Source organism: Capricornis sumatraensis, chromosome 20 (genome assembly GCF_032405125.1).
Source record: "Capricornis sumatraensis isolate serow.1 chromosome 20, serow.2, whole genome shotgun sequence".
Taxonomy (NCBI): Eukaryota; Metazoa; Chordata; class Mammalia; order Artiodactyla; family Bovidae; genus Capricornis; species Capricornis sumatraensis.
In genome coordinates this window covers 32,184,596-32,255,634 of record NC_091088.1, presented here as the reverse complement: position 1 = coordinate 32,255,634, position 71,039 = coordinate 32,184,596, and the positions used below count along the sequence as shown (strand labels likewise).

Genomic DNA, 71,039 nt, shown 5'->3' with positions numbered 1-71,039 from the left:
AGGGCTATGTCATGGGTAATTTTATGTGTCAATTTGACTGGACTAAGGGATGAGACCAAACAGCTAGTAAAACATAATTTCTGGGTGTGTCTGCAACAGTGTTTCCAGGAAAGATTGGCATATGAATCAGCAGTTGAGTAAAGAAGATTGCCCTCCTCAATGTGGGTGGGCATCATCCTATCCACTAAGAGCCTGAATTGGGACTTCCCTGGTGGTCCAATGGCTAAGACTCTGCACTCAGTGCAGGGGGTCCAGGCGCGATCCCTGGTCAGGGAACTAGATCTCACATGCCACAACTAAGAGTCTGTATGCCACAACTGAAAGATCCCTCACGTCGCAACTAAGACCTGGTTCGGTTCAGTTCAGTTCAGTCGCTCAGTCGTGTCCGACTCCTTGCGACCCCATGAACCACAGCACTCCAGGCCTCCCAGTCCATCACCAACTCCCGGAGTTCACCCAAACTCATGTGCATCGAGTCGGTGATGCACATCCAACCATCCAACCATCTCGTCCTCCGTCGTCCCCTTCTCCTCCTGCCCGCAATTCCTCCCAGCATCAGGGTCTTTTCCAGTGAGTCAACTCTTCGCATGAGGTGGCCAAAGTATTGGAGTTTCAGCCTCAGCATCAGTCCTTCCAATGAACACCCAGGACTGGTCTCCAGAATGGACTGGTTGGATCTCCTTGCAGTCCAAGGGACTCTCAACAGTCTTCTCCAACACCACAGTTCAAAGGCATCAATTATTCAGTGCTCAGCTTTCTTCACAATCCAACTCTCATATCAATACATGACCACTGGAAAAACCATAGCCTTGACTAGACAGACCTTTGTTGGCAAAGTAATGTCTCTGCTTTTGAATATGCTATCTAGGTTGGTCATATCTTTCCTTCCAAGGAGTAGTGAAAAGTGAAAGTGAAGTCGCTCAGTCGTGTCTGACTCTTTGCAACCCCATGGACCGTAACCTACCAGGCTCTTCTGTGCACAGGATTTTCCAGGCAAGAGTACTGGAGTGGGTTGCCATTTCCTTCTCCAGGGGATCCTCCCGACCCAGCGACGAACCCAGGTCTCCCGCATTGCAGACAGACGCTTTACCATCTGAGCCACCAGGGAAGCCAGGGAGTAAGCGTCTTCTAATTTCATGGCTGCAGTCACCATCTGTAGTGATTTTGGAGCCCCCCAAAATAAAGTCTGAGACTGTTTCCACTGTTTCCCCATCTATTTCCCATGAAGTGATGAGACAAGACGCCATGATCTTCGTTTTCTGAATGTTGAGCTTTAAGCCAGCTTTTTCACTCTCCTCTTTCACTTTCATCAAGAGGCTTTTTAGTTTCTCTTCAGTTCAGTTCAGTTCAGTTCAGTCGTTCAATCATGTCTGACTCTTTGTGACCCCATGAATCACAGCACGCCAGGCCTCCCTGTCCATCACACAGCCAAATAAATAATTTTTTTTTAAGAACCTGAATTGAACAAAAAGGTAAAGGAAGGGCAAATTTGCTTTTTCGCTTGAACTTCATCTTCTCCTCTCCTCAGACATCAACACTTCTGGTCCTCCTGACATTCGCTTTACTGCGATGGTCTGGAACACAATGTGTGATCTCTCTGAGCCATGCCTGTGTTATTTTTTTTCCTTACATGTTCAAAGTCGAGTGAAAGGGTTAATAAGGGTTTCGGTAGATGTCCTTACGTGGCTTGGCATTCTGTAAAGTTTTGGATGAACAGGCAGAGCACGGACGATTTTTTAGGGCAGAGAAGATATTCTGGACCATACATAATGATGGATACACGTCATTATACTTTTGTCCAAGTCTGTAGAAGGTACAACCCTAAGAATGAGCCCTCGTGTAAACTGTGGACCTTGGATGGTTATGATGGGTCAATGTAGGTTCATCGGTTGTAACAAATGTAACACTCTGGTGGGAGATGTTGATAATGAGGAAAGCTAGGTGTCTAAGTAGGGGTACAGAGTCGATAAGGGAAAATGTCTGTACCATCTACTCAGTGTCGCTGTGAATCTAAAACTGCTCTAAAACAGTATTAAAGAAAGTAAATATGACATACATTCTACTCCAGAATATATCTATCTTGTTTCAGTTTTGGTGGGTTTTTTTTAAGTACTTTCTGGTAAAATCGCTTAATCCTCTTCCAAAAGCAGAATGGGGACTGCTCAGCCTTTGCAGTGTCCTGCGTGGCGCATTCTGAGAAGCTACCACGAGGTGGCAGCATCCACCCACAGAGGCTACAAGCAGCCTCGCCCATTTCTGCAACAAGGAGATGGGAGGAAACCTGAGTCCTCCTCATCTCTTTAGCGCGAGTCGGAGATGCCGGTTCAGTCCGGTTTCAGAAAACATTATAACCATATGTTTTAACCCTATGAAAGGCAATCTTCTCCTCGCCTCCACAGGTACACACATAGTGCTCCCCTCACTCACTTAGAAGGTCCTGTCACTTTCTATACAGCTGTGGCTCTTTTAAACACACATACACACACAACCCACCCTAGTTGTCCAAGCCCAGGAAAAGCCCCTGACACACTAAATGGTAAAGTTCAGAGGGCTATTGCATCCGTTCGTTCATCCCTATTTTAAATACAGATGTCACTGGAGATGCAGCATGTTAAATAATACATGCTATGTATTATTTACAAATAATACACAGCAAGACAGCTTCAGTATTAGGATTTACCAGCCCCGGTGTCAGCCAGGTCACCTCAGTGGGGGTGGAGGGGATGGTACTCTGCACAGCCAGGACCTACAGGAAACCACCAACTAAGGAATTCCAGACCTCAGATGAGCACACCCTGGTACCATGAAGTAATTCACTCCCTTTTTTCACTCCATAGCTGATTGTCAGTGTGGTTTAGTCACATTTTGATTTTCATAGATCACCTAGTGGTTGAAGAGAGATTCAAACACAAATTTGTTGGATTTCAAACCCCCTTCTTTCCGCTATCACTTAATTGTAGTGTTTATCTACTTTATTGGAACTTTTCCCGCAATACTGGAGGCGGGGGGACAAGAATATCTGGTTCTCTGAAAAGATTTAGTGTCATTTGGTTATTTTTTTTTCTTTTTACAAATAGAATCCAATAGAATTAAACAAAGAATTTTACCAAATGCTAAACAGAAGTTTTCCCATTAAAGACATAGCATAGTTAAATGAAATGGAATATGGAATTCTAGTCAATAAGAATTCTCACAGGTATAACAGAAAAAGAAATTAGCACCTGAAATGCCTTCAATAGCACCTGAAAAGGAGAAGGCAATGGCACCCCACTCCAATACTCTTGCCTGGAAAATCCCATGGAAGGAGGAGCCTGATAGGGTGCAGTCCATGGGGTCATGAACAGTCGGACACGACTGGGCGACTTCACTTTCACTCTTCACTTTCATGCACTGGAGAAGGAAATGGCAACCCACTCCAGTGTTCCTGCCTGGAGAATCCCAGGGACGGGGGAAGACTGGTGGGCTGCCATCTATGGGGTCACACAGAGTTGGACACGACTGAAGCGACTTAGCAGCAGCAGCAGCAGCAGCAGCACCTGAAACGCCTCATCACCATACAAAACTTAAGTTCTATGACGATTGACACACTTGTTCAAAATCGTTAGTAAAATAAACTATGCTTTCTTAGTTTGAGGTTATGTAATTCTTACTCAGAAGAGTTTTTTCTATGCTACTGCTAGCCACAGGGCCATTATAACCAGGAAACCTACAGTCAACAAAAACAAGACCAGGAGCTGACTATGGCTCAGATCAGGAACTCCTTATTACCAAATTCAGATTGAAATTAAAGAAAGTAGGGAAAACTACTAGACCATTCGGGTATGACCTAAATCAAATCCCTATGATTATACAGTGGAAGTGAGAAACAGATTTAAGGGCCTAGATCTGATAGATAGAGTGCCTGATGAACTATGGAATGAGGTTCGTGACATTGTACAGGAGACAGGGATCAAGACCATCCCCATGGAAAAGAAATACAAAAAAGCAAAATGGCTGTCTGGGGAGGCCTTACAAATAGCTGTGAAAAGAAGAGAAGCGAAAAGCAAAGGAGAAAAGGAAAGATATAAGCATCTGAATGCAGCATTCCAAAGAATAGCAAGGAGAGATAAGAAAGCCTTCTTCAGTGATTAATGCAAAGAAACAGAGGAAAAGAACAGAATGGGAATGACTAAAGATCTCTTCAAGAAAATTAGGGATACCAAGGGAACATTTCATGCAAAGATGGGCTCGATAAAGGACAGAAATGGTCTGGACCTAACAGAAGCAGAAGATATTAAGAAGAGGTGGCAAGAATACACAGAAGAACTGTACAAAAAAGATCTTAACAACCCGGATAGTCATGATGGTGTGATCACTCATCTAGAGCCAGACATCCTGGAATGTGAAGTCAAGTGGGCCTTAGAAAGCATCACTATGAACAAAACTAGTGGAGGTGATGGAATTCCGGTTGAGCTATTTCAAATCCTGAAAGATGATGCTGTGAAAGTGTGGCACTCAATATGCCAGCAAATTTGGAAAACTCAGCAGTGGCCACAGGACTGGAAAAGGTCCGTTTTCATTCCAATCCCAAAGAAAGGCAATGCCAAAGAATGCTCAAACTACCACACAATTGCACTCATCTCACATGCTAGTAAAGTAATGTTCAAAGTTCTCCAAGCTAGGCTTCAGCAATACGTGAACCGTGAACTTCCTGATGTTCAAGCTGGATTTTAAAAAGGCAGAGGAACCAGAGATCAAATTGCCAACATCTGCTGGATCATGGAAAAAGCAAGAGAGGTCCAGAGAAACATCTATTTCTGCTTTATTGACTATGCCAAAGCATTTGACCGTGTGGATCACAATAAACTGTGGAAAATTCTGAAAGAGATGGGAATACCAGACCACCTAACCTGCCTCTTGAGAAATCTGTATGCAGGTCAGGAAGCAACAGTTAGAACTGGACATGGAACAACAGACTGGTTCCAAATAGGAAAAGGAGTACGTCAAGGCTGTATATTGTCACCCTGCTCATTTAACTTCTATGCAGAGTCCATCATGAGAAACGCTGGACTGGAAGAAACACAAGCTGGAATAAAGATTGCTGGGAGAAATATCAATAACCTCAAATATGCAGATGACACCACCCTTATGGCAGAAAGTGAAGAGGAACTAAAAAGCCTCTTGATGAAAGTGAAAGAGGAGAGTGAAAACGTTGGCTTAAAGCTCAACATTCAGAAAATGAAGATCATGGCATCTGGTCCCATCACTTCATGGGAAATAGATGGGGAAACAGTGGAAACAGTGTCAGACTTCATTTTGGGGGGCTCCAAAATCACTGCAGATGGTGATTGCAGCCATGAAATTAAAAGACGATTACTCCTTGGAAGGAAAGTTATGACCAACCTAGATACCATATTAAAAAGCAGAGACATTACTTTGCCAACTAAGGTCCATCTAGTCAAGGCTATGGTTTTTCCAGTGGTCATGTATGGATGTGAGAGTTGGACTGTGAAGAAGGCTGAGCACGGAAGAATTGATGCTTTTGAACTGTGGTGTTGGAGAAGACTCTTGAGAGTCCCTTGGACTGCAAGGAGATCCAACCAGGCCATTCTGAAGGAGATCAGCCCTGGGATTTCTTTGGAAGGAATGATGCTAAAGCTGAAACTCCAGGACTTTGGCCACCTCATGTGAAGAGTTGACTCATTGGAAAAGAGTCTGATGCTGGGAGGGATTGGGGGCAGGAGGAGAAGGGGACGACAGAGGACGAGATGACTGGATGACATCACCAACTCAATGGACATGAGTCTGAGTGAACTCTGGGAGTTGGTGATGGACAGGGAGGCCTGGCGTGCTGCAATTCATGGGGTCACAAAGAGTCAGACACGACTGAGTGACTGAGCTGAACTGAACTGCTGCTGCTGCTGCTGCTGCTGCTGCTAAGTCGCTTCAGTCGTGTCCAACTCTGTGTGACCCCATAGACAGCAGCCCACCAGGCTCCCCCGTCCCTGGGATTCTCCAGGCAAGAACACTGGAGTGGGTTGCCATTTCCTTCTCCAGTGCATAAAAGTGAAAAGGGAAAGTGAAGTCACTCAGTCGTGTCCGACTCTTAGCGACCCCATGGACTGCATCCTACCAGACTCCTCCGTCCATGGGATTTTCCAGGCAAGAGCACTGGAGTGGGGTGCCATCGCCTTCCCTGGAACTGAACTAAGTTGCATTAATAAAAGAATGAAGTGATTATCAGGCCTCCCTCGTGGCTCAGATGGTAAAGAATCTGCCTGCTATGCAGGAGACCTGGGTTCAATTCCTGGGTTGAGAAGATCCCCTGGTGAAGGGAATGACAACCCACTCCAGTATCCTTGCCTGGAGAATCCCATGGACAGAAGAGCCTGGTGGGCTACAGTCGCAAAGAGTCAGATACAACTGAGCAACTAGGCAGAGCACAGCATAGGCCGATGATGTATTGATCATCTGTTCCTATGTAACAAAATGCCACAAAGTTAATGGGTTAAACTGAGAACTTCCAGTTTAGCTGGATTTAGAAAAGGCAGAGGAACCAGAGATCAAGTTGCCAAAATCCATTGGATCATAGAAAATGCAAGAGAATTCCATAAAAACATCTACTTTTCCTTCATTGACTACACTAAAGCCTTTTAGTTTAGTCTGTGTGGATCACGTACAAACGGTGTGGATCACAAGGAACTGTGGAAAATTCTTAGAGATGGGAACACCAGACCACTTTACCTGCCTCCTGAGAATCCTGTATGCAGGTCAAGAAGCAACACAACTGAACCGAACATGGAATAATGGACTGGTTCCAAATTGGAAAAAGAGTACATCAAGGCTATATATTGTTACCCTGCTTATTTAACCTCTATGCAGAGTCCATCATGAGAAATGCTGGGCTGGATGAAGTGCAAGCTGGAATCAAGATTGCCAGGAGAAATATCATTAACTTCTGATATGCAGATGACACCACCCTTATGGCAGAAAGTGAAGAGGAACTGAGGAGACTCTTGATGAAGGTGAAAGAGGAGAGTGAAAAAGCTGGCTTAAAACTCAACATTCCAAAAACTACAATCTTGCCATCCAGTCCCATCACTTCATCGCAAATAGATGGAGAAACAATGGAAACAGTGACAGGATTTATTTTCTTGGACTCCAAAATCACTGCAGATGATGACTGCAGCCATGAAATTAAAAGACACTTGTTCCTTAGGAGAAAAGCTAATACCAACCTAGAGACCATATTTAACCATTTAAACCTATTAACTCTATTAAAAGCAGAGACATTACTTTGCCAACAAAGGTCAAAGCTATGGTTTTTCCAGTAGTCATGTGAGAGTTGGACTAGAAAGAAAGCTGAGGACTGAAGAATTGATGCTTTTGAACTGTGGTGTTGGAGAAGACTCTTGAGAGTCCCTTGGACTGCAAGGAGATCAACACTAAAGAAAATCAATCCTGAATATTCATTGGAAGGACTGATGCTGAAGCTGAAACTCCAATACTTTGGCCACCTGATGCAAAGAGCTGACTCATTAGAAAAGACCCTGATGCCGGGAAGGATTGAAGGCAGGCGGAGAAGGGGATAACAGAGGATGAGATGGTTGGATGGCATCACCGACAGGATGGACATGAGTTTGAGCAAGCTCCGGGAGTTGGTGATGGACAGGGAAGCCTGGCGTGCTGCAGTCCCTGGGGTCTCAAAGAGTCAGACACGATTGAGTGACTGAACTGAACTGAAAGTGATTATCACACTGTCCTCTGACTGAATCAGACCTCTCCCAGTAGTGCCAAGTTCTTGTTATGACATTTTATGATGGGTTTGGAGAAGGAAATGGCAACCCACTCCAGTACTCTTGCCTGGAAAATTCCATGGACTGAGGAGCCTGATAGGCTACAGTCCATGGGGTCACAAAGAGGCGGACACGACTGAGCAACTTCACTTTCACTTTTGTTAACCTAAAGAATGGATTTTGATGCAAAAAGTTCTTATAATATTTTAGGATGAAAAGAGAAGAGAGCTCAGGATGGTCAGGAGTTCTATGCCAGATGTCCCCAGGATCCTCAGCTGCTTCTCCTGCCATGAACTGAAGAAGAAATGGTTTCTTATGTTATTTATTTGGCTGCAACAGGTCTCAGTCGCAGCACTTGGGATCTTTTAGTTGCAGCACGTGGGATCTAGTTCCCTGAGCAGGGATTGAGCCCAGCCCCCTACACTGGGGGCACAGAGTCTTAGCCACTGGACCACCAGGGACATCCCAAGATATGATTTAATGAGGGGGCACCACAGCTGTACTCAAACATGCAGGGCATTTGTTTCCTGGCTCTAGTGGTCAGATGCAGATCTTTGACTAGAATGTACACAGATAGGGATTATATTGTGATGGGGAAAAGCACTGTCATGCTGAATGCTGTCCCACAGTGGAACAGGTGACCTGGTGAGAGCATCAGTATTTGAGGAACCAGTGAGATCCATAAGCAGAAAATCCTTCCATGCATGTCCTGTGCACGCCAAATTCTAGATGTGCAGTGGTGTTTGAGGTAGGCTTTGTCTTTGCCCTTACAGGACCTTCGCAAAGAACACAGACCAGAAAAAAATATGGTTTTAACTATAAGGTATAAAATGTACTATGGTAAGAACAAGAGTGCAAAAGAGCCCATCCAAAGGGCACCTGACCCTGTCTCTGAGTGCAGAGGATTCTGAGAGTGGATACCTAATATGACACTTAAAGAGTGAAGGAGAATTCTTTGAATAAAGAAAATAGGAGAAAGAGGAGATTTTCTCCTGAGAAGAAAGCTCCTTCCCAAATAATTCTCTGTAACCTCCTTCACATATGTAACCTTTAAAAACATCAGGAAAAATAGCCCATCGTTATCAGTTATCTATTGCTGCATAATAAGCCACCTCAGTATTTTGTGACTTAAAACCATAACCATTTAGGGATCTTCCCTGGTGGTCCAGTGGTTAAGACTCCAGGCTTCCACTGCACAGGGCACAGGTTTGATCCCTAGTTGGGGAACTAAGATTCCATATGTTATATGGAAAAAAAAAAAAGGTAATATTAAAAAACCCACAATCATTTATATGCTTATGATTCTGCTCTTGGCCAGGCGTGCACACAGGAACATCTCCTGGCTCACCTGGGCTCATTCCTGTGGCTAGAATCATCCAGTGGCTCCACTGGGATGGACTGGTCAGACGGCCTCAGCCAGGGCACCTTGGTTCTCCCCAACAGCAGGCTAGACAGTTCCCTTGCTTGGTGGTCTCAGGGCTGCATTCCAAGAGGACATGGGGGGACATCTTAAGGCACCTGGGGCCCAGGCTCTGGAACTCATATAGCATCATTTCTGCCACTTTCTACTGGTCAGAGCAGGTCATAAGGCCAGTTTGAATTCAAGCAAAAGGGAAACAAGCAGGAGACCCGGGTTCAATTCCTGGGTCAGGAAATTCCCCTGGAGAGGAAATGACCACTCACTCCAGTATTTTTGCATGGAGAATCCCATGGACAGAGGAGCCTGGCAGGCTGCAGTTCGTGGGATCGCGAGAGTTGGACATGACTTAGCGCTACCTTTCTTTTCTCTCTTTAAAAGGGAAACAGACTCTTCCTTTTGATAGGAGGAGCTCCAAAATACTATGGCTCTCTTTTTCCATCTATGTTGTGTATTCTAAGAAAACCCAAAGTGGAAGGAATTAAGGGAGACTCCAAGGAGGAGATGGAGCTTGAGTTCAGTCTTAAAGGATTCGTCAGATTTTTTTTTAGAAGAACATAGCGTCATAATGACGTGGAGCTATCAGAGAGGATAGGTGACCTGTTTGGGGAAGAATACAGGGATTGGCATCCAGCTCAGGGGGCAGAATTTTGGGGAAAGACCTACCGGGAGAAGAACGTCACCACACCTAGTCCTGTCCCACAGGCACATGGCTGTTCATGATATGATTAATAAGTGCTGACTGTGAGGGACTTCCCTGGTGGTACGGTGGTTAAGAATTCACCTTCCAATGGTGGGGACTTGGGGGAACCTAAGATCCCACACACTGCTAGGCAACTAAGCCCAGGCACCAAAACAAAGACCCAGGGCAGCCAGTTTTTTAATTAAAAAATAAATAAATAAAATAAAATAAATACTGACTGTCCAATCAAGGCCAAGATTATGAAGGTTATATGGTGAATGTAGGAGTTCGCCAAGAGAAAATGTTTAATCAAGGGAGTTAGGCAATGAGACTTTTCCTAATGTGTCTGAAATGTCAATTCATAGACACTGCATAGATGCATAAAGTAGCATCCAAACTATTTTGTTTCCATGGATCTGGTCACGACCTTTAATTATCCGTACTTTCTGTGGAGGCTGACGTGATCATCTGTGTGAATTCTGGCTCCTTGTTCTGATCACATCAATTCACTCAGAGCAGAGGACAGAAATAATGTCCTCAGCAAGTTGCATTTCCATCTGACATAAAAATGGACACTGAAACCAGAGGACCATTATGAAAGCAGATATGAAGACATATGGCGGCTAACATCTAAGCCAACACACATTATCTCCCTCCGATTGTATTTACACAAGATTTTTTCTTCTCTTTGCCCTCAATCAGTAGAAAGGAGATGTTTTATTGCTAAAAGTTTGGAGAGAGAAAGAGCTGAGACTGAAATTCTGGAACTAACCAACTTTGGTAAAACCAAGATAGTGGTTACTTGTCACTATAGTGGTAGATCGCCCAGGATCACATGGACCAAATGATTTAAGCCGCTAAGAACAGAACATAAACATTCCCCCACACCTGTGGTTGCTCTGTGAGCAGGAAGCAACATGACGCGTGATGAAAGTGCAATCATAAAAGACCGCGTATTATTACTGTATGATTCCAGTTACATGAAAGGTCCAGAAGAAGCAAATCTATAAAGACAGGAAGTAGATGAGTGGTTGCCTAGGACTACAGGAGAAACGGAGGGTAGCTGCTAAAGCACACAGGGTTTCTTTGTTGTTTGGTCTCTAAGTCGTGTCCGATTCTTTTGCAACCTCATAAACTATAGCCCAGGAGGCTCCTTTGTCTGCGATATTTCCCAGGCAAGCATACTGGAGTGGGTTGCCATTTCTTTCTCCAGGGGATCTTCCCAATCCAGGGATCGAACTTGCATCTCCCACATTACAGGCAGATTCTTCACCACTGAGCCACAATTTCTTTGGGGGACGATAAAATGTTCAAAGTTTGATTGTTTAACTGAGCAGAGGGCCTTCCTAGGAAAAACCCTTTCCCCATGTGCTCTGCCTGCCTCTTATTTGTAGAAAAACTAGCCTCCTAAGGCCTTCCCCAGCTTTCAAAGAATATATTTAATCAAAGAGGTGAGAAGATACAGGGACAGAGGAAAGCAGTTGAGCTCAGGTATTAATAGTTTAGCCAAAAAACAAAGCCAAAGACCTTCGGTTCCTCTTCAAGGGCTGTAGATAATATTCTGAGCCAAATCCTTTGGGCTGTTTTGCAGCCACTGATAACCCCACCAGGTGGGAGGAGTTAACTGCGTGCTGCCCACAAGCACATAGGCCCCAGACCAGCTGGTTGATGATGCTGACTCCCAGTTACCTCACCACCAGCCAATCAGAAGAATGTCCACGAGCTGATCACACACAGTGCAACCGCCTCCCTCTCCCTATCTTTATAAACCTTTGCCTGAAAGCCATGGGGAGTTTGAGCCTTTTGAGAATTAGCTGCCTAAACCCCTTGCTTGTTCGTGCTGTAAACACTGCACTTTTCTTCACCACAATCTGCTGTCATTAAATGGGCTTTTCTGCATGTAGGTGGGCAGACTGAGTTTGGTTCAGTAACAGTTGTGGTGATGGTTATAAAACTGAATACATTAAAAATCATTGAATTGTACACATTAAATAGGTGAATATATGGCATGTGGATGCTATATCAATAAAGCTGTTCCAAATAAAACTAGGTTAAATTAAAGCATAAACTCTCTTTACATGCAAATCCTGTCATTTGGATGCTGGCTGGCAACCAGCCTCCAATCTAACCTTTGTGCTCAGAAAGTCTTTTCGAAATCAAGGAGAGACATACTCTCAAAGCAAAAACAAGTATAATAAAAATGTCTTCTGCTTTCTAATTGTGCTCTTTGTTTTTCAATCCGAAGGGAGCAAAGGGCTTTTACACACAATGGTCTTAGTGATACTCTCCTCAGTCATTGCCCGGAATAGTTTTTTTTTTTTCACTGACAAGTAAGTTTAATGTTATTTTCATTAAGTTTTTATTGGCGTCTAGTTGCTTTACAACGTTGTGTTTCTACCGTATAGCAAAGTGAATCGGTTGTGTGTGCATGCCTGTGTGCTAAGTCGCTTCAGTTGTGTCTGACTCTTTGCAACCCCACGGACTGTAGCCCTCCTGGCTCCTTTGTCCATGGGATTCTCCAGGCAAGAATACTGGGGTGGGTTGCCATGCCCTTCTCCAGGGGGTCTTCCAGACCCAGGGACTGAACTTGCATCTCTTAAGTCTTCTGCACTGGTAGGTGGGTTCTTTACCACTAGCACCACCTGGGAAGCTTACTGTACGTGTACATATATCCCCTCTTTTTTGGATTTCCTTCCTTTTTAGGTCACCACAGAGCACTGAGTACAGTTCCTTAAGTTATACAGTTGGTTCTCATTAGTTATCTATTTTATGTGTAGTATCAATGGTGCACACATGTGAATTCCAAACTCCCAATTCATCCCACCAAACCCTCTTCCTCCACTGGTGTCCACATGCTTGTTCTCTATCTCTGTGTCTCTATTTCTCATTTGCAAATAAGATCATCTATATCATTTTTCTAGATACCACATATATGTGTTAATATATTTTTTTTGTTTTTTTAATTTATTTTTTTTTAATGGAAGCATAATTGCTTTACAGAATTTTGTTGTTTTCTGTCACACCTCAGCATGAATCAGCCATAGGTATACATATATCCGGAGAAGGCAATGGCACCCCACTCCAGTACTCTTGCCTGGAAAATCCCATGGATGGAGGAGCCTGGTGGGCTGCAGTCCATGGGGTCACGAAGAGTCAGACACGACTGAGTGACTTCATGTTCACTTTTTACTTTCATGCATTGGAGAAGGAAATGGCAACCCACTCCAGTGTTCTTGCCTGGAGAATCCCAGGGACGGGGGAGCCTGGTGGGCTGCCATCTCTGGGGTCACACAGAGTCGGACACGACTGAAGCGACTTAGCAGCAGCAGCAGCAGCATACATATATCCCCTCCCTCTTGAACCTCCCTCCCATCTCCCTCCCCATCCCACCCCTCTATATGAGGGGTGTTTTTCTCTTTCTGGCTGACTTCATTCTGTATGACAGTCTCTAGGTCCATCCACGTCTGTGCAAATGACCCAAGTTCATTCCTTTCTATGGCTGAGTAATATTCATTGTATATACATACCACATCTTCTGTATTTATCCTCTGTTGATAGACATTTAGGTTGCTTCCATGTCCTCACTTTCAGGAATAATTTTATTTACATTTATTTGCATATAGGAAACTGAGGTTCAGAAACATCAGAATCATATAGTGGTCAGGGCTTAGCTTTAGTAGACATACAGTGCTTTGTTCAAATTCCTTAAATACAACTTATTAACCCAAAGACTTTTGGCAAGTTTTTACACCTGAGTTTTAGTCACTTCATCTTTATTAGGGATGATAATAATGCCTCTCTCATAGGCTTGTGAGAACTAGAGCAGAATTTATCCACACACACACGCACATATACACACACACAAGCACACACACGGACACACACACACACACACAAGCACACACATGGACATACACACACACACACACACACACACAAGCACACACATGGACATACACAGACAGAATGCTAAACTTCAAAAGAGTTTAGCAAACAGTTATTAAACTGGCCTCTGGAGTCTGACTACTTGGGTTGAAATGCCAGGCCTGCCATCTGCCAAAGCTCAATCATGTAAGAAGCTTGGCTTCTCTGTGCCACATTTTCTTATAAAAATGGGGACAGTAATGGACTTCAGTAATGGCAGTGGTAATGCAGGGGACATGGGTTCTATCCCTGGTCTGGGAAGATTCCACATGCCTTGGGGCAAGTAAGCCTGTGAGCCACAGCTACTGAGCCCTCGCGCCCAGACGCTTCAAGCTACGGCAAGCGCAGCCACTGCAGCTGGAGAGTCGCCCCTGCTTGGGACAGCTGGAGAGAGCCCTCAAAGCAGCAAGGATCCAACAGTCAAAAATGAGTAAAATTTCCTGAGCAGGGATCAAACCCACGCCCCCTACAGTGGAAGCACGGAGTCTTAAACACTGGACCCACAAGGAAGCCCCTGTTCAAGTTAGTTTTGATAAAGAGTTCTCTGCTATGATCACAAGGCACTCATATACTGCCCTGCGCTATGCTGTTACTCAGTCGTGTCCAACTCTGCAACGCCGTGAACCCCACCAGGCCCCTCTATCCATGGGAATTCTCCAGGCAAGAATACTGAAGTGGGTAGCCTATCCCTTCTCCAGGGAATCTTCCCGACCCAGGAATCGAACCAGGGTCTCCTGCATTGCAGGCGGATTCTTTACCATCTGAGCCACCAGGGAAGCCCCAATACCTATTTTCAGGAGAGAATATAAAGGTGGCTATTTGTATCTCGACCTTCGCCTAGGTCACTCATTCATTCAATCATTTTCCTAGTGCTTTCACTAGCCCTAGTTCAAATACTTTGCAATATATTAAGTTTCAATTTCCTTATCCTTGTTAGGAGACAAGTCTGACCAGATTTCTCACCTGATGCAAGATCTGGGTCTTCTTTGTAAGTTATGTTTGAATGGAAAACAGCCTTGGAAGCTAGAGACACATATTTCATGAGATGTTTGGAGATTATCTCTCTGGAGATACGGCAAGGTAGTAAAGATAAGCCTTTTCCTCCTCTCTCCCTCGGTGGAAACCTGCCTACATTCCAGGGGAATAATTGATCTCTCTCACCATTGGAAAGGATCACCAGTTTCCTAATCTGAGGGCTCCTGTCCTATGGGGCACCCCTCTGCATGAACAGGTAACTTCTAGCCTTCATCACCTTTCCCCACGGAGCGTGAAGCAGGCAGAAAAGGTGCCCTGGCAGGTGAGTACTAAATCCTCCTTGTCTCTGACCCAGAGGTCTCACATCTGCTCTAAGTATATAAAAACTCTAACAGGCTAACTCATAAGCTTACAAGTAAGGTTAAAACCTCAGACTTTTCCCAATTTCTGACTTTTCCCAATTTCTGACTTAAGATTTTATAAAATGAACAAGAGTCAACCCTTTAGGATTTTCGTCAAGGCCATATGAAATAATGTTGGCAAGCATTAGCTATTACGCGTCAGTCCCTGTGTTTTAATATGGGCTTCCCAGGCGGCTCGGTGGCAAAGAATCCGCCTGGCAAGCAGGAGATGCGCGGTCGATCTGAGAGCACCTTGACCCTGTCTGACGATCTGTGTCTCGTTCTCTGATGTCTTCCAGCCTTGACAAGTGCTCTTCCTTTATCCTGGTAACAGCCTTCCTTTTCTGCTTAGTAAACTTGAACTCAGTCTTCAGATTCAAGTCAGTGTTTCCTCCTCCAGATGTTTTTTCCCATATTTTTTATTGAAGTATAGTTGATTTACAACATTAATATTAGCTTCAGGTGTACATGGACAAGGAAATGCAAACCACTCCAGTATTCTTGCCCGGAGAAATCCATGGACAAACCTGTCAGGCTACAGTCCATGGGGTCGTAGAGTTGGACATGACTGAGCAACTATTACTCACTCACTCAGGTGTACAGCACAGTGATTCTGTATTTTTATACGTTATACTCCACTTAAAGTTATTACAAAACAATGGCTTTATTCCCCATGCTGTACAATAGAGCCTTGTTTTTTATTTTATACATAATAGTTTGTATCTATTAATCTACCTTTCTCCCCTATTCCCCTCTCCCTTCACTCTCCTCACTGGCAAATACTACTTTGTTCTCTATATCCGTGAATCTGTTTCTGTTTTGTGATATGCATTTGCTTGTTTTAGATTCCACATGTAAGTGATAACGTAGAATATTTGTCTTTCTCTGATTTATTTAAGCATAATACCCTCTAGGTCCATCCACATTGCCGCAAATGGAAAAATTTCATCTATTTTTTGACTGAGTAATATTCTATTATATACATTTACGTGTGTGTGTGTGCTCAGTCGTGTCCAACTCTTTATATAAATATATATATATATCTTTATACATGCTGCTGCTGCTGCTAAGTCGCTTCAGTCGTGTCCGACTCTGTGCGACCCCATAGACGGCAGTCCACCAGGCTCCTCCATCTTTATATATATATCTTTATATATATATATCTTCTTTATTCATTCATCAGTTGATGGACACTTAGGATGCTTTTGTATCTGAGCTATTGTCAATAATGTTGCTATGAATGTTGGGGTGCACGTATCTTTTCAGATTATTGTTTTTGTTTTCTTCAGATATATACCAACAGTGGAACTGAAGGATCATATGTTAAAGTTTTAGTTTTTTGAGGAACCTCTATTCTGTTTTCTATAACCACTGCACCAATTTACAACCCCACCAACAGTGTACTAGGCTTTCCTTTTCGCCACATCTTCACCAAAACTTGTTATTTGTAGACTTTGTAATGATAGTCATTCCGACAGGTGTGAGGTGATATCTCACTGTGGTTTTGGTTTGCATTTCTCTGATGATTAGAAGTTCCAATACACTGGCCGCTTGATGTGAAGAACTGACTCATTAGAAAAGACCCTGATGCTGGGAAAGATTGAAGGCAGGAGGAGAAGGGGACGACAGAGGATGAGATGGTTGGATGGCATCACCAGCTCGATGGACATGAGTTTGAGCAAGCTCTGGGAGTTGGTGATGGACAGGGAAACCTGGCGTGCTGCAGTCCATGGTGTGACAAAGAGTCGGACACGACTGAGCGACTGCACTGAACTGATGACTGGTGATGTTGGGCCCTTTCTCGTGTGCCTGTCGCCCTTCTGTATGTCTTCTTTGGAAAACCCAGGTGCTTTTACTTGCCATCGCAGGTCGGATGTCTCTGTTCTGCACTTCTGGCCAGCAGCATCTGTATTTACATTTATCATCACACTCAGAGAACCCCAAATCAGTTCTGCCCTTCAAAATGCTGTCTTATGGCAGGTACCGCATCTTCCTTTGTGATTGCCCTTTTTCGCAACGTCCCCCTAGGGTGAGGATGTGCTTTAGAAGGATACTGCTGGCTGTTCCTAAGGAGAACACCCTAAGGGGCAAGACCGGAGTCCAACAGTCTAGTGAGGGGCATCTGGGGGGGTGACCCAAGAGAGTGCTATGATGTGATCACGTGGATGAGAGGCAGGTGCCTTCTACTTCCTGTGATAATGAGAGCTGGGCCTGATCCCCAACTCAGCCCCTCCCTTGCTATAGACTTTGGGCTCCAACTTCCTTCCAACTTATTGTGAGGAATAAATGAGGGAATAAACGTTTTAGTAGCTGTTTATTGGTATATTCTGGGGGTCAACTGGGGAGTGTGGGAGGTGATAGAGAGCTGGATCAAGGATGACTTGGATTTCTGGAAATGGGTAAAGTCAGAAATGACTCAACATTGAGTATGTCAAGTCTTGATGGGAGGGCGAATTTGGGATCTGCGGATGGAATAGGTTCAGGCCTTCACATCTCAACCTGAATCCTGGTCCTCACCCCCATGGGCAGGGCAGGGTGGATCCAGCAGAGGCAGCCAGAGAGACAGAACTGTTTGGGAAAAACAACAGGCCAACTATGTGACAGGCTAGGCCCTATTAAAGGTGCTCTGGGTGGCCCTGGGTGAGTTACCTTCTCCATGTTACCTGTCCTGGTTCCCCATTCAGAGGCAACTCCTTTAGACTCTGGGCTCCTAGAACCACCACATGACAGGCAGTTACTTACAGCTACCCCACAGTTACTTACAGGTACCCCACAGCTACCCCAGCACAGACGGGCATACACAGGACACGCGAGGCCACGTGTGCACCTCCCTCTCATGCAGGTGACCGGCATGAGCCCAGGGCTGGTCCAGAACCCAGAGTTAGTCATGATTCTAGCTGACAGGGCAGCTGGGGTCCTTCAGGTGAAGTGTCTTGAGTGTGAAGCAGAACAAAGGGAAACCAAGACACACCCAAGGGCGGCACACAGGAAGCCACAGTTGGACACCTTTAATAAAGGGTTTTCAAAAATCATTTATTGAAATCCTTATAGTTATCAGGTAAAAACGGGAGGTGTGCTTTTCCAGAGTGATTTCACATGCACAGAAAAGTGTCTGGAGACATTCTGTGAGCCAGGGGCAGAGGTTGCCAGATGATCCACCAGCCAAAGACCCCAGGACATTCTGTGAGGGCTCTGGAGATGCCCTCCAACCCTGAGGAGGGGCAGAGTCACCAGAAACTTCTCCTCCAGCCTCCTTCTGGTAAGAGTGCCTGCACCCAGGCCTCCCCCAAGCTCTTCTTCCAGGGCTGCACCTTCTCCTGGGGCAGGCTGGGCATGGAGGACAAGGGCTGAGGGGATACAGAAGGCCCCAGTCCATCCAGAGAAAGGGCTGCTTCTACAGATGAGGTGGGCTTCAGCCGTACCATCCCCTCCCTACCCAAGGCCACAAAGACAGCCCAGCATCCCCTGCCCTGGCTCAGGGGCCTCCTCTGTTCTCAGAACAGGAGGCCACAGGGCTTCTCACCGAATGGGTCTGGAAGCCAGCACATGTACACCTGCCACCACTCCCACACCCACACACAAATGGGGCACACCCAGACATCGGCACAGAGCCACACACTGCTGACTTCCACGTGTACACACAAATGAATGACACAACAAGGTCACACTCAAATGCAGTCATCCCAAGTGCACATGGACACTCCCCGAAGATTCCAAAGAGGCACGTTCCTATACAGCCACCATATACACATGTGCACGCATGCACACACACACACACACACCCCACGTACAAGTGGGCCCCTCATAAGCACTCTCCTTACACAGTTTATATAAACATCCATGTGGTAGCCGCTGGGGGCGGCTCTCAGATCCCCTTCTCCCTTTCCACTGAAGCATTCACTTGCCAGGCAAGGTCATACAGCAGGACAAGGGACTGCTCAATGCACAGACATAAAAGCCAGACCCCTCGCCCCAGTTGAGGACCACTCTTCAGGGCCATTATAGCTTCAGAGCCTTTGTTCTTACTGCCCAGTCCTGCTTCTGTCATTCCCCCAGGCGGTGATGGCGAGAGCACTCCCCTAAAAGTACAAGTCTGTGCAAAGTTTTCTCTTTCCTTAAGGGTCTTCAGTCCCCCAGCCTGAAAGAGACTACACCTTTTCTTCCTTCAGCCTGAGGCTGACCCGCAGCACTGATCCACAGCCTGGGCCTGGAACAGAAGCCTGGAGATGGTTCCTGGACAGGCCACCAAGGAGCTGACTCCAGGTCAGGAAGAGATCAGGGGATCCTCACAGTCATCTGCAACTGGTAAAAGGAATCTACCCTTCATTTGTGCTTTTGTTCTCAGTCCCAAGCCCCAGCTGGCCAGGTGACCTTAGGCAATATTTCGTTCCTTTGACCTCAGATTCTCCATATATACAGTGGGAAGTCTGGAGTTTGGGACACAGGCTTCCACTGACACCTATAAAGGGCTGCATGGCATGGTCTAGATTCACGCTGCTCCAAACGTGGTCCACTGGCCAGCAGCACTGGCCTAGCCAGGGAGCTTATAGGAAAAGCAGAATTACAGGCCCCACTAAGACCTGCTGAATCAGAGCCTTTATTTTCACAAGACCCCTGGGTGGTTCCGATGCACATCACAGCATGAGAAGCACTGTCCTGAAGGAGCTCTGAAAGCCCTTTCAGTTTCTAGATTCTGTGATCTACAACACCTGCATTGGGATGGAGGGTGTGGGCCTTTGGGTTGAGAGGGTTTATTGATTTGCTAGTGAAGTTTTGTCTTTGTTGCTCTCTCGTGACTATAGACAGCTCAGTTCCAGGCAGATGGAACTCCAGCAGAATTCCTGGCTGTGTGGTAAGAGTAATTTTTTAAATAATAATACAAGCAATGATGAGGGTGGAGTACGGTGGAGAATTTCTTTGACTCAGGATCTCCTCACTGTTAGACATTCCTGCCCCCTTTAACCCAGGAGAATCCAATAAATATTTGGATCTACCTGGAGCCCAGAGGGCTGACTTTTCTGAGCTCAGAAGAGTTTCTGGAAACACTTCCTCTGAGTCTGCCTGAGGGTGACCAGGAAATGGGAGGAAGGCTCCAGACACCATGTAACAGGGCTTGATATTATCAACAGTCATATCCAACTGCTGGAATCCAGAGCCTGTGAATGCCTGAATCCAAACGTCACCCAGACTGCCTGGACCAAGGGCTTGCAAGTGGTCTGTTAAAACTGATTTAAAGGGAATGGGAACTCTCTGGCAGTCCAACGGTTAGGACTCCATGGTTTTACTGCCAAGGGCCCAGGTTCAATCCCTGGTCAGGGAATTAAGATCCCAAAGCCACACAGCATAGCCACACATAAAAAAAAACTGATGAACTTGACATATATATATATGAGTGCTTACTTGGAAGTTTATATGTAAAATAAAGAGAATACAAATAAAGTACAGATACATGGTTGACTTGAGGGCAGAGGAGGCTGCCAGAGGCTCTCTGATTGCAATGGCAGATGGATGGATTAAAGAATTCAGTCAGTTCAGTTCAGTCACTCAGTCGTGTCCAAATCTTTGCTACCCCATGGACTGCAGCACACCAGGCTTCCCTGTCCATCACCAACTCCCAGAGCTTGTTCAAACTCACGTCCATCAAGTTAGTGATGCCATTCAATCAACTGATCCTCTGTCGTCCCCTTCTCCTCCTGCCTTCAATCTTTCCCAGCTAATTAGCAGATGAGGACCAAAATCTGAAATGCAGGATTCAGGAGTCCAGGTCATCAATGGTAGGGTTGGGAGTGGGAGGTAAGAGGGAGAAAAAAAAAAACAGGAAATGGCCAGAAGAGGTGATCAGTCAGAAGAGGGAAGCCAGCTAGCCACTGTCTTCTGAATATAAGAGTCAGAAGGTGGAGAGCCACCCTGATGATGGTTGAGAAGAAAGACAGGAACCAGTGGGGGCAGCAGGGACAAGTTAGACAGTGAGGTGGAACACTGGGCGTGTTTTCTCCTTCCTTCCTCCCCAACATGCAAACCATCATATATCCTACAAAGTTCAGATCAAATGCCATCTCCTCCATGAAGGCTTCCCTGATTTCCACAACTGGCACTGAGTCCTCCGTCCTGGGCCCTCTCCAGCTGTCTCTCCTCCAGCTCATCTTTGCCACATTCTGCCTCATTCTATTATAGCTCCCTTAAAAGGCAACTGGTTGAGAATTCTCTGGCATCCCAGTGGTTAGGACTCCATGCTTTCACTGCCAAGAGCTGGGGTCAGGGAACTAAGATCCCAAAATCCACCTGCCAAAAAAAAGGTAATACTGTGTATCCTTTGTACTTGATTGTGTGTATGTGTACGCGCCTCTTCCTTTAGACTCCTGCTTAGAATAGAGACGCGGAGGCTGAAGCTGTGACTGCCTCCTTAGACCACTGGGTAAGGGCCACACCTTATGGAGGGTGGAGGCACGAGCTGGGTTGCTGAGGGCTGTGTGGGGCAGAAATGCCATACTAGCCCTGGACTGCCTATCTCCAGGTTTTTAAGTTAGAGAGATATATTTCATCTTGATTAAGCCTGTTATTTCGGGTCTCTGTTACCTGCAGATAACCCTAATTTTAACTGATAATCTGGGAATTATTTCTCCTTTTCTACTTTACCTGCATTTTAATCACCAAACACTTTTGATTCTTCCTCCTTGATAAGTCCAGATCTGTAACCTTTGCTCCCTCATTGCTACTTTTACCTGAACTCAGACAATCGAGAATTTCTTGCCTGGATTATTGTCAGCCTTCTTTTGACCTTGCCTCCCTACTCCTTGGACTTCCCTGATGGCTCAGTGGTAAAGAATCCACCTGCCAATGGAGAAGATGCAAGTTCATAGCTCAGTAAGATCCCCTGGAGAAGGAAATAGCAACCCACTCCAGTATTCCTGCCTGGAGGATCCCATGGACAGAGGAGCCTGGCAGGCTACACTCCATGGGATCGCAAAGAGCTGGACATGACTCAGTGACTAAATAACAACAACCCTACCCCTAACAACTGTCCTTTCCAATTCACATTTCATACCGGTAACTCAAATTCACGTACTTAAAATGTATTTATTACAGAGTTCCACACCCAGAATGGTGGTAACTGGTAATATTTTCTGTAATTTTTTATGAAGCAAATATGACAAAGTTGTCTTATTCTCTCCACAAGGGCAAACACCCTCTTGTGCCCTGATCCTGAACTGAACTGCATCTTTGGTGCATTCTTTCAAACTTTTACATATGTTTATGAGTGAATGTATGCTATGGTTTTGTGTATTTTCAAATTTTATCTAGGGACTTCCCTGGCAGTCCAGTGGTTAAGAAGACTGAGTCAGTGGTTAACTCTGTCTTCCAACACAGGAGCTGTATTTTGACCCCTGGGTGGGGAACTAAGATCCTGCATGCTGCAGGGCACAGCCAAAGCAATAAACAGATAAGTGAATATGATCACGTCTTTAAAAACTAATAAATAAAATAAAATTTTACCTAAACGGCTCCAAATTACACTTACAGTTCTGTGACTTGCTTTTTTATGTTCTTGAGGTCATACATGTTGATACCTATAAACTGAGCTCATTCATGTCAGTTCAGTTCAGTTCAGTCGCTCAGTCGTGTCCGACTCTTTGCGACCCCATGAATCGCAGCACGCCAGGCCTCCCTGTCCGTCACCATCTCCCGGAGTTCACTCAGACTCATGTCCATCGAGTCCGTGATGCCATCCAGCCATCTCATCCTCGGTCGTCCCTTTCTCCTACTGCCCCCAATCCCTCCCAGCATCAGAGTCTTTTCCAATGAGTCAACTCTTCACATGAGGTGGCCAAAGTACTGGAGTTTCAGCTTCAGCATCATTCCTTCCAAAGAAATCCCAGGGATGATCTCCTTCAGAATGGACTGGTTGGATCTCCTTGCAGTCTTCTGAAGTCTCAACAGTCTTCTCCAACACCACAGTTCAAAAGCATCAATTCTTCGGCACTCAGCCTTCTTCACAGTCCAACTCTCACATCCATACATGACTACTGGAAAAACCATAGCCTTGACTAGACAGACTTTAGTTGGCAAAGTAATGTCCCTGGTTTTGAATATGCTATCTAGGTTGGTCATAACTTTTCTTCCAAGGAGTAAGCATCTTTTAATTTCATGGCTGCAGTCACCATCTGCGGTGATTTTGGAGCCCCCAAAAATGAAGTCTGACACTGTTTCCCCTGTTTCCCCATCGATTTCCCGTGAAGTGATGGGACCGGATGCCATGATCTTCATTTTCTGAATGTTGAGCTTTAAGCCAACTTTTTCACTCTCCTCTTTCACTTTCATCAAGAGGCTTTTGAGTTCCTCTTCACTTTCTGCCATAAGGGTGGTATCACCTGCATATTTGAGGTTATTGATATTTCTCCCAGCAATCTTTATTCCAGCTTGTGTTTCTTCCAGTCCAGCGTTTCTCATGATGGACTCTGCATAGAAGTTAAATAAGCAGGGTGACAATATACAGCCTTGACGTACACCTTTTCCTATTTGGAACCAGTCTGTTGTTCCATGTCCAGTTCTAACTGTTGCTTCCTGATCTGCATACAGATTTCTCAAGAGGCAGGTTAGGTGGTCTGGTATTCCCATCTCTTTCAGAATTTTCCACAGTTTATTGTGATCCACACAGTCAAAGGCTTTGGCATAGTCAATAAAGCAGAAATAGATGTTTTTCTGGAACTCTCTTGCTTTTTCCATGATCCATTGGATGTTGGCAATTTGATCTCTGGTTCCTCTGCCTTTTTAAAATCCAGCTTGAACATCAGGGAGTTCACGGTTCACGTATTGCTGAAGCCTGGCTTGGAGAATTTTGAGCATTACTTTACCAGCATGTGAGATGAGTGCAATTGTGCGGTAGTTTGAGCATTCTTTGGCATTGCCTTTCTTTGGGATTGGTATGAAAACGGACCTTTTCCAGTCCTGTGACCACTGCTGAGTTTTCCAAATTTGCTGGCATATGGAGTGCAGCACTTTCACAGCATCATCTTCCAGGATTTGAAATAGCTCAATTGGAATTCCATCACCTCCACTAGCTTTGTTCGTAGTGATGCTTTCTAAGGCCCACTTCACTTCACATTCCAGGATGTCTGGCTCTAGGTGAGTGATCACATCATCATGATTATCTGGGTCGTGAAGATCTTTTTTGTACAGTTCTTCTGTGTATTCTTGCCACCTCTTCTTAATATCTTCTGCTTCTGTTAGGTCCAGACCATTTCTGTCCTTTATCGAGCCCATCTTTGCATGAAACGTTCCCTTGGTATCTCTAATTTTCTTGAAGAGATCTCTAGTCATTCCCATTCTGTTGTTTTCCTCGATTTCTTTGCATTGATCGCTGAAGAAGGCTTTCTTATCTCTTCTTGCTATTCTTTGGAATTCTGCATTCAGATGCGTATATCTTTCCTTTTCTCCTTTGCTTTTTGCCTCTCTTCTTTTCACAGCTATTTGTAAGGCCTCCCCAGACAGCCATTTTGCTTTTTTGCATTTCTTTTCCATGGGGATGGTCTTGATCCCTGTCTCCTGTACAATGTCACGAACCTCATTCCATAGTTCATCATGCACTCTATCAGATCTAGGCCCTTAAATCTATTTCTCACTTCCACTGTATAATCATAAGGGATCTGATTTAGGTCATACCTGAATGGTCTAGCAGTTTTCCCTACTTTCTTCAATTAAGTCTGAATTTGGTAATAAGGAGTTCCTGGTCTGAGCCACAGTCAGCTCCTGGTCTTGTTTTTGTTGACTGTATACAGCTTCTCCATCTTTGGCTGCAGAGAATATAATCAATCTGATTTCAGTGTTGACCATCTGGTGATGTCCATGTGTAGAGTCTTCTCTTGTGTTGTTTGAAGAGGGTGTTTGCTATGACCAGTGCGTTTTCTTGGCAAAACTCTATTAGTCTTTGCCCTTCTTCATTCCGCATTCCAAGGCCAAATTTGCCTGTTACTGCAGGTGTTTCTTGACTTCCTACTTTTGCATTCCAGTCCCCTATAATGAAAAGGATATCTTTTTTGGGTGTTAGTTCTAAAAGGTCTTGTAGGTCTTCATAAAACCATTCAACTTCAGCTTCTTCAGCATTACTGGCTGGGGCATAGACTTGGATAACTGTGATATTGAATGGTTTGCCTTGGAGACGAACAGAGATCATTCTGTCGCATGTGTGTAACATGCGTCTAATTTTCTATTGATAGGCAACTAGGTTGTTGCCTGTGTCTTAGTTTTACCAAAAACGTTTCACTGACATTCTTAAACATACACAAGGTCTCTAGGATCTGTCCCAGGAAGTATAATTGCTGGGCTCTGGCAACAATGATTGTTATGCTTTGAAACGTATCCTGCAAAACAGGTAGCTTGAAGCTCCAACCCACATACCTGGGAATGTGATTTACTAGCAAAGGAGGTCTTTGCAGATGTAATCAAGTCATTAATGTGAAGCCCTTATGGTGGTCCCTAACCCCATATGACTGGCATCCATGTAAGAAGTGAAGAGACAGGGAGAGAACACCACATGAAGATGGAGGCAGGGGTTAGAGCAATCTGTCAGTAAGCCAAGGAACTAGCAAGGATTGCTGGCAACTGCCAGAAGCTAGGAGAAGGGCAGGGAACAGATTGATCTCAGAGACTGCAGAAGGAATGAACCCTGCCTTGATTCTGGAATTCTAGCCACTTAAAACTGTGAAAGAATATGCTTCTGTTGCTTTAAACCATCCAGTTTGTAGTAATTTGTTACAGCAGTTGTTAGGATACTAATGCAGATGGGGAATGGAAATCATGGCCTGTGAGGGCAAAGGCTGAGGTCAGAGAGTGAGCAGATGAGTCTGAGACAGTAAGTTGGGGGTGCACTCGGAAGAGCCTAGAATGTGACACTAGGTAGGCATCTGGACTTGCTCATTTACATACTGTCATACCATAGGAGATAAACTAAATCGGCAAGAGACACAGTTCTACTTGGGTTTTAGAGAAGAGGGTCCCAGAAACAGCCATTGGGAATTACCTGGTGGTCCAGTGGTTAGGACTCTGTGATTTCACTGCCAAGGGCCAAGGTTCAGTCCCTGGTGGGGGAACCAAGATCCCATAAACTGTGCAGCATGGCCCAAAATAAGAGAAACAGCCACTGTTTAGCATGGACTTGTTTGAATCTTTCCACGTCTGGAGTCTCAAATTCTTCTGCTTTTTCCTTTAAGAATGATTAATTCCCTTCCACACACAACTGCAAGGATTTGACAAATACAATATCATTAATAACCACCAGTTGTTTCTAGTTTACTAAACCAGACCCTGTTTTTCGACCTAATCGGCTAATCCCGCCTAATCCTCATAAGTGTCCCAGGAGATAACGCAGGTTATCTTCTCCGTAACAGAGATTAGAAACCACTCAGGAACGAGATGAGGTGATCTGCATTTACGGAAATATCCGGCTGAAGATTTAGGAACGTCCATTTAGGTAACTGGCTCTATAGTCTTAGGCAAATTACTTCACCTACGTCAGCCTACCTTTTCCCATCTTTTAAAGTGGCATAATAGCAGCTACCCCTTAGGTCCGGTCCGTCGTCGTTAAATGAATGAAGTGTGTCGAGCGCTGTAAACTGCGATAAACTGTGCTGTCATTGTTTTCCGGGACCACGTGGCGCCGACCCTGGGACCAGCCACCCAAGGCTGCACAGAAATCCAGCCGCTCCGCTCCGACCGCCAGGGTGCGCTGTGACGCGGCTCGGGGCCTGGCGGGAGGCCGCTCTAGCTTCGCTCGGGGAAGTCGCTGCCCTTACCTTCAGCAGGACCTCGCGCCTCTAGGTCCGCGCCCGCTGGCATCTCCGCTCAGTCCTCCAGCTACCCACTGCCCGCCTGCCGCCCACCATGGCCCTGCTGCACTCTGGCCGTTTCCTGTCTGGAGTCGCCGCGGCTTTCCACCCAGGCCTCGCTGCCGCGGCTTCTGCCAGAGCCAGGTAAGCAGGGGGGGAAGGAGCCGGGGCGACGGGCCTGCCCAGCCGAGCTGCCGGCGCCCCAGGACGTCTAACCCGCCTTGAAGGCACACGTGGGCACCCTCACACACCAACTTTCTCCGCTCCCCTCTCGGAATCACAGGGGGCTGATGATTGAGCGTCCACATCTTGCAATGACGCTTTGGGTCCTACATCCCACCGCTCCCATGTCCCTGGGACTGTTGGAGAGCATGCCAACGTGTTCCCCTGGGTTAGGAAGTATGTCCCTCTACGGCACCCGGACTCCATTAGGGGTTGGGGGCGGGGGTAGGATCTCAGTTTCGGCTCAGTTGGGGGTGGGAGAGAGGGGAGAGCACCCAGGCTGCAGCGCAGAGGAGGCCTCGCGCGGATTGGCTGCGGCACCGGCACTGCCTCGCGCCTATTGGCTGCGGCGCCGGGGGAGCGTGTGCCCTTGACCCGGCCGCTCTTGGGGGGCGGCAGGGCTCACCCGTAGTAGTGTCCCTGGGACGCTGCAGGCTTGGACTGACTGCGGCTGATTGCCGTTTGTGTGTCGGGGCAAGGAAGCTCGAGGGAGGAAGATTCTTGGGCTCTGGCTTTCGGGCCCGGCTTTCCTCTGCATTCTGTGGCCTTGGCTCCCAGCATCCTCCCGCCAGTCGCCTCCTGAGTCACCAGTGGCCCCTCCCCCAGCCCTTTGGCCCTGGGATGTAAGAGTCCGGGTGGAGTGACTCCCCCGTCCCGCCTTTTATCCCTCAGGAGGTCTAGCTGTAGGAAAGTTGCCTTTCTTCCCCTCCCGCTCGCTCTGCTTTTTGATCTAGGATTTCTTCATCCTAGTTTCACAGAGCCAGGCACTAGACCTGTGCTAGATAGATACTGCAGTGAACAAGCAAGCCCGAGCGAGGCGTCGGTGCCACTCAGAAATTCCAAATATGTCATTTCAAACTGTGTGATGTGTTGCAGAGAAAAGGTTGCAGCGCATGAAACGAGTCAGTAATCCCTTCCTAGTGGAGAGACCTAAGCCAGGCCGTTTAATTCACTCAAGAAGCCGATTTGGGACAGTGTCCTTAATAACTCCCTAATCAGGAACCGAGTCTCCAAAACCACCCCAATCAGATATTAACTCTAAAGAGGGAAGCCTTGACCTCTCGGTCGTGTCTTGGCCTTTTCGTTTAAATGCATCCAGGAAGCCTCTAAGCCGGCGGGACACTTTGTCCTTTCCAAACCCTGTACAGGCTTGCCCAGGCTTTCACTTTCTTCTCTCCCTGATTTGGTTCCTTCTTGGCCCACTGTCAAGCTGTGCTCTTTAAGGCAGCCTATCTAGTGGGCCAGAGTTAGGGAGGGCTTATCCTTCATGCAGCAAATTTGGAAAACAGAAAGTAGTACCTAAAATTATAGCCAAGTGACAGTCTGTTTCACCATTGTAAATCTCTTGTTCTCTGGATTTGACTGAGTGCCCTCAGCTCTACTTACAAAGTGACTGGTGGAAATCCTTGTGGCTCTGACCTTTTAGTCATTCTTTCACTCTGACAGCCTGATTCTTTTGTGTCTTTTCCCCATTAGAATGTGAATTCCATGAGAGCAGAGACTGTACCTGCTACCTTTACTGTTCTGTCTCAGCATTTAGAACGTTGGCTGGCATGCCTTTCAACTGAAATATTTTAACTTGAAACTTTGATTTTTAAATTAATGCAACAGAGACAAATACAACATTTTAGCATTGTATCTTAGTTCAAAATCTAAACATAGGGGAACCAGAGAGGTGCAAAATGTGTACCAAAAAGTCTTAAAGTATGTGAGCACCTGCAGTTGAGGTGTTCAGGTTTAACACTGATGCATGATTGACTGATAGAAACAGGTGCTAGGCCTGGCTATGACTGTTAACTGTCCAGACAACAAGAAAGTAAGAACCTCCTTTCCTGCCACTGTGGATGTGATCTTTACCTAAAGCCAAATGGTTAAGTTGGAAAACATTTATAAAAAATAAACTCAACTGGTTGAAGTTTCTTTTTTTTCTTTTTTAACAGCTCATTCTAATACAGTGAAACCTTGGCAGCTGGTATTCAGAAGAACTGGGTATTTATCCTATGAAATACTTAATTTTCATACTTAAGTCATTTAAATGAACTAAGTTCAAGTGTTTCATATAGCTGCATTTTTTATACAGAAAGCACTAAACATTTAACCTTTCCTTATTGTGCTGTAAAAACACAGTAACATGAAATGGGACAAAGTCACAGGACAGTGAAGAAAGGAAAATATGCTAATGTATTTTATAGATATCTGTTCTTATTTAATTTGTAGTGAAATAACTGAAAGAGTATCAGAAGACCCTTTAAAAAGGCCGTGTACATTGGTGGTACAGTGACCAGTAAGAAGATCATAGTTGTAGTATCGTCTTTGTTGTTTTTAATTCTATGATCATAAGCAAGTTAATTAACTTCTCTTATTTTAAATTAAGAATGTGAGAGAAAGCATTTTAAAAACTGTGAAGCACTAGGTAGGCCTGTAGAAAAATTGCAGAGTTTTTGAGTTGGAGATGCTTATCTGCATACTCTGCACCTGACATCTTTTGGTTGGCTGGTCAATATTGCTCAATGGCTGAAGTTTTGCACTTTTGTCCAAAGTGCATAGATAAGAGTGCTTTGTAGGCCACAAGTTATCAGCATCAATTTTGTCCCTGGAGCACTCTTGGTTCCCACTAGTACTCTCTTAAAAACAGAGTTCTTGCAGTATAGGTATGATCTTTACCCTTTTAAGCAATAGAATAATAAAGAGCATAAAGAACTCAAACATCCTTACTGATGTAGAACTAAATCAAATGAAATATCCCTGCTCCTTTATTTAGATTAAGATTTAATATTTTGAAATTCTTATAGAATTCTTAAACGATAGCGCTCTCAGTCAGTTCTCTTCCAGAAGACTCAAGGCTGTGATTTCTGAAGAAATTTCTCTATTAGATAAACTTTTTAAAGAACGTGACAAATAATTGCTTTTCATACCATTTAATAAGAAGGATGCCTTCTCCTTGTGGTTTAGGAGCAGTGGCTCTGTCATTGTTGATGGAAAGCCTTAGAAATAGAACTGCGTTTTTAAAAGTGAAAATTGCATACTAAAAGTTCTATGTCCTTAGGCATTCAGGACATTCCTTGCACTCATCATTTAATGATAGTGATATAGATGGGCAGATGGCTACATGTTTTCAGGGTCTGAATCATGGGTAGGATATAATGAAGGCTTTCGCCAGGCACAGTTCAGAAATTGCTTCGGGATATCTGTTTCTTACTATTGCTTAGGTACTGAAACAACCTAGCAGCCTAGAACAATGAAAAAGAAAGAAGGAATTTGACTCCTGGCAGGAGCGCTAGTAAGGAGGAAAATTGATGTATCTCCCAAGACTCCAGAAAAAAACTGAGTAGTAATCATTGAAAAGCAAGAAAGGCCTGCATTTGGTCATAAAGTTATAACTTAACACTCCTTGAATTTTTTATATACTTGCCTCACCAGTCTCTGTACTAGTGGCAAGATGGTTTAAAAAAAAAAAAATGTAGTAGTAATTACTTAGTAACAGTGATACCAGCTAACATCAAGCACTCACTGTGTACCAGACTCTGTTTTTGAGTGTTTCACATTTAATAACTCCTTTCATCCTTATAACAACCCTCTGAGATAGGTACTGTTGTGCCCCCACTTTACAAGTAAGGAAAGTTGAGGCTTAGAGAAGTTAATTGATTTGCCAGTGCTCACACAGCTGGTAGGTGACTGAGCATTGGAATCGGTGCTGTTTGCCCCATCCTGACATTGCCCAGGGCAAGCTGTTAAAAGAAGTAAAAGCCTGGGAAATCTGAAAATGGCATAATCCACCCTTTGACAAGAGAAAATTAGCTGTACACACCAATTACAGCTCCAGAGACTGAGACAGTTTTCAGCTTGTCAGGAGAGCTTAAATTTACCTCGGCAGCCGCGTCTGAACAGCCATCCCGTGTGCCTTGTGGAGGAGAGAGGTATATTAGTGCTGACTGGCCACAAGTTCAACAAGAGAACGATTGTTGGGAAAGAAATTCTAATGAAATAATAATTCATCAGGCTTTCAGTGTGGATAGTGTGCTGTGCTGTGCTGAAACTTTTGATTGGTTAGGATTGGATAAATGATTACTAGAAAAAGGTGGGCTATTTCACCTAAGTCTTTGGGAACCTTGCTTCCCTAGCTTCCAGTTTCTACTGCAACACCCTAGGCTCTCTCTTACCCCTAGCCTCTGCTTAGAATGTCTTTTTCCTCCTTTCATCTGCAGCATTTAGCTCCCAGGTCACCCTCTCCTGGAAGCCTTCCTAAGCCTGTACCTTACTCCCCTTCCCAGGCTATCAGGCCCTTTCCTCAGGGCCCCCATGAATAATAATCTATGCCCGGTCTTCATCACTGAACATTATCCACCCTCACCTCCACCCCCCAGCCTACATTGTCTATAACTCCCTACTGGTCACTCCACTGGGCTAATCTGGTGGTGAGGGATTGTGTTCGTTTTGTTTTTTTTTTTAATACCCAGCTCTTAGCACACAACAGGTTCTCAGCAACTGATTTAGAGATCATAAAGACTTTGTTTTCTACAATATGAAACTATAAAAAAACTCTTTCTGTTCATTATCCCTGAAGGAAAAGGTAGAATAATCTTTTTCTCAGAACAGTAATTTACCATGAGGTAAAAACCTCAGTTTTATCCACTAATGCATCCCTGCTGCCAGGAGTTTTATTGGGGGGAAAAAAAAAGATAGTGCTTTTCAGGGGTCAATCACAAAGATAGTTTTTGGTAAAAGATAGCCTGAAATTTTTATGTTTTCTGTAGCTAGGATTCAATTTGGGGAAGGTCAAATGAAAGTGTTGTTAGATGTTATTAATATTTGGTCCCTTGATTAAGATTAGCGAAGGATTGTGAGTGCCAGGGAAATAATCATTGCTTACCTAATATGATCAAAACAACAACAAAATAATATAAACATATAATGTGATTGTAAAGAACCTGGCTCTTTCAAATGTGCAGAACATCAAAAAAAATAACTTTGAGTTGGAAAATAGACAGAAAAAAAAACTCATTGTACCTTAAATTCTTTTGTTCACTGAATTGCTAGCCAAAACTAAGATTAATCTACTAAATTTGTTCTAATTTATCCTTAAATAATCAAAGACATGAGAGTCTACATAAAGCATAGAGAAGTATTCTGCTTTCTAAAACACAGAATCTCTAACATCTAGACAGATTACATGAAAGGTAAAAAGTAACCTTTCATATTGTTGGTAAAATCACCAAGAATGATTGAGCAAAAACCTTGTTAAAATAGCAACACATTTCTAGCTTCTTTTCAGACCCAGTTATTATAAGTCAAAACAAAATTCACTTTCTAAGGTTTGTCATGTAACACCACTTGCGGCGTCTCAGTTCACTGACAAGGGATTGAACCAGGCCACGGCAATGAAAGCCCAGAATCCTAGCCATGAGGCTACCATAGAACGCAACTCCCCTAAAGTGTCTCTTACATGTTCTTTCACAAACTGACACTTTAGGATAGTCTCTCAGTTTCATTTCTGATACAGTGAATCTTGGTAGGCATATGCCATATAAATAAAGGCTCAAAGGCTCTTTTGGATCCTTAGTAAATTTTAGGAGAATAAAGGGATACAAAGACCAAAATGTTTGAGAGCAACTCCAGTACTCTTGCCTGGAAAATCCCATGGGTGGAGGAGCCTGGTAGGCTGCAGTCCATGGGGTCGTGAAGAGTCGGACCCAACTGAGCGACTTCCCTTTCACTTTTTCACTTTCATGCATTGGAGAAGGAAATGGCAACCCACTCCATTGTTCTTACCTGGAGAATCCCAGGGACGGGGGAGCCTGGTGGGCTGCCGTCTCTGGGGTCACACAGAGTCGGACACGACTGAAGTGACTTAGCAGCAGTAGCAGCTTTAGGACAACACTTTTTTCCCTTGAAAAACAAAAACTTACACATTTATTTCTGTGTCACTGTTGATCATAGTATAGTTTCAACCACTCAATAATTATAATCTTAATCAAAGTAACTTATATTTCACAGATAAAACAGGGGAGGGAGTTGATGTCAGTCCTACACAGCATTTAATTAGGCTTAGTAATCAGCATTTCAGTGTCTTGTCATGCTTAGAAGTTATCTCCATATCAATGATTAATTACTCTGTTAACTCATTATATATGAATCCAAGATTTTAAGTTATTCAAAGATCTGAGAAATTGTCTTCGAGTATTCCAAAATTTACAGTTCTCCCAAAAATTCTCTCCAAAACCCATAACCCTAGTCTAATCATGAGAAGAACATCAGACAAATTTCAGAAGAGGGACATCCTACAGAGTATCCCTAACCAGTCCCCCAAAACAGTCAACATCATCAAAATAAGGTATGTCTGATACTGTCCCAGGCAAGAAGAGCCTAGGGGGACATGACAACTAAGTGTAATGTGGTGACCTGGAACAGATACAGAACGCTGGGTAGAAACTCAAAAGTCTGAAGAAGTTGTAGACTTAATGTAGCAACCAATGGTTCTTTCATTGTAACAAGTGTACGGTACTAATATAAAATGTTAAGAGGAAACTGTTGTGGGGTGGGTGCACAGGAGTTCTGTACTATCTATCCAATTTTCTCTAAATATAAACTGTTCTGAAAAATAAAGTCTGTTAATAAAAGTAAAAGTATATTATTACTGGGAACCTTCCCGGTGGTCCAGTGGTTAAGACTCCCTGCTCCCAAAGCAGAGTGCTGGGTTCGATCCCTGGTCAGGGAACTAGAGCCCACATGTTGCAACTAAGATCCCCCATGCCACAATGAAGATCGGAGATCCCATGTGCCTCTGCAGAGTCCCAGTGCAGCCACATAAGTAAAATTTTTAAAATATATTTAAAAATATACTATTACTGTTGAAATTTAAAATTTGTCAAAATAAAAATATGGTTGAACACAAATTTACATTTTCCATAATTTTGGACATTTAGGAGTGGTGTTGGGCTTCCTAGGTGACTGAGTGGTAAAGAATTCACCTGCCATTGCAGGAGACGTAAGAGATGTGGTTTGTTTGTTTTTTTTTAATTAAAGGATAATTGCCTTACAGAATTTTGTGGCTTTCTGTCATACATCAACAAGAATCAGCCATTTATTTTCAGGGCAGCAATGGAGAAATGGACATAGAGAACAAACCTATGGACAAAGTGGGAGGAGAGGAGGGAGAAGGGGAGATGTATGGAGAGAGTAACATAGAAATTTACAATACCACGTGTAAAACATCGTCAATGGGAATATGACTCAGGGTACTCAAAACGGGCTCTGCGACAGGCTGAAGGGTGGGGTGGGGAGGGAGACGCGGCTCTGATCCCTGGGTTTGGGAAGATCCCCTGGAGAAGAAAATGCCAACCTACTCCAGTATTCTTGCCTGGAGAATCCCATGGACTGAGGAGCCTGGTGGGCTACAGTCCGTGCGGGATCACAAGAGTTGGACACGACTGAGCATGCACTCGTAGGAGTGCTGTTAGCGTCAAGTGAACTAGTGTAAATTTAGAAAAAACAAACCCACATAGAACAAGATGTATGCTTGTATTAACATGAATAAATAAAATATATAGCTGGGTTTTAAAATCAAATTTAGTCTTCTTTATCAAGGATTTAATTTATATGAACTTGAATTTCTAAAATGTTTCTGAGCTGTTTAAGAAAAGAAAAATTGAGTCTAGCACATTTTAAGCACTAAAAATTCAGTTTCTGTAACAATTAGAACAGACCACCTTTACTTTGAGGTTTTTATAATCTATTTTATCAGAAATAGAGTAATCAGAGATGGAAAACATTTAACATTCAGACACTCAGAGATATAACAAACAAACAGAAAAAGACTTTCTGAATTATACATGGAGACCTTATATCTCTTAAGATCTGTAACTTCAGACTTCCCTGGTGGTCCGGTGGGGACACGGGTTTGATCCTTGCTCTGGGAACTAAGATCCTGCATGCCAAAAAGAAAACACTATAACTTCAGTTACAGATGAGGAGTAAAAACACACAATCTCAAGTCTTATTTTAAAAAAAGAAGAGGTGCCGAGAACTTCCCTAGTGGTCCAGTGGATAAGAATCCCTCTGCCAATGCAGGGGACACAGGCTTGATCCCTGGCCTGAGAGGATTCTGCATGCCACAAAGCAGCTGGGCCCGTGCACACTCTCCACTGGTGACCACTAGTTTGTTTTCTGTATTTCTGGGTCTGCTGCTTTTTTGACAGGTTCACTAGCTTTGTTGTATTTTTTAGATTCCACATGTAAGTGATATACAGTATTTGCCTTTCTCTGTCTGACTTCACTTCACATAATGCCCTCCCAAGTCAATCCACATTGCTGCAAGTGGCAAGATTTCATTTAAAGGATATCTTTTAAGGTAAAATCATGACTCATACAAATATAAAATACTGAGCATTGTTAAAGATTTTAACTCAGTAAATAATAAGGAAATCAGTGCAGTGTTACAACTTGCTCTAAATACCTGGCAATTCTTTGTCATCTTCTCCACCACTACTGCCCCGACCTGGTTCAAGCCTTCATCTCTTTCTCTTGCTGGGTAAGGAACCAGATTTTTCAGTGATCCTTCTGCATTTCCTCTCCCTCTCTGCATTCAGTGACCATCTTGTGACCAGACAAGCTATAAAAATCTGTTCACATCACTGTTCTTACCTGATCACCATCTGCCCTCCAGAAAAAAAACTTAAATGATTCTGTATATTTTCACTGCATCAAAGTAGAGCCCTGCAATCTATTTTAGCAGGCTTTCCAATTGATGCCCTTAACAAGTTGGTAAACAGGCTAAAATGCAACCCCTTGGTTGGGTGTATTACATAACAACTTTACACTGGCCTTGCTTCCTTCTCTTCTCTCATCATTTACCACTCAGCTTCTTACTGCCAAATTACTTGTGGTATCCTTTGCCTGGGAATTCAGGTCAGGTTTGGATTGCGTTGAAAGCATGTACATCCACCCTGTCCTTCCCAGGATGATTCAGGTATCCCTGCCTTTTGCTTCTCACAGCATTTGTGTTGATATTATTGGCCTTCTCCACTCTTCAGCAACTGCTGTGATGTCTTAGGTATTGTATTATATTGGTATCTATTGCTATACTGTATGCATAGTAGACATGCAAACATTTCTTGAAATGGATTTTTGGCAGATCCAAGTTGTCTCTGGCCATGGAAATCTAGGTACTGCGACTGATGTCTTATTTTTCCCATTACAGCTCCTGGTGGGCTCATGTGGAGATGGGACCCCCAGATCCCATCCTGGGAGTAACAGAAGCCTTTAAGAGAGACACCAACAGCAAAAAGATGAACCTGGGAGTTGGTGCCTACCGGGATGATAATGGAAAGCCTTACGTGCTTCCAAGTGTCCGGAAGGTAAGCTTGCTAGACATCTGTTTGATGGGGATAAATAACAGGGGCCCTCCTGAAGACAGACTCCTGGATTGGGAGTCAGAGGACCTGGGTTCTAGTTCTGATACTCACTACCTGAATCACATGTGTTATCTGGGGTAGTCTCCTTAGCTATAAAAGTGAGAGGTTGGAACTATATGATCTTTTCCAAGATTGAACTTCTATGATTATCTGTAAAACAGGCAGAGTGTAATGATGGCTGAGATGGTTGAATGGCATCACCGACTTGATGGACACGAATTTAAGTAAGCTCCAAGAGTTGGTAATGGACAGGGAAGACTGGCGTGCTGTAGTCCATGGGGTCACAAAGAGTCGGACATGCCTGAGTGACTGAACTGAACTGACTATAATGATTAATCCTAAAGATGCACAAAAGGACCAAGGATTTAAACATTGTCTCTTGGTGATAGGAATAGCCCATTGTGGATGAGGGTTACCATTGTTATTTTCCATTTCTCCCATTTTGATTGCCTTAATAAGACACAACTACCTAGGCATGCTCTGTCCTTTCATCCTACTGAACTATTAAATTATTTTATTTTGTTATATTTTTATTAGTAGTCTTTTTACTGGTTATCACAACTCTAAATAATGTAACTAATTTCCTTCTAACAACTTTTTAAAAGAAAGTATTTCCTTTCCATCTGCACCTCTTCTGATGAAATATCAGTGTGCTGCTGTGTCACTTCCAGACATGGAGTAGTGATGTGTTGTTCCTACAAACAGCAGAACTAGGCATCCTGAGTGGGAGTTACAGAAGCATAGTTTCGGATGACAGTAAAGAACCACATTTGAGCTTCAGTAGGCTGGCTCAGGCCCTTGTGAGCCGCTGCAGTAACAGAGCAGGGGCTGAATGAACCACCAAAAGAAGAAATTTCTGAGTGTGTAGGAGTACAGATTAGGTGTCATCTCTCTAAGTAGAAAAAAAGGACTTAAGAAATAGCTGTGATGAGAAGACTCACAAAAACTGCCGGCTCCTGGGTCTCAGGTCGTGCAGGGGTTACTTTTGTTCTCAGTGAGTTAGTTTAAAGTATTTGGCGTGAGGCTTCCCTGGTGGTCCAGTGGATAAGAATCCGCCTGCCAGTGCAGGGGTCATGGTTCAATCCCTAGTCAAGAAGATCCCACATGCCTTGGTGCAGCTAAGCTCATGTGCCGCCACTACTGAGCCCATGCTCTAGAGCCCATGCTCCAAAACAAGAGAAACCACTGCAGTGAGAAACCTGTGTGCCACAACTAGAAAAAGCCCATGCACAGCAATGAAGACCCAGTGAAATCAAAAATTAATTTTTTTTAAGTCCTGGATTAAAAAGAAGAAAGAACGATTATCTGCCTGAACAAATTTTTTAAAAATAAAATTTAATTTAAAAAATTAAGTATTTAGCATGTGTTAGCTATTGACAGAAGCTGAAATACTACCACACACTTTTGTATATTACCTCCTAACTCTTTACCTGAGTCATATGAGGTGTAGAAACAGCTGTTGAGCAAACTGAGATTCAAGGAGGTTAATAAATCACCCAGAGTCACACAGCTAGTAAGGGTCAGCCAGGCCTCTGACTCCAAAGCATGAAGCTACGTGACTATAACTGTCAACCTTGAGACTCCATGGACTATAGCCCGCCAGGCTCCTCTGGCCATGGGGATTCTCCAGGCAAGAATACTGGAGTGGGTTGCCATGCCCTCCTCCAGGCGATCTTCCCAACCCAGGGGTCGAACCCAGGTCTCCCACATTGCAGGAAGATTCTTTACCATCTGAGCCACCAGGGAAGCCCTCTTAGACTGGCATATACCTTGAAATACTCCTTTATGTATTCAGTTTGATTTTATCATCTTATATTTATTTTAAGTGTTGCTCTTAAACTTTGCTCTTGTGCATCCTGAGAATGCCATGTTTTGTTAAACCAAGAGATATCATATACCTACCCATTCACATAAAACCTAACTTTAAAAAATAATAAAATATGATTAAAAAATATAAAATTTCTGTGCTATTTATAAAATATATTCTAGTTACCCTTCTTCTTGGACAGTATCTCCAAACTTTTTAAAAGAGGCTTTACTTCCAAAATTTAACTTAGAAAACATTTTTTCCTTATCTAGGCGGAGGCCCAGATTGCTGCAAAAAATTTGGATAAAGAATACCTGCCCATTGGGGGACTGGCTGAATTTTGTAAGGCATCTGCAGAACTAGCCCTGGGTGAGAACAATGAAGTGCTGAAAAGTGGCCGGGTAAGTAGCACAGACTCTGGCATCATACAGGGTCTATTTTTAAATTTAACAGATTAAAGAAATTTGAAATAATTTAAACAAGATATATCACTTTGTGTGTGATGATTGTTTGGAGGTGGCTACATGATGACTAATCTCTCTTCCTTTAGATGGTAAATCGGCACTCATTCAATAAAAGATTTCCTATACTACTAATTCCCAAAATGGAGTAGGAATATGAAAGTGTAATCTGACCAAAGATTTGCCACTGCTTTTGCTGTTAGTCTGTGTGAGCTTTTGTTCGTTTTACACTGAATGGCTAAGAGTGCCAAACTATGCTGAGTTTTAAGGCCTGAAGTTAGCCCTCTCATCCTCATGCTCCCACGCTTCCAGCTTAGGTACAGGAAACAGGCAGAAAACAAGCCACAGGGGGACTTCTGGGGCCAAGACAAGTCTGGCAGTCCTCTGCCGCCTCTTCACAGCCAGCTTGCACGTAGAAAGAGAGCAGACCATACTTACTTCTGACTGCCTCCCTCCTCTCAGGGCAGAGAGCCTCACTATAGCCATGAGAGGATGCACAAGGGACTGCTAGGTGTCTCCTCCCTCCAGTTCCCTGGGGGGCCCTCTTTCTATGAAAGAAAGAGGTCCCTAAAGGTCACTGAACATAAGCTTTTTACAAACAGATTCTTGTATGCACCCACAGAAAAAGCATAAGCCACTTGATGCACATGGGATACAGCCAGCTAGCCTGACATGTGGGCTCATGTGCATTACAGTTTACTTGCCTTTGAAGCAAATATATTTTTTAAATAGATACATTTGTGTGTTTAAATATTTACTTTTCTGGGTAAGTCTGGGGGAAGACACACAAAGTAGCAAAGCTAAACTAACACATCTCCCTTCCCCATTCCCTAGGCCAGAATAAATGGTTTACTCATAAGACTGGTCTAAGTCAGTACATCAGTTCATTAACTCCAAGAAAAGCATACACCCTCAACCCCAGGGTCATGTAGTATTGATTGTAAGTCATGGACAAAATATGGTCTGATGGCTGGCTGTCAACCAACCACCTGTTGAAGTAAAGTGCAGTAACTCAGTCGTCTGTGACTCTTTGTGACCCCATGGACTGTAGCCTACCAGGCTCCTCTGTCCATGGGATTTTCCACGACAAGAGTACTGGAGTGGGTTGCCATTTCCTTCTCCAGGGGATCTTCCCAACCCAGAAATTGAACCCAGGTTTCCAACATTGCAGGCAGATGCTTTACAGTCTGAGCCACCAGGGAAGATCCAACCACCTGTTTACAAGTCATTAAAATGTCTATATTTTTCTGTAATTTTGCTTAGTCTGTGTTCCTTGAGTGAATTACAGCTAAGTATAAGACTGGCCTATCTTAAAATAATAGTTTAAATAAAATAACATCAGTTTCTCTTTTATAAATTGCTATGCCTTTGTCAGTCTTATTATCAGATCTACAGTTAGGTTTTTATTCCTATCATGCCAAAGTTTGCATAGGCAAACTTTGTTTACGAAAGAGTACATTAGTAGGGCTTCCCCCCATTTAATGCACCGCCTTCCAGTCCAGAAAATAGACTTATGCTTTGTAGAGCATAGTACTTTGTGGTGTCTTCAAGCAAACAAACAAAAAAAACCCTACTGTAGTTTCTTCGTCATCCCCTAAAGTTGACCAATTTGAAGATTTACTGAGGCCGTTTCCCTGTTACCCAAAAGATATTTTCAGATTATGCAAACTCATAGGCTATGATTCATGTAATAATGTTATTCTAACATACTTGACTTTTTAAGATGAGTTGCTTTTTCATGTTCAGAGAGTCATTCGATTTCATCTAAGTCTAGAATAATATTTTAATGTAGTGGCTGTTGGTCATGTCTTTTTTTCTATATATAAATCAGTCCTTTTTCATATCTGGTTGAGGCGGGAGTTGTGTCCTGAAAATTTCTACAACACAGTATGACACTGACAGTTTTCAGGCCAGGCCATAAGGAATTAGTGTCCACATGAGCAAAGGTGCTGGAAGGTGAAGAACCAGCTCTTTTGAGAACCTGTAAGGAGAGTCTTGCCTGGAGAATCCCAGGGACGGGGGAGCCTGGTGGGCTGCCATCTATGGGGTCGCACAGAGTCGGACACGACTGAAGCGACTTAGCAGCAACAGCAGCAAGGAGAGTCTGTCTGTATCTCAGAAATGGGAATGAAAACAATAGTGCTGTTCTCTTGTTTCCAAATCTCCACTTGGAAGGGTGTCCTCGGCTTCTGAAGAAGGAGGGGTACTGACTGTACAGTGCCTCTCTGTGGGCTTGGGCGCAGTTTGGGTAAGTTGTGGGCCCGCAGAGAGAGGGCTGCACCTCACTGACCACTCACCTCTCTCCTTCAGTATGTCACCGTGCAGACCATTTCTGGAACCGGGGCCTTAAGGATCGGAGCCAATTTTCTGGTGAGTCTGGAAACTCCTTTAGGAAAGAGCTGTAAGACGGTCTGTAAGTTAGGGATGATGGGGTTCCCAACTCCATATGTGTTTGACTTCTGACCTGGAAGTAGATTTCCTCTTTCCACAAGGCTGGAAGATTTCCTGTTCTCTGATAAATGAAGTTTGAGGAGGGGAGGAATGGAAGTACTTAGGAAAAACAATAAGGAAGAGATTATTATAAAGTACAACTTACTGAGCACATACTGTAACTAGGAGCTTTCATATTTTAACATGTTTTATCTTTCTGAGGGAGACTTAGTTAATGCCATTTTACAGAGGAAGAAAGTGAGCCCAGACAAATCCTTGGCGACACAGCCCAGTATAATTGTTGAAGCCTGAACCAACCCAGGAAGTCTCACTGCTGAGTCACCACTGTCTCTCAGTCATAGAGAGAAGCTGACTTTCAGTAGAGCAAAACGTCCTCTCAGTAAAATATACTTTTTTTTTTTGGACTCTCCTTTCTTCATTTTTCCATTCACTTTCATTCAATCTTTTAGCAAAGATTTTTTAAGTTCAGCCGGGATGTCTTCCTGCCCAAACCAACCTGGGGGAATCATACACCCATCTTCAGGGATGCTGGCATGCAACTCCAGAGTTATCGGTACTATGACCCCAAGACGTGCGGCTTTGACTTCACAGGCGCTATTGAGGACATTTCAGTAAGTGTGGCTCTCAGGGCAGGAGGGAGAGGGAACAAGGAATAAACCTCCTTGTGGAGGTTTGAAGTCTCCCTACTTGAGTCCAATATCCAACTTAAAATACTGGGATGAGGGACTTCCTGGTGGTCCAGGGACTTCCTGGTTGCCCAGTGGTTAAGCCTCTCCATCCACTGCAAGATATTATGGATTTGATCCCTGGTCGGGGAACTAAGATCCTTCATGCCACGTGGAGTGGCCAAAAAAAAAAAAAAACCCAAGATGAGCTAATTCCAGACCTCATGTTATCTTCGTTACTTACCAAATAATGGTGACCCTGTGCATTTCAGGTAAATGATCTCTTGTAAAGCTTCAGAGTAATCTCTTGGTCCTTGTTCTTTTTAGAAAATACCAGCGCAGAGTGTCATTCTCCTGCACGCCTGTGCCCACAACCCCACGGGAGTGGACCCTCGTCCTGAGCAGTGGAAGGAGATGGCGACAGTGGTGAAGGTGAGGGGGGTGAACTGACCAGTGACAGTTCTGCATTTAGGAACTAGCCTCGGTCGCTTCACTTGGCAGAGTCTTAGCAGTGAGAATTAACCTCAAGGCTGCATGAAATTTCCACTCATTGTGTAGTCACCAGAAAAGAATTCCTCATTTGCATAATTAGCAGTTCTGTAATTCATGATACACCAGGAGTTTGAAAATAACCTTTTGTTCCTCAGCCAAGATGTATGGGATTCTGATAAAACTTGTCCCTGGCTAGTCTGCACAGTTGGCATCCTCAGCCCCATGGCATCTGCTGGTGGTGCCTCCACTTGCCCTGGTCAGTGGTTACTTGGTCATCCTTTCATCCACTGTTTCACATCCCCTCCTGTCTTTGCCACTCTTCTCAGCACTGCCATTAATTATCCACAGTGAGTCTCATTCTTCTATGAGAGAAGGCACTCATCAAAGTTCCCAAGGAGGGAGATACTCCTATTGCCTCACATCCCCTTTCTCATTCCTTTTGGCTTTCCCTTTCTTTCAATTCTGTCAAACCTAAGCTGCGAACAGAATGAGACAGAGAAACAGCATTCAGAGAGCACTTTCCAGATGAGATGGTTATAATGTGGCCTGGAATAAGATGGCCTGCCAGAGTCACGTTAGCCCCAGGAAAGGCTGAAGCTAGTCCTATGTTGACTGCACCAAAATAATTACCCAGACCACTGTGGGCCTTAGAAGAGCTTCCTGTTTGGACTTCCCTGACAGTCCAGTGGTTAAGACTCTGCTCTTCCAATGCAGGGGGCGCGGGTTCAATTTCTGGTCAGGGAACTAAGATCCTACACGCTGCACAGCTGGGCCGAAAAACAAGGAAGCAGTTTTCCTGTTTGACCACACAGCATTCTATCCAGACTGGATTATCTTTTCTTAATGTCTTCTTGAAGGCCGATATCCACCAACATAAAAAATATATATATATGTTAATATCTTAACTCTAGGAAAGATAAACATCTCCAAACTGACACCTGGGGACAAAATTGTTGACCCTGAACAAAGCAGGCATGGTCCCAATAAGCACAGGTAATCATCTGGGGCGTCTTGAGAAGGACTGCGTAAAGCTTTGGTCATCTTTTCTTTCCTTCCCAGAAAAACAATCTCTTTGCATTCTTTGACATGGCCTACCAAGGCTTTGCCAGTGGTGATGGTAACAAGGATGCCTGGGCTGTGCGCCACTTCATCGAACAGGGCATTAATGTTTGTCTCTGCCAGTCCTATGCCAAGAACATGGGCTTATATGGTAAGCTAAAGGACTGAGGGTAATGTGTGTTTTGTTGAGATTGAAGAAGTGCTGGGAGAGGGGGCCACAAAAGTGTAGAGTCGAGTGGGGAGGGATTGCACATGAGGATGTGTTTATAACAAAGAGTTATTTTTGTAGTGCTTCTGATGGAAACATATAAGAGATAGCAAATTTAATCGTGATTACCTTTATCATTTTCAATCAGAGAACCAGAGGACAAGATCCGTTTTGTCTTTTCAGGTGAGCGTGTGGGAGCCTTCACTGTGGTCTGCAAAGATGCCGAGGAAGCCAAAAGAGTTGAGTCCCAGTTAAAGATCCTGATCCGTCCCATGTATTCCAACCCCCCTATCAATGGGGCCCGGATTGCCTCCACTATTCTCACCAGCCCAGATTTGCGGAAACAATGGTAAAGGCGATTTGCACCTCCCCAGCCATCTGCCTTTCCCACCACTGATCCTTCAATGCTCCCTTATACTTGGCTTATAGGGGCATGCAGTTATCACTCAGCTTCCATAGGTGAAAGGGGAAGGAGAGGGAGTATGCATTTTATCAGCACTTTCAAACGAATAAATTGGTTCTCTCCTGTAAGAGACAGGCCTAATTCAGAAACAGCAGTTCCCTGTGGTCCATTATCTCCATGTTAAGCAAAACCTGCCTTCTAAACTGAAGTGTCTTACATAGGAAAACTTTCTTAACGAATGTTATATCTTTTGTTTTTATCCTAATAATAGCAAGCATTGAATTGGTATTTCTGCATATTTTGTATTATCTATACTATCTGAATCTCTTGGCACCTGTGCTATAAATTAGTGTTACTCAGAAAAAAAAGATTTTTTAATCACAATCCACATAAAGCTTATGTCTTACATCATCACCTATGTATGTATGAATATATAACTGAAACTATATACATATATATACTATATATGTGTATATATATGTGTGTGTGTATATATATAGCTTTCAAAACTCAGTATTTGGTCTTCCTGAGCTATACTCCAATTTTTTTTAAATGCCAATTGCCCCCAACTATATTGAGTTTGTGACCTACTAATGGGTCATGGCCACAGTTTAGAAAACATTGCTCTAGATCAGGGGTTGGCAAACTATGTTCCGCAGATCAAATCTAGGCTGCCCCAATTCTAATAAATAACATTTTATTGGCACACAGCCCTACCCTCTTCTTGATGAGTTTGTATGGATGCTCTCATGTCACAACAGCAGAGTTCAATAGTTCTGACAGAGGGTTATACAGCCCACAGAACCTAATATATTTATGATCTAGCCCTTTAGAGAAAGCTTACCAACCCTTGGTCTATATAATTCAGAGTCTTGGAAGATGTGATTTGTTATGTAAGAGTTTATCCTGTATAGCTGATTAGCTGAGGGGTAGATCCCTAAGCAGCTAATGGGATAGAAAAGCTAAGTCTGTAAGAAACTTCATCCTCAGCTCACCTGGATAGCATGTGACAACTATTTTTTCTACCTTAAATTAATCCTATGAACATTGAGGGTAAATAGAGTCTGATTCGAGATATTTCAGATATATGCTAGGCTTACTAAAAAATCAACTACTTTTTAAATTAGAATTTTATTTTTTTCCTTTACAAAATTATTGTGTGATTACATTTCAGAAAATTTGGGCAAGTCACTATAACCCAGATTTTTTTTCCCTTTGCCTGTTATTATTCCTATTGTAACATGAATAATATGTCTATATATTTATTATTATATGTGTATGTATATATTAAATATATATGTGTAGGGTTGGTTTGTTTTTGTCGCAAAGAATTATAACCTTTTTTTCTTAATTTTTAAGTGGTTTTTAAATAAGACTTCCATGGTCCTTAATGGTTATCACGATTTTTTTTTTTTAATGTGTCCATTTCAATATTCATTTGAAGTCTGTAGTGTACAGAGATGACAGAGATACTGTGCTAGGTGACTAAGATGTTTGTCCCTTTGGGGAGTTTATAATCTAGTGAGAGAGGTAACATGTATAGCACTGATACAAGACAGACAGACAGGATAAATGCTGAGTAAAGGAAGAGCTGTTGGTTAGTGGGAAATGAGGAAGGATGTGATGCAGACGGCATCATTTGACTGTGCCTTGAAGAGAGAGGGAGCTCTTTTCCAAAGAAAGGGAGGCGAAAGGAAACTTGGAGGGAGAGATGTGCGTGAGGATCAGCACAGGCGCAGGATGTGCTTTGAACGTCGCAAGTGAGTCTTGTGGCAGAAACACTGAGTGTAAGGAGGATGGAGAGGGCAGCGAAGCTGGGAAGGTGAGAGCAGATCAGGAAGTACTCTGATTCTGTAAGAAGTCAGATCTTCATTCTGTGGACAGCAAGGATCATGGATGTGACCCTTGGGGGCACTGGTTGCTGAAGTGGCCCTGCATCTAGCCATTTCACGTACTCAGTGCCTTTAGGGCCCAGGCTCAAAGTGAGTGGGACTGGATGAATAGGACTACAGGAAATTTAAAATCAAAAGCCATCCATAGTGGGGCCAGGGGTCCCAGCTCCAGCCAGTCATCACACTGCTGATGCAATGTTGCTTCTTGTTTTTTAAGAGAGGCTGCAAATCTACATCTTTGTGTGCAAGTGCCAAATTTAGGAATGTTTAACCGGGTCACATAAGACACTACTAAGACTCTTATTACTAAGACTCTTATTTGACCTTTACTTGGCAACATGTAACCTTGTTTCTAACTCTGCGTGACATCATCATAGAGAGATGGTTTGGAAAAGTGAGCCCATAAAAACAAGGAGGTAAATTCTTCACAGTCATCTAGCTGGTAAAAGCCCACAAGAATTGCCCAGAGCTCCACAGGAATGGAATGAAAGGGTAGATCCTGAGGAAGGAGGAGACTGTGTCTTGAATCCAGAGGACTGCTTTCTTTGCTCCCCAGATGGAATTAACCCTCTCCTCTCAGGGCTCTCTTAGCACAGCACAAATCTATCGGTTCACGGCTTGTCCTGCTTTGTTCCATAGTCGGTTTTTACAGGTATGCCCTGGCCGCAGGTGGCAAGCCTTTAAAGGCAAGGGCCGGGTCTCAGCCCTCCCCTTCTCCTCAGCACTTAGACATGGCTGGGCACATGGCCATTTCATGGCACACTGTCTCAAGTGTGAAGGTGGGAATGTTTCTGCCATCCATGTTAAAGAATAAGGTAATATTTTAGTGTTTAATTTGAAGGTTTTGCCCCCTGCATACAAGATGGAGAGCCTTAGCCCTCCTAAGTTTTAGAATGATTTATTCATTCTTTTTTTTTTAATTTGAAAATCTAATTGGCTTTATTAAATAATTCACAAATTGGGCAGTATCCATCTGGTAAGTAGAAAGGCACTCTGTTCATTTTCCTTAATAACTTAATTATGTCAACTATTTTAGTTGCCTGATCATAGTGTTCTGATATAAAGCAGAAAGCTATCAAATAGCTTTCTTCCCAGACTAGGACTTGGTCAAGAACAAGGTGCTGAGAGCAGGCGTATCTGTCAGTGCTTGGCCAGAACTGAGCTACATCTTGGGGGATTTTTTTTAACAGGTTGCAAGAAGTAAAGGGCATGGCCGACCGCATCATCAGCATGCGGACACAGCTGGTGTCCAACCTCAAGAAGGAGGGCTCCTCCCACAACTGGCAGCACATCACTGACCAGATTGGCATGTTTTGTTACACGGGCCTAAAGCCTGAACAGGTGAGTAGACTCCCATTTCTCTCCCGCTGACTAATTGATCTGTCCTTGCCAACCAGAATTCCTCAGGCCACCTGTGTATTTAGGATTACTCTAGGAAGAATCCTTTCGAAGCCTTTTTAGGTAAGAAGTATGAAGCATTCATTTCATCTTATTCTTTGTTAGTCGTTTACCTTTTGCTAGTTCTTTACCTATCTGTTTACTCTGTGAGGTTACAAACTTCTGAAGAACAGAGCTTGCCTTGGTCATTTTTATGACCAGCACTGTTTCTCAGAAAAGATTCCAGAACAAGCAAGAGCCTGAATATGGATGGGAGAAGTAGCTATTCCATAGCTAGATTCTGGATCAATTTTTCTAGAAATGCTGAATCTAAGATTTTTTTCCACTGTCCCCACCTCAGAATTCAACATCCCACTTTAAGATAGCTATTTATTCTTCTTTTGTTCTAAGCTAACACACCAAACTCTAGGAATGGGTTTAAGTGAGAAAACAGTGTCTGTTATTTTTTTTCTGTTCTAACCATTGGCTAGTTGTGCTGTGCCAGGGCTGGGGAGACCACCCCCCCTCAACCAGGAAGGACCCACACACTCTCCTCTCTGCAGGTGGAGCGGCTGACCAAGGAGTTCTCCATCTACATGACAAAGGATGGCCGCATCTCTGTGGCAGGGGTCACCTCAGGCAACGTGGCATACCTTGCTCATGCCATTCACCAGGTCACCAAGTAATTCCCCTGGTCAGCGGGAACAGAGACAACCTTCCTGTCTTCAGCCTCTGCTGTTATGAGATCCACATGGAGGAAGAGGGAGGGCGGATGGTGGTGAGCGGATCATTTTTTTCAAACCACAGTACTTTAATACTCAACGATTGAATGTGTTTCTCAGAAAAGAACGTGCAGTGAAATAGGGCGGAGGCACCTGTGACTGGTGTCGGGAGCTTTGTGGCTGTAAACCAAACTCGCCCTCATCCTTTATTTCCATTTTTTCCACCAGAGTTTACATGTACGAGAAAGCCCCCCACCCCCCAAAAAAAAAACCCTGTCAATCACACCATTGCAATATTTCAGAAGCTTTAAGTGAAACACCTTTTGGTGTCATGGGTTTCTCTGGAGAACCAGCCTGAAAACAGCACCTGTTAGAGGCTTTATGAAAAGATGAAGTTCTAACATTAGCAGTCAGCCTCATGTTTGTCCTCCCGTGACTGAGCAACTTGTCAACAAACTGTGTTATGGAAATCATGTTTTATAGCGAGTCTGCTACCACTGTAGTGGGAGAAAATAAAAGATGCTCTTTCCCATCTTATTTAAGAAAAAGAGAAAGAAGGCTTTTCTTTCTAGTACCTGCAAGATTTTAATGTTCCTCTTTTCTCCCTAATCACTGCTGTTCCTTTCCTCGGGCCCAGAGATCTGTAACTAGCCCAGATATTCATCCTGTCCTACTTACTCCCTGAGTGACCATCAATCCCATCCCATAGGATTTATTTATTTGAAGAACGAAGAACATTATTTACTGCTCATCCCAATACCATCGCTTTTCTCAGCAAAGAATAGCAAAGAGTAGGTAACCGCACTTTATTTGGGCATCCTCTTCAATGTGGGGATGTTGCCTCTGCCCAGCTGGCCCTCGTACCTTTGTGCAGTGTGGTTGTGCGGTCAGTCATCTCATCAGGAGTCAGGCAGTGCAGGGTAGAACCGGGAAAGAGGATATTCTGGGCTTCAGTTTTAACCTTTGTGTGCTGCCAGCTGGGCTCAGGCTTCACCCTCTGGAAAGAAAACCACCATTTGCTCTAATCATGTAGACATGTTGCAGCCTGGTTTCTCTGTTACAATAAAGTTACTGTAGACTCAACCTGTCTACCTTGTTATCTTTTTTCTTTAATGGGATGAAAAGGTATGAGTGGGTATATATCCCCGGAATCTGGAATTGTGTCCAGGTGACCATAAGCCAAGAGGTGTTTTAGCTGTTTCGAATATAAACTAAAGCCACATCTTAGGTGTCATTCCTTATATCCAGTCCAATAATGTTGAAAATGTGGGTATAATCGTTTGGACCTTGGGGGAACAAGTAAGTGGAGCACCTCAAAATCATGTGGATATAGGCAGTGATGAGATGATGGGGAGGTGGCAACTTCAGATGTCTACAGGATTCAAGCAGGTAATGTAAATAAACAGTGCATGTAAAGTAAAAAAGTGATGTGAACTTGACATGAGATGCTTATTGGTGACCAGCCAACATCCTCAGAGTGAGACATAGAGAAGTAATTGACAGGTACTCTGAAAACAAAAACCCAGGTTGCAGGTCTTCAATTTTTCAAATAAAATGGAAATCCTGATTTTTTTTTAAGGCGGTCTATTGATGCTTAAAAGCTGGCAACTAATTCTTTTTTTTTTAATGACTTATAAGCAAGATGCAAACTAGATCACCAGTGTGCAGCCTCTACCATAAAGTCACGTACTCCGTCAGCAAACATCCCAAGATTTTCCTGTCACCTTATACTTCATGCCAGGAGCCATTCAAGACAGGACAGCTCTGGACAGACAGGCAGTGAAGCAGGGGTCAGGCCCAGAGCCCGTCCACAGTGTTTTGACTATGGTTAGGAGGGGAAAATGAGCTCACCTCGGTCCTTCCCCCTTGTATCTCCTCACTCTCTGAGAGAGAGACACAGTGCATAATGGGCTCAGCCTCTTGGCTCTGCGTGTTCCTGTTGCTAATGGATATCCCAAGGTGATGAAAGGTCAAGTGAATGGACTGACTCACTGGATGTCTTTGGGAAGGTATCTTAAATGGGGAAACAGGCAACAGATTAGTCAGCAGCTATGTAAAGGAGCTGACTGCTTATCATAGAAGAAACTGCTTAAAGTCGCCCTGTCTGGAGCCAAAGTGGTTGGCCATCAAGACCTCAGCTGGAAAAGTAACTTGACCACACGGCCGACCTTGTTATTTTTAAACACATACATTTCCAGCTCACCCTGGACTAAGTCCTATTCCTCACCGAAAAGTCATGCAGGGTGTGAACCTGATTTTTTCTGACAGTTCAGTCTGTTTGCCATCAACCTTTTCCTTGCTTCCTACTAGAGTCTAAGATGTTAATGTTCTTCCACTCGATAGAGGAGGTGGTTTGCCTGCCCAGAAAGAGAAGTCATGCCTTTGTTTCACTATAATTTAAGGCAGAATAGTTCTCAAATCTGGACTTTTAAAATATTGATTCCCTGGTCTTACCTCCAGGCATTCTAGCTCAGTATGTCTGAGGTAAGGCTTGGAATTTTTTTTTAACAATAATAATAATAATAATAATAAAACTTTCTAGGTGATACAGAGATACAGCTGACCCATGGGCCAGCCATTGGGTGCTATTAGACCAAACTGCCTCATGCTTACCTCTAAACAACCAAAGTCCAGCTCATTCAACCAACTTGAGAATTTTTTCCTTACTCCTAGGCTGTGGAAATTTTTTAAATTAATTTTTATTGGAGTATGTTGATTGGAAAAATTTTAATAGAAATAATGGTTTATTTCTATCTAATAACTGAAAGACCAACTTTTTAAAAAAAGTCTTATCGACATGTTGGGAATAGTGTTGCAAATCATATAATTGACAAGGGATTTGTATCCAGAATATATAAAGGAATCTTACAACTCAATTAAAAAACAATAACTGGAAAAGGGGTCTGAATAGACACTTCTTCAGAGAATACATACTAATAGCTAATAACCACATGAAAAGATGGTAACATGAGTCATCAGAGAAATGCAACTCAAAACCACAATGAGAATCACTTCACACACACTAGGATGGTTATAATCAGACAATAGCAAGGGTTTTCATGGATATAGAGAAACTAGAACCCTTATGGACTTCCCAGGCAGCACAGTGGTAAAGCATCCATTGCCAATGCAGGAGACGCAAGAGATGCTAGTATGATCCCTGGTTTGGGAAGATCCCCGGGAGTAGGAAATAGCAGCCCACTCCATTATTCTTGCCTGGAAAATCCCATGGACAGAGGTCCCTGGCTGACTGTAGTTCACAGAGTTGCCAAGAGGTGACACGACGGAGCACATGTGCAGTTATAGTTACAGAACATTTATACATCTGCTGTAGGCTTCCCTGGTGGTTCAGTGGGTAAAGTGTCTGCCTACAATGCGGGAGACCTGGGTTCGATCCCTGGGTCGGGAAGATCCCCTGGAGAAGGAAATGGCAACCCACTCCAGTACTCTTGCCTGGAAAATCGCAAAGAGTCGGACACAACTGAGCGACTTTCCTTTCCTGGTCAGAATGTAAAATGGGACAATTGCTTTGGAAAACAGTCTGGCAATTCCTCAAAAGGTTAGACGTTGTTACCATTTGACCCAGCAATTCTTCTATGTGTATACAAAATAAATAAAACGTGCATACAAAAACATGTGCCTGAATGTTCACTGTGGCATTATTCATAAGAGCCAAACAGTGGAAACCATAAAAGTCCAATCAACTGACGAATGAATAAGCAAAATTTTATATAGCCATACACATACAGACATGTAATAATACTCAGCAATAAAAGGAATAAAGTACTAAGATATGCTTCAATATGAATGAGTCTTGAAAACAGTTTATGCAGGGCACAAAGTAGATTAGTGGTTGCCAGGGGCTTGGGAGAGGCAGGAATGGAGAATGACCGCTAATGGTTGCAGGGTTTGGGGGTGAGTGATAACAATGTTCTGATATTAGGTAGTAGTAATGAGCAAAACTCTGAATACACTAAAAACCACTGTACTGGGCACCAAAAGTATGAATTCTGTGGTGAAATTCATAAATCACAACAAAATCATTTATGTTTTAAAAAACCTGAAACAGCTCAGATATCCTTCAAAAGTGATTAGTTGCACAAACTGTGCACAGACCATGAAATATTGTTACTCAGTAACAAAACTTATACTTCTTGCATGAGTCTTCCAGCAATTACGCTGGATAAAAATAGTCAATCCTAAAAATTTACAGACTTTATGATCCTATTTATAGAACATTTTTTGAAATGAGAACCTTTTAGAAGTGGAGTTAACTGCCATGGATGAGTGATTGAGAGGAGTTACAGAAGGGGATGGCCTTGCTGGAGGGAAGTGAGTGTGGTTATGTTAACAAAAGGGCAACAGGAGGGATCCCTGTGATGAATGAAATATTCAGAATCTTGAATGTGGTGTATGTAGATTTGTGAACTCCACACATGATGAAGTTGTATTGAACTAAATATACACCAAAAATGACTATAAATGGGACTGAGGAAATGGAATATGATCAGTGGATCAAGTCAGTGTCAGTATCCTGGTTGTGATATGGTGCTGTAATTGTGCAAAATGTCACCACTGAGGGAAACCAAGTAAACAGTACACAGAATCTCACCAGCAAGGACCTTTGGTGCGTGGAGTGGAGGTAATATAGATGAGGCCATTGGAATGCCAAAGGTTATGTGACAACTTTCAAGTGGCGCACAGCCAGAAACGGAAGCCAGGGCTCTGGACACTGATTCATTCATTCAACAAATATTTATTTATTTGAGTGACACCAATGCCTCCGATTCTCAGTTGTAGAATCCAGGCTCTGGGGTTATAACTATTAATATGAACAACCCTCAGGCCAGCTACACCTCAAGGAGGTACAGATGACCCCTCTCTATCCTGAGTTAAAAAGTCCAGAGTCCCTGTCTGTGGGTGTGAAGGCAAGAAGGGAAACAAAGAAGGGCAATGAAGCCAAACAGCCAGGGCCCACGGGGCACCGGGACTGGCAAAGATACCAAACAGCCCAAAGCTCTTCCTAAAAGGAAGCAGAAGTGTGTGGTTTGGCCAAGGGACCCAGAACCAAAAGTAACCGGATAAATACTGGCGGGCAGGGTGCCAGGACTAGTTTGGGGCAGTGCTTTCAGGATGAGGATTAGAGAGCTGGCAAACTCATTGGGAAAGTCCCCGATGCTGGGAAAGACCGAGGGGAAAGCTTTGGGATGAGGATTAGGGAGCTGGTAGACACATTGGAAAAGTTCCTGATGCTGGGAAAGATCGAGGGCAGAAGGAAAAGAGGGCGTCAGAGGATGAGATGGCTGGACGGCCTCACTGATGCAATGAACATGCACTTGGGCAAACTCCGGGAGTTAGTGAGGGACAGGGAGGCCTGGCATGCTGAAGTTCACGGGGGTGGGAAAGAGTCGGACACGGCTGGGCGACTGAACAACAGTCTAACACTGACGCCCGCAGAAAACTACAACTCCCAGCGTGCCCCACGGTCTGCCCCGGCCCCGGCGGTCATGTGATCGCTGCTCACGTGTCTCCACTGCCGGCCGGGGCTAGAAAGACCGCAGGTAGGTGGAAGGAGGTACAGACTGGTGGAGGGTGGAATCTGAGTCCCCAAGGGCCCCAGCGCGGCAGAACCCTACTCATTCGCTGCAGGGCTCTGCAGCCTGGCATCCTCTGTCCCACGCCAGCTCGGGATCGGCCGGCCCTTGCCGCGCCTTATCCCGGCCTGTCCCTACCTGGTTATCTGTCGTGCCCCGGAACCCCCTCCCCAGTTTACCACACAGCAGCCCACTCTCTGTCCTGGGTGGGCCGTGGCCCATTTTCCAATGCAGCCCACCCCTCGTATTTCTGGGATTCGGCCCCAGGCTGGCCTGGGTACTTACTCTCGTTGGGCTCTCAGGGGCCTACTGCAATGGTTACAGCTCTGGCCTGAGCGCGTGGGCATTAAGCTGCTAGTTCTGACTCTGCCAACGAGCCTCTGGGACACTAGCCTCTCTCCCTCCGTGGGTCTGTTTCCCTAACTGAGCTGGTGCTTCACTCTGAGTTGAGAGTCAGAGAGTCTCACTTCCCTTCACTCTGTTCACCAGCACTGGTGAAGTTTGAGAAAAAAAATTAAAGGCAAATAGGGAAGTGAGGAGAATCAGATCTCAGAGTTTGGGGGAGAAGACACCATAAGGAATAGCTGTCTGTCCACCAAAGCCAGAAGGGCGAAAGAGCAGGTAAGCTGGGGAACATAGAGCAGAGTAATTTGAGGGAGGGGAGGCTAAGAGATTCCGGACCAGTGCAGAGACCTCTTGTGTCTGAGAGGTGAGCAGGATGGAGGACGGAGTCTCACAGCGTGGGGAGCACCTGCTTTACATGGTTCTCTCTGGAGCTACACTGGAAGCCTGAGATCAAAAGTGTCTCCAGTACTCATTCACTACTTTGATTTTTTGCTGAGCTGCTGGCTGGATGGCAAGTTACATAAGAGAAAGCCCTATGGCATCTGACTGATCTTTCTGGATTTGGAGCCAGCAGGGAGACATTTTCCCCAGAGCTGTGTCCCTTGGTTGCATGCTTGGTGACATGTCGGAGAGCACCCAAACGCCCCCTTTTCCCTCTGATAAGTTTACAGCTCCCAACTTTGTTCAGCCATCACAGGAGGAGCCATGGCAAGAATCAGACCACCCAAGAGGCCTCAGTAGACATTTTAAACCCCCCAGTGTGCTGGGGGCATGAGACGGAATGCGTCTGTGATGGGCAGTGGTGAGGTCAGTCATGTGGGAGAAGAGAATTTAAATCCTCACTGAAATTTTGAAGGGCTTTGAAAGCTCCACAGCGTTTAGACTCTTGGCCAGAGGGAGGTATGCCGGGCTGTAAGAAACTGAAATACCCACAGTTCTAGGTGAGGATTGTTCTTCAGACCCTGCGGAGAAACCAGTTGGGAAGCCAGACAGATTTAGATCTAAATCTTGCTCTGCAGCTTGCTACTGTGTGATCCTGAATGAGTGATTTGATCTCTCTGAGCCTTGTGACCACTGTAATCTAAGGAATGAGTAAGATAAGATATGTGCATGACACTCCTGCTTGATGCACGGCCTCTAGTGCTGACATGTCGGTACCCCTCTCTTATGAGTTTGTGTCTTACCTGATCAGTGCGTGAGCCTGAAGCAGGAGTCACGTCTGACATCTTTCTGTGTCTGCCATTACCCTGGGGCACCCAGTGCAGTGATCCACACACTGGCATACCTGGGTTTGGATCTCAGCCATCAGATCTTGGGGAAAGTTGTTATCTTGGGATAACAGTATACCTGCCTTTCCCATCTAGGTTTAGGAGAGCCAGAACCCACAGGCCTCCTAGGATAACAGCGGCACACAGGCTGGAGCCACCCTTCCAGCTGAACGAGTGTTCCCTCAGTTCCCCAGCGGATGAGGCCCTGAGACAGAACGCACAGACCCTGTGGGAACAGGATTCCCCGGGCCATGGCCCAGGTCAGCATCAACAGAGACCTTGGCGAATGGGGCTTAAGCACGGACTCTGGGGAGCGTGCCCGTCTGCTGCAGAGTCCCTCTGTGGACATAGCCCCCAAGAGTGAGGGGGAGGCCCCTCCTGGGGGTGCGGGCGGAGGCACCACTTCAACACTTGGAGCCATCTTCATCGTTGTCAATGCCTGCCTGGGCGCGGGGCTACTCAACTTCCCGGCAGCCTTCAGCACTGCCGGGGGCGTGGCAGCCGGCATCACGTTGCAGATGGTGAGTGAGGGGGGCCTGGCAGGCAGAAATGCAGAGTGGTGGGTCTGGGCTCCTGGCCTCAAAAGGGAGGCTCTGGATCAGGAGTGGTCAGTGACACATGCTAATCACTCTCCCCTCTGCCACACATGGCTGACATTATTAAACTACTGTAGCATTCTTTCCTTTGAGGCCAGATGAGGTTTCAAAAGCCTTCCTAGCAATTAAGGAATTTCAGACATTAATTGCGTATTTAATAGTTATGTGGTTATGTTTAAAAAGTGGGCCCGCACCTTTTAGAACTGCATGTTGAAATGTTTACTGATGATATGATAGTTTGTATTTTCTTCAACGTAATCCAGAGTGGGAGAGAGAAGAGATGAAACAAGACTGGTCTTGAATTGATGGTTTTTTTATTTTTAATATTTTGGCCATACCACACAGCATGTGGGATATTAGTTGCCCACCAGGGATTGAACCTGTCCTCCCTGCATTGGCATCATGGAGTCCTAACCACTGCCCCACCAGGGAAGTCCCTGAATTGATGATTTTTGAATTTGAGATTTGAGCGGTTTGAAATTTTCCTCAAAACTTTTTGTCTTTAAGGAAAATGTCGATTCCGGTAATCTATTAAAATTGCCCTGCAGGATAAGGCTCGTTTGACAAATGGGCTTTGGGCACCAGGCCAGTAAACGCTGAGCAAAACCAGGCTACTCTTTGCTGCCAGGCCTTTCCCACACACTCTTGCTCCACCCTGCCTGCAGGCCATGCTGGTTTTCATCATCAGTGGCCTCGTCATCCTGGCCTACTGCTCCCAGGCCAGCAATGAGAGGACCTACCAGGAGGTGGTGTGGGCTGTGTGTGGCAAGCTGACAGGCGTACTGTGTGAGGTCGCCATTGCCACCTACACCTTCGGGACCTGCATCGCCTTCCTCATCATCATCGGGGACCAGCAGGACAAAAGTGAGGTCCCCCCTCAGTATCTACCTCATCCCTCCCCCTTGGCCCTGGGGATCTTGCGGCGGGAGGGGAAGAGCATGGAATACCCACCCAAGGCCCGGCCCTGGCATTCATCTGGGAATCCTCCCTGCTGGCTGCTGGGCCATGAGACAGTTGGAGATCCCGGCAGAGGTGGAGGACCATACCCTGCAGTAGCCTGGCATCACCTTCCCTCCTTCCTCCCTCTGCAGTTATAGCTGTGATGGCAGAGGAGCCTGAGGGGCCTGGCGGCAGCCCCTGGTACACAGACCGCAAGTTCACCATCAGCCTCACTGCCTTCCTCTTCATCCTGCCCCTTTCCATCCCCAGGGAGATCGGCTTCCAGAAATATGCCAGGTTTGGAGACCCCACCCCAGCCTGTGCTGGACAGCAGTTCTGGTCACAGAGAGTCAGAGACCCAAGGGCAGCAGGGGAACCCCTCTCCTCCATGCCACTTTGCCTCCAGGGGCAGAAAGAAGGGACGAGGCAGGGGCAGACCAGGGCTTGCAGAGGTTCTAGCAGAAGACCTTCCTTTTGTGTCAGCAGCTAGGGAGACAGTGGCTCTTTGCATCAGTGGGAGCGTTGGTTCCAAATGTCCTTGTCCAAGAAGGAACGGATAGTAATCCTGAATGTGAAGGCCTCTCCTGGCCTGGGCCTTGTCTTTCTCACAAAGCATGGGATTTTTTGATCATTTGGGATTGTTAGCTTCGCAGCATTTTCCATGCAGCTCAGTGTGAAGGAAAGGTACTAGCTTCTTGGCTCAGAGTCTGAAAAACAGGGATTCTAACCTGTTTCCTGTGATCCTTAATTGAAGGGGTCACACTCAGTGTCCCCAAGGTTCCCTTTAATGTTGACTTTCTGGTATTAGTTCCTTGGAGCCTTCTACCTCCAGCCTTTCCTGCTTCTCAAAGGCCCTGCTTGCAGCTCTGGCCATACCTGGGCTGCTCTCACTGAAGTAGCAGATGTGCTTTGAAGCCCAGCGCCCCCTGCTGCAGTCTCTGAGCTATGGAGCTGAACCACCTCATTTCCCAGTGGCCACACATGTCAGTCTGGTCCCCTTTTGGCTTCCTAACTGTGGCTTGTTTCTCTGAAATTTATTTCTCATGCATTTCTTAAGTGTTTGTTTGGAATGATCTCCCAGTTGGTTCCTTAGACACTTTTGGTCACTGAGGTGAAGGGTGGATATCCCTGGGGATAGAATTGAAGAAGAGGCAGCTGGGACTAGGGAGGAGGAGGCTTAATTGATCCTTCCTGGCAGCTTCCTGAGCGTCGTGGGCACCTGGTACGTCACTGCCATCATTATCATCAAATACATCTGGCCTGATAAAGAGATGACCCCAGCAGACATCCTGAACAGGTTGGTGAGGGCCCCCAGGAGGCACACAGGGTAGAAGCTGCACTTGGGCCCCAGGAGGTATTGGGTCAGGCCTCAAAAAGCCACACAGGAGACTTTCCTGTGGCTGAGACTCCATGCCCCCAATGCAGGGGCCCCTGGTCAGGGAACTAAATACCACGTGCAATGACTAAGACCTGGCACAGCCAAATAAATACATTAAAAAAAAAAAAAAATCCCAAGGCTCATCAGGGGTTTGACTCATTGGTCATTGTAGGAAGGAGACAAGAGGTCCTGATCTCTTTTTACTGGAGAGAAGGGTAAGAACCCGAGATGAGGGCCAGTTTGCCATTGATGTCCAACAGATGAACCAGTGTGAGACTAGGCCTTAGGTTATAGGTCCTGCCAAGGTGGAACTGCACATTTTTGCAACATGTGCTTATCTTCAACATGTGCTTACCTGTATCTTCTTCGTGAAAATAAATCAATTTTCTCATTTTTTAAAAAAAAAAGTTTTTTTTTAAGCTTTAAAACTTTTTAAAATTAATTTATATTTGGTCATGCTGGGTCTTCGTTGCTTCTAGAGCTTTCCTCTAGTTGTGGCAAGTGGGGACTACTCACTAGTTGCAGCACACAGGCTGCTTTTACAGTGGCGTGTCTTGTTCTCTCGTGGAGCACGGGCTCAGGCTTCAGCAGTTGTGGCTCCTAGGCTTAGTTGCTCCTTGAAATATGGGCTCTTGCTGGACCAGGGATCAAACCCATGTCTCCTGCATTGGCAGGCAAGGTGTATTTTTTACCACTGAGAGGAAGTTTGGTTTCCTTTTTATTGAAAGGAACAAACCAGAGAAGCAGAAGGCCAAGTGCAAGAACCAAAACTTCTGGATTTGAGTCCCAGGAGGGCCTTCCAGAGCCTCAGTTTACTGGCCTGTGAAGTGTGTCCTCTCCTGACTCCACACTTGTGAGATGTGTGTAGCTGGCTGCTGGGGGCTGTGGGGGGCTGACTGAAGAGTAAAGGCATGGGGCAGTTGGGGACTCCGAGGGCTTCAAGGGCAGCAGCATGTTGTGTGTCTGTCCGCAGGCCAGCCTCCTGGATAGCCGTGTTCAATGCCATGCCCACCATCTGCTTCGGATTTCAGGTGCCAGTTGCAAGGTCCCTTTTGTTCCCTTAGCTCACTCCCCATCCTGGGAGGAAGTCCACATTATCGGTGGGACAGGGGCAGGGTGGTGGTGGGGGTGGTCCTGGAAGGGGGAGCTGAGTGGGAGTCCCAGGACTTTGCCCTTTGTCCTTGGGATGAGGTCACTTGCCCACGCTGACCCTGCCCTTCACCCTGACAGTGTCACGTGAGCAGCGTACCCGTCTTCAACAGCATGCGGCGGCCCGAGGTGAAGACCTGGGGCGGCGTGGTGACGGCCGCCATGGTCATCGCCCTCGCTGTCTACATGGGCACGGGTGAGCGCTCCCCTCTGAGGGCCAGGCTTAGAGGGCTCCCACTCTCCGTCTTCATCCCCAAGTCCTCTGGCCCAGAATTTCCTGGGCTTAACCCTGCATTCCCAGGACGTCAGATACTTCTGTTGGCATTGGCTTGAACTTGGGGTGCCTTGGGCCTCCTCCTGCCCAAATGAAAGGTGTGTGCCTGCATTCATTCACCAGCTCTCAGTGGGTACCTAGTCAGTCAGTCCCAGGAGCTTTCTCAGCATGGAGTGGATGCCATAGACAGAGAGAGGTCTGGTCCTGCTTGCATGAAATTGACAGTCTATTCGGAGAGACAGTCTTAACAGCAGTAAACCGGCAATCAGTAAGGAAATCCCAGATGCGTGCCACAGTAACAGCGAACCAGGGAAGATGTGGGTGGGGCTGGCTTTAGGGGGTCGATCACAGACAGCTCCCCTCAGAGAAGGTGGCATCTGGGGAAGCCCAAACCATGAAAAGGAGCTAGAATCTGAAGAGCCCGGGGGAAAAGAATTCTAGACAGAGGAACGAGAAAATGCCGAGTCCCTGAGGCTGGGACAGAAGGTCTTTGGAGCAAGCTGTGGGGGTGGGTGGTGGGCACAGCAGATCCTGGAGCACTGGTGGGAGCCAGAGATGAAGCGTTTTCAGCAGGGGTGTGGCTCGGAGAAGGGTTGGCGCTGCGTGTTGTGTGGAGAACAGTATGGATGAGGGTGCAGGACTGGGAGACCAAGAAGAATGGCACAGTGATTGCTCCCACAGATGGGTCTCAGGACCAGCTCTGTACTAGTCTCTGCAGACACAGCTAGGAATACAGAGCCAAGAACAAGGGAGGCAAATAGGCAGAGCCCCTGTTCTGCTGGAGTTCATGTTTTTACTAGTTGAGGGAGACAGATGATAAACAAGTGGAAAAAAAAAAGGCCTCTGAGGAACACTGAAGGAAAGAGAACAACGTGATGTTGAGAGAGTGCCTGGCATCAGAGGTCACTGGATGAGGAGGGACCTCTGAGCTGAGACCTGAATGATGAGGAGATGGGCAGACAGAAGTTAATGCAGAAGCTCTGAGACAGGAACTGCTGGGGGAGTTCAAGATCAAAGAGGTAACAGTACAGGGATGGGAATGTGAGAAGTCAGGGAAGGGGGCTTCTGAGTCCAGCCCCGACACCCTTCTACACCTCAGTCTTAGCCTCCAGGGCTGCTCTCTCACCTCCCCATCAGCTGCTGGGCTGAGCAAGGGACGATCCATCTCCCTAACCCTCCCAGGGTGGCTCTGACCCAGCCCTCTCATCCCCACCCTCAGGTATCTGCGGCTTCCTGACCTTTGGAGCCGCCGTGGACCCTGACGTGCTCCTGTCCTACCCGTCAGAAGACGTGGCTGTGGCTGTGGCCCGTGCCTTCATCATCCTGAGTGTGCTCACCTCCTACCCCATCCTGCACTTCTGCGGACGGTGAGCCCCCCGCCCCACCCCTTGAAGGTGGTACTTCTCACCAGGGCCCTTGGCTGCCCTTTGAACCTGGCCTTGGGCCTTGTGTAAGATCCATTTTATAGAGGGAGGCACTGATGACACAGGAAACAGTCACTGCCTAGGATGGCCCTGCAAGCACCCCCAGCCGGGTCTTGGGGGACCACCTTTGTCCCAGAGTCACCAGAACAATCTGTGAGTGCTCTGAAAACCTCTAATCAGGTCCCTTCCTGAACACCCTGTCTTCTGGATACCCCCAGACCCTCCCTTTCCAGGAGTCTAGTGGAATCAGTCCCCATGGGGCGTGCAAACTCTGGACCAGGCAAGGCACTCAGTCTTTCACAGTCACCATCCTATCCGGTCCCCATGGCAACCCTGAGAAGAATGCCACTAGACCCATTTCGCAGTAGAGGAGACTGAGGCCCAGAGATTGCCTCACCTACAGTCCATCCAGTTGGGGGTCTGGCTCCATGACTGGAGGGGGGAGCGGCGCTGGCAGCAGGTATGCCTCTGAGCCCCTCTCTGTGTGGGCAGGGCGGTGATCGAAGGCCTATGGCTGCGCTACCAGGGCATGCCGGTGGAGGAGGACGTGGGCCGGGAGCGGCGGCGGCGAGTGCTGCAGACGCTGGTCTGGTTCCTGCTCACCTTGCTTCTGGCTCTCTTCATCCCTGACATCGGCAAGGTCATCTCAGTCATTGGAGGCCTGGCTGCCTGCTTCATCTTTGTCTTCCCAGGTGTGGAACCCCAGTGACCCCCAGCACTCACTCCCAGACCCTCCTGGCCTCAGCTCCTCTCTTGCTCACCTGTGGGGGAGGATAATCATCAGCTTTTACCAGTCACCTTCAGGCTCTTTGGGATCCCCTGTTTAAGCATCACCTCCTGCAGAGAAGGTAGAATTGTCATCTCCATTTTACCCATGAGGAGGTGTGAGGTTCAGAGAGGGTAACAAACTTCCCTAGAGGTTAACAAACTCAACTAAAGAAGAACAGAATCTTTTCAAACTGAAGTCTGCCCAGATCCACAGTCTATAGTCTTAACTCTTATTTCAAGAACCTCTTCCTCCGTGACTGTCAGGGATCTGGCTGGGTCAGCCCACGACAGGGTAATTAGGGTCTGGCAGTGGCACCCTGACACGGAGGTTGGGAGACTTGAGTTTGAGACAGTCTGCCACCAGATCCCTGGGAAACTGTCCTGTCTGCCCAGTCACGAGTTCTGCCTATACCCAGCTTATTTCTACCCAAGAGGCCAGCTGGAAAGCCCTTGCCACTTTGCCTGGAGCAAGGGGGCCACACTTGCTCAGAAGTGTGTTGGGAAAGCCCTGCAGTGAGGGCACCACAGAGTCACCTCCCAGCGCTGCCCCGTTAGCTCAAGGTCTTGTGTGCCACCCAAGGACCTCTCCTGGGAGACCAGTTGCCAGGCTTCCAGCCGGGTGCAGATTGGAGGCAGAGATGGAAAATGTGGAGGAGGAAACACAGGCCTTTCTCCGTCTACCTCCCGTGTCTCCTGGCAAAGGTGGAGGCTGGCCTGTGATGGGGGGAGCCCAGCCACGCTCTCAGGGCCACCTCTTCTCTTCCAGGGCTGTGCCTCATTCAGGCCAAACTCTCTGAGATGGAGGAAGTCAAGCCAGCCAGGTAAAGCAGGGCCCAGCCTGTGGGCCTCTTGGGGAGGTGCTGGATGGGGAGGTACCCTTAAACTGGTCGGAATCAAGAGACCTGTGTACTTTGAAAACAGGAGTTTTTTAAATACTATTTAAAAAAATACCTATTTATTTGGCTGTGCTGGGTCTTGGTTGCAGCATGTGAGATCTAGTTCCCTGACCAGGGATTGAACCCAGGCCCCCTGCTTTGGGAGCATGGACGCTTAGCCACTGGACCACCAGGGAAGTTCCTTAAAATACTTCTTTTAAAATGAGTGATGTGTTAGTTGTAACAGTTCAAGCACCTCTGAAGGACTTTAGAGGAAAACGTGGAAGTCCGTCCTTCCCCACCACCCTCTCCCTTCTCCTGAGAGAGCTCATGTCATGAGCGTGGCCTGTGCCCTGTAGACTGTTGCTGTGTGTGCACAGATGTCTGTGTACACAAAGTGATGCATGTGTATACACAGACACATGGGTTTTTGTGTCTGGTTAGGTTTTTTTCAAAAATTGTTCCAAGCCAGACACACTTTTCTACCCCTTTTTTTTCACGTAACCATATATCTTGGAGATCACTCTCTGTCCACACAAAATCTGCTGCTTCCTTTTTCAGTGGCTGTAGAATCTGTTGTTTGAATGTGTCCTGAGTGTGAACACACTTCTGCACATACACCTTGGCACACCTGTTCAAGGATCTTAGTGTCATCGATTCTTAGAAGGAAGTTGCTTTATCACTAGGCATGCCTATTTTCACTTTGGCACGTGGGTTCCCATTACCCTCTCAAGAGGCAGCACCAGTCAGAGTCCCAGCAGCAGTGAAAGAAAGTGCCCTGCTCCCCATATCCCTGCCACCATGGTACATAGAGGCCTTTTCAATATTTCTTAGTCTATTGAAAACAAAACACTACATTTGAAAAATTTTTACCTTTTTAAAGTGTTCATAGTATTAATTCCATTCATATTTTTGTGTAACGGTCACCACCAGCCATCTCCAGAACTTTTGCATCATCCTAAACTGAAACTCTGTACCCATTAAACAGTCATTCCCTATTCCCCCTCGCCCCAGCCCCTGGCAACCACCGTTCTATTTTCTCTGTGAATCTGACTCTTTGGGTACTTCCTATAACTGGAATTGTATTTGTCTTTTTTGTACCTGGCTTCTTTCACTTAGCCTAATGTCCTCAAGGTCTGTCTGTTGTTAACATGAGTCACAATGTCCTTTGTTTTTAAGGCTGAATAATATTCATTGTATGTACAGGCCACATTTTGCAAAAAGTGCATTGTTTTTAATGCGTACATGTTCCTGAATGGTAGAGAGGTTATGACCAGGTTGCATGCTTTAAAAAAAGAAAAAAACAGAAAATTATTGTGGGGACTTCCCTGGCAGTCCAGTGGTTAAGACTCTGTTCTTACAATGCAGGGGGCATGGGTTTGATCCCTGATCAGGGAACTAAGATCCCATATGCCATGTGGTAAGGCCCCCCCACCCCCGCCAAAAATCCAGTTATAACCCTGCAGCTGTTTTTGATACATACCTTTGCAGATGTCTTTTGACTTATTTTTTAATAAAATGGATCACTTCATGTGACTTGCTTTTTCCTGACCATCTTTCCCATCAGGAGACATACATTCTAATTCTGGTCCTGCCCTTGGTGTCCTGTGACCAGTCAGCTAATCACATTAGGTCTTGGTCTCCTTACCCGTAGTCTAGCAGTCATACACTCAGCCCCATAAAACTTTGTGTGAAAGCTGTGGAGAAGTAGGAAGTGCTCTGCCCACAGGAGAAGTGGTGTAAGTAATTACAGTAATTAACTGATGTATGGCAGCCCACTCCAATATTCTTGCCTGGAGAATCCCATGGACAGGGGAACATGGTTGGCTACAGTCCATAGGGTCACAAAGAGTCATGACTTCAGACATGACTGGAGTGACTTGGTACATGCATTTACATATATATGAAAGTCGGTAAGGTCATGAGTGGTTGACTGACCAGGCCCTCTCTCACCCTCTGCTCTACAGCTGGTGGGCGATGGTCAGTTACGGAGTCCTCTTGGTCACACTGGGAGCCTTCATCTTTGGCCAGACCACAGCCAACGCCATTTTTGTGGATCTTTTGGCATAAGATCACTGCCTCCCAGAGAATTATTAGCCTTTGTGGTTGGACCCAGGAACCCATCTCATAGAGCTTCAGGACCACCCTGGGCCCGGCATCATTCCCCTCCACTGGTGGGATGACGTCCGCAACATCCTTTTCCAGGAACAGTTTTGGGGTGAAATCAGGCCCCACCCCCGTGGACAGTTCAAACTCAGCTCCCTTCCTGCTCCCCCATCCTGGCAGCGCCGTGGATGGTAGGAGGAAGTCTCATGCCACAGGGGAACCTCCTCCCCTCCTTCACCTCTCGACTTTTCCATGCCTGGACACCATGGGTAAAGAGTGTCAGCAGGTCTCCAAAGAAAGAACTCAACCTGACTTGCCTCTGGAGAAACAGTGTGCACCGAGGGGTGCGCTCCTCCACAGAGAACGCTGTCCCGAGTAGAGGCTCTGCTCATCACCCCGGGACTCAGCACCTGCTCCCGTGTGTCGGCAGCCCAGACACCAGCGGCTGCCTCTCGCAAGTCCTAGAGGAAGCCTGAAAGCATATGAGTGCACCAAGGCAGGTAGATGGATGCCTGGCCACTGCCTCCTGGGCCCTCAGAGAGCCCGAGAGCCCCCTTGTCCATGGCTGATTGACATTTCCCAAGGCTTTTGGGGTCTCGCCCTGCCTCTTTACCCAGACCTGATGGTCCAGGCATCCCTCTGCTCCTCCATCCCAGACATCACCAAGTCTAATGTTTACAAACGGTGCCAGCCCAGCTCTGAGCCAGGGGCCAGGAGCCACCCCGTGCCACGGTGCTGTGAGTACTCCCTGAACTCACCCCACGGTGGGGAGTCTGCTTTCTCTCTTAGATTCCAGATGGGCCCCGCTTTTCAAAGCAACAAGAGTGGGGACGTCCCTGGTGGTCCAGTAGTTAAGACTCTGTTTGCAATGTCGGGGGCACGGGTGCAGTCCCTGTCAGGGAACTAAGATCCTACGTGCCGCGAGGTGCGACCAGAAAAAAAGTTAAAAATGGGACAAAGGCGCAAGAGTGGGTGGTGGAGCAGGCTGGGAATGCCACGCGGGCTGGGCTCGTGAGGATCAAGGTGACTGTGTCTGGTATCTTCACTTTCAACGGCTGCTTCTCTTCTCCCTGCCCTCCATGTCAACCCCAGCCTGGTACCCGGAGACGAGGCAAGAACAGAACGGCAGCTGACATGTCATTGTCTGGACAACATTTGAGTGCAGTCATGCTGGCCTAGAAGTTTCCCTTCCAGTCTGGATCTTGTCTGCTCCTTTCCCCCATCACCTCCTCACCCCCACCCCATTTTGCTGTGGAGCTCAGTCTCTCCTGCTCTCCTAAGTATGGGAGTGGGGTGGACCAAACCCTCTCTTGTCCACTTCCTCAGCTCCACATGTCCACCAAGCCTGGCCTCGGAGGCCTGTTAATCACATTAGGACATAGCTAGGTTGTGCCCCACGCGAGGTAAGGAGGGATATTCTCCACCTTCATATTTTGAACACTTTGGCTACTCAGGCCAACCCCAGGCGCCGAATCAGGCTTTCTCTGCCTGGAACACTCAGCATTTTCCCTGGCTCTTCCTGCCCAAAACCTCTGAATGGAGAAGTGGGGGTGAGAGGGACACGTTCTCAGGGCAGTGAGATACAAGCAGAGGCTGGCTGGAGCCACATAGACTTCTGCTCAGCCCCAGCCTAGGTGACTTGCCCCTCTTCACATCCCCTCTAGGCTCCCCCAGGGCCAGGCCCACATGGCCGTCTTCTCAGCCTGCTACACAGCACCAGGCCCCGCCAGCGCCCATCTGGACAAGGTTGGGAGGATGGACATCAGTAGGGCTGCACCGCCGCCTCATGTTGCATTTCAATCACGGGTGGGGTTCGCGAGGGGGAAAGGAGCTGGAATCTGGCCTAATAACCTCAGGAGCCCCTTCCCCTGCCCTCCCTGCCTGGGCATTTTACTGTTTCTTTTTTACTTGCGCACATTCAGACCAGGAAGAATGGTTAATAAAAAGGGACTTGTGCTGCTGAGCTGCGTGGTCTGTGTCTTAGGCTGGGGACAGTCCGGGCCACTGGCAGAAGGAAGACAGACTGGGGTGGGCAGTATGGGCTGGGATGTGGCAAGCCCCTTTTGGCTTCACCATCGATGACCCTTGAGTTGAGAGTGGGCCCACTGCGCTCCCTTTACCAGCAGGAAACCTCAAGTGGTTTTGGACACCTCTGCCTTTTTCCATGTCCCATCAGCCTTTCCCCGCTGACTTGGGACTCTGCCTTGGCTCGCACCCATTCTGTGCAGGCACACATTGGCCTCTGTGTTGTATGTCCCCACGCCGCGACCTCAAGTTTTGGGGTGAGCCTCAAACTCCTGAGCATCCCCAGTTTGTCCTTTCAGAGGCTGGTGTTGAGAACAGGCCCTGTTGTCCCAGTTGAGGAGCCATCACCGTGCTCAAGTGCTGGGGAGAAGATACTTGGCAAAACACCAGCTCTGCTCTCTCTTTGCTGGGGAAGACTGACGCTTACCAAGTCACCACGAATACGGACACACAAGTTGTGATACGTGCCAAGGGGAAAATAACAATGTTACATCTGGGGGTCTGGCGCTTCTCCGGAGAGTCAAGGAAGGTTTCCTGGGGGAAGTGACATATGAGTTGGCCCCTGAAGGATGTGTAGGAATGAACTAAGTGAAGAGGTGGGGAGACCTTTGCAGGCCATGGGAAATGCATTTGCGAAGGTGGGAGGAACATGGTGGTTTGAGGAACTGGAAAGTGGCCATTGTTGGTGGAGCATGGCCAGGGTGTGGGGGAGTCGCAGAGGAAAGCAGAGCATTCTAGGATGGCTTCAGTCGTCAGTGGCTGCCCCTTTAGACTTAAAAGTCTAACCAGCTCGCCTTCTCCCACACTGTCTATCCCTCTCACACTCTATCCCTGCTCAGGTATTTTGCAAAGATGGCCCTCCCTCCTGGTGGAGATGGGGACTGTCTCCAAGGAGGAAACGTGATGTAAGACTAGACAGGTGGGGGACTCCCCTGTGGTCCAGTGTCTTAAGACTCCAGGCTTCCACTGCAGGAGGCATGGGTTCAATCCCTGGTCGGGGAACTAAGATTTCACATGCTATGCAGCCAAATAAAAAGACTACACAGGTGGGACAGCTTTGGGCCACGCTTCACACTTGCTTAGTGGGCCAAGAGCTTGAGGGTGGTTTCACTTTCTCTGAGTAAACAGAGGGAAGAAAAGCTTACATCTAGGCTATAGGCAAACAAATAGCCAAATTCATCCATTCATCCATTGTAGCCAAGACTTGTAAGCACTTAATCAGTGTCTGTCTTCCTTCCTCATTAGACTGTAAATCCTATGGAGGCAGGCACATCTCCCTTATCCATCAGTTATCTTAGCCAGTGCCTGGAACACTTAGCAAGTGTTCAATAGTTGTTGCGTGAATGAATGAATATCAGCTAAGACTTGCTGATTTCCTACTTTGTGCTAGCACTTGCATCATTCACATTTGGTCTTCGTGACAACTCTATGCAGAAGTAAAAGCTAAGAGATGTTACATAGTTTACCCAGGGACACACAGGAAGTAATATTGGAGCCAGGCAGCCCTCTTGCCGTGCATGAATGAACAAGTGAGCAAAGGGCTCTTAGCCTGGTGACTTCTGACCCCAGAATGCAAGCTTAGGAACTTCCAACCCTCATGCTGGCACCAACATCAGATCCTGGAACCCTTGACTTGTCCTCCCAGCCAAACCACATCAAGTGGTGGGATGTCAGCTAGCCCATGGCTCTGGGCAAGTCACTTCCCATCTCTGAGCTTCTGTTTCCCGATCTCTAATGTGGGACTGATCATCACTGACCTTATTTACCTCCCAGAATAAAGGAGAGCCAGTGTCAAGAAAGTACATGAAAAAATGACAAGTGCTTTATGACCGGAAATCCACATTTACAGAAGAAATGTGAAAACTCGGTTTCTCCTCAGGAGGCCACATGCCAGGTTTCCCCTAACACTTCCTGGGAGCCAGGGTATTTCTCAAACTTTAATGTACTTACAAAATTTTTATCTCCTTAGGATACAAATTCTGATTCAGTAGATCTGGTGTGCACCCCACTCCAGTACTCTTGCCTGGAAAATCCCATGGACGGAGGAGCCTGGTAGGCTGCAGTCCTTGGGGTCACTAAGAGTCAGACACGACTGAGCGACTTCCCTTTCACTTTTCACTTTCATGCATTGGAGAAGGAAATGGCAACCCACTCCAGTGTTCTTGCCTGGAGAATCCCAGGGACGGGGGAGCCTGGTAGGCTGCCGTCTATGGGGTCGCACAGAGTCGGACACGACTGAAGGGACTTAGCAGCAGCAGAAGCAGCAGATCTGGTGTGGGGCTTCAGTCTGCATTGTAAATGCTCCCAGTTTTGCCCAGGCTGGTCCTTGGACTGTACTTTGAGTATCAGGGGACTGGTAGACAAAGCAAAGGCTTTGGCTTCAGACAGAGCTGGCTTAGGTCTGAGCAATACCTCTTTACACTGGGAACTCAGGAAATCAGTTCAGTTCTAGGAACCCCACTTTCCTCAACTATGAAGTAGGAGTTATGGTGCCCATCTTGTAGATGAAAATATTAAAAATCCAAGGACACATGGTATAATATATGTGAAGTACCTGGTAGGTAGCAGGGATCGTGTTGGTCATTTCCTCATACTGGAAAGGAAGAGCAGGGCAGGGGGCGCATGGTGTGTAGCTACAGTTCCATCCTTTGGTCAGTAGAGGTCACCTTTGTATAATTTCAGCCTGTAGAAGAGAGGCGCCTGTTGGAGGAGCCTGGAAGGCTGCAGTCCGTGGGGTTGCTGAGGGTCGGACACGACTGAGCGACTTCACTTTCACTTTTCACTTTCATGCATTGGAGAAGGAAACGGCAACCCACTCCAGTGTTCTTGCCTGGAGAATCCCAGGGACGGAGGAGCCTGGTGGGCTGCCGTCTCTGGGGTCGCGCAGAGGACACTCCAGTCCCTTGAGTCTCTCAGGTTCCTAGTGATCTGCTGCCTAGCATTTCTGAATGATGTCCCTCTACTGGGGCAGGGCCACTTCTAGATCATGGTCTCCAACCTAGTGGGGGAATCAGACCAGTCAAATAATCTAATTATGTAGGTACATGTGGTAAGTGTAGATTCAATATTACAAATCCAGATTTGGCAATTCACTGCTGGGATACAATGAAAAATTTTTCAGTCGATATGGAGGAAGGCCAGAGATAATGTAGCCAGGAAGAAGGAAGAAGGCAGACACCCTGTCCTCCAAATACTTTATGTTTCCTGAGAGGTGGGGTGGGAAGGGAGAGGAATAGGCACATGATTCATCTATTTGGATATTCTTCCATTAAAAGTGAGATTGAAAAAAAGAAGAGATTTAATTGATGTGTTTTAGAGTCCAGCATGTAAGAAGCTTAGAAGTGGCCACTCCATCCTAACAAGTAAAAGTTGAACAAACCAAAAAGTCAGCTCTTCTAAAATGTGTAAGATAAGTCAGACTATAAGGCACACCCCTGCCCCTCAGATTAGAGAGAGACACAAATACAGAGCAGAAACCCACAAGCAGAAACCTCTGTGGGAGTCAGCGACAGAGTAAGGGAACCTAAACTGTAATTGATGAATTTCTGGAGGTTCAGTGCAGACAAATCTGAGGGAGAAAAACACCAAGGAGCCCAGTTCTTTGAGGAGAAGGAGGCATACTTTGAGACTTCGTGGGTTTTACCTAAAGTTCTACCAAGTTCTCATAGTACACATCAGGAAAAAATATCCATCATGCTTCCAGCAGAGAAGGGTAAAAAGAACCATTCTGAAATTGCTAGAGCATTCTGTTCTTGTTAACAAAGATATGCCCTGGGGAGACACTTAAAATTTAACCAGAGCCTAACCTACTGGGATTTTATCAGAGCCTAATAGACCTAAGGGAAGGGAAACACACAACTTCATCCCATTCTAGCCACTGTGTCCCATCTAAGGGGAATTAGAGAGAGAGCAGAGAAACATAAGCGTCCACAGTCCAGAAGCACACAGGCTAAGAGTATGTGATCCAACCATAGGACTACAGGAACACTTCCCCTCCCCTTATACCGTGCAGCCTCATTACTAAAAGCCTGCTGCTGCTGCTGCTGCTAAGTCGCTTCAGTCGTGTCCGACTCTGCGCGACCCCATAGACGGCAGCCCACCAGGCTCCCCCGTCCCTGGGATTCTCCAGGCAA

The 71,039-nt window shown here is 45.8% G+C and overlaps 2 protein-coding genes across 4 annotated transcripts; both read left to right on the top strand.

Annotated features, from left to right (window-relative positions):
• The first annotated feature begins 26,959 nt into the window (after positions 1-26,959).
• Positions 26,960-49,232, top strand: GOT2 (glutamic-oxaloacetic transaminase 2). 2 transcript variants are annotated; one of them, XM_068991802.1, is made up of 10 exons: positions 26,960-27,140; positions 36,415-36,571; positions 38,708-38,836; positions 41,207-41,266; positions 41,797-41,958; positions 42,340-42,444; positions 43,564-43,714; positions 43,955-44,120; positions 47,257-47,407; positions 48,007-49,232. In XM_068991802.1, the coding sequence occupies exons 1-10, from the start codon at positions 27,052-27,054 to the stop codon at positions 48,127-48,129; spliced, it is 1,293 nt and encodes a 430-aa protein (XP_068847903.1). In that variant the 5' UTR covers positions 26,960-27,051; the 3' UTR covers positions 48,130-49,232. The 2 variants fall into 2 exon arrangements, with proteins under 2 accessions (XP_068847903.1, XP_068847904.1); XM_068991803.1 differs by lacking the exon at positions 38,708-38,836.
• Positions 49,233-55,623: 6,391 nt separating this feature from the next.
• Positions 55,624-66,781, top strand: SLC38A7 (solute carrier family 38 member 7). Of its 2 annotated transcripts, XR_011146429.1 has the most exons (11): positions 55,624-55,893; positions 56,634-56,832; positions 57,060-57,204; positions 58,106-58,204; positions 59,259-59,316; positions 59,516-59,630; positions 60,928-61,075; positions 61,625-61,824; positions 62,667-62,721; positions 64,743-65,618; positions 65,974-66,781. XR_011146429.1 is itself a non-coding variant. In XM_068992343.1 (10 exons), the coding sequence occupies exons 1-10, from the start codon at positions 55,624-55,626 to the stop codon at positions 64,843-64,845; spliced, it is 1,392 nt and encodes a 463-aa protein (XP_068848444.1). In that variant the 3' UTR covers positions 64,846-66,781. The 2 variants fall into 2 exon arrangements, 1 of the variants encoding a protein (XP_068848444.1); XM_068992343.1 differs by having other exon boundaries at positions 64,743-66,781.
• The last annotated feature ends 4,258 nt before the right edge of the window (positions 66,782-71,039 follow it).

What these genes read in the sequence shown, in the direction of transcription:
- GOT2 (XM_068991802.1), top strand. Translation starts at nt 27,052, where the DNA reads ATGGCCCTGCTGCACTCTGGCCGTTTCCTGTCTGGAGTCGCCGCGGCT. An exon ending in GGATCGGAGCCAATTTTCTG is followed by an intron (nt 41,267 to 41,796) that starts GTGAGTCTGGAA and finishes TCAATCTTTTAG; the next exon opens with CAAAGATTTTTTAAGTTCAG. An exon ending in CGGGCCTAAAGCCTGAACAG is followed by an intron (nt 47,408 to 48,006) that starts GTGAGTAGACTC and finishes TCCTCTCTGCAG; the next exon opens with GTGGAGCGGCTGACCAAGGA.
- SLC38A7 (XM_068992343.1), top strand. Translation starts at nt 55,624, where the DNA reads ATGGCCCAGGTCAGCATCAACAGAGACCTTGGCGAATGGGGCTTAAGC. An exon ending in CGCTGTCTACATGGGCACGG is followed by an intron (nt 59,631 to 60,927) that starts GTGAGCGCTCCC and finishes CCCCACCCTCAG; the next exon opens with GTATCTGCGGCTTCCTGACC. An exon ending in ATCCTGCACTTCTGCGGACG is followed by an intron (nt 61,076 to 61,624) that starts GTGAGCCCCCCG and finishes CTGTGTGGGCAG; the next exon opens with GGCGGTGATCGAAGGCCTAT.